The sequence below is a fragment of the Mesoplodon densirostris genome, chromosome 3 (assembly GCF_025265405.1).
Source record: "Mesoplodon densirostris isolate mMesDen1 chromosome 3, mMesDen1 primary haplotype, whole genome shotgun sequence".
NCBI classification, from domain to species: domain Eukaryota; kingdom Metazoa; phylum Chordata; class Mammalia; order Artiodactyla; family Ziphiidae; genus Mesoplodon; species Mesoplodon densirostris.
Window position 1 is genome coordinate 144,788,415 of NC_082663.1, and position 60,686 is coordinate 144,849,100.

At 41.1% G+C, this 60,686-nt stretch overlaps 2 protein-coding genes across 2 annotated transcripts in view; one reads left to right on the plus strand and one right to left on the minus strand.

Moving 5' to 3' along the window:
- CLEC17A (C-type lectin domain containing 17A) overlaps positions 1–4,464 on the plus strand; it is a 12,351-nt gene extending 7,887 nt beyond the window's left edge. Inside the window, exons 10-11 of the mRNA XM_060092251.1 lie at positions 1,495–1,604; positions 4,332–4,464. Coding sequence (XP_059948234.1) covers positions 1,495–1,604; positions 4,332–4,464 — 243 coding nt within the window. The remainder of the gene's footprint in view (positions 1–1,494; positions 1,605–4,331) is intronic.
- A 2,441-nt stretch (positions 4,465–6,905) lies between these two features.
- ADGRE3 (adhesion G protein-coupled receptor E3) lies at positions 6,906–46,145 on the minus strand. Its single transcript, XM_060094472.1, has 15 exons — positions 46,067–46,145; positions 44,686–44,808; positions 38,742–38,897; positions 35,569–35,606; positions 30,597–30,780; positions 27,518–27,634; positions 25,862–26,046; positions 23,787–23,954; positions 22,488–22,685; positions 21,967–22,202; positions 21,405–21,471; positions 21,096–21,187; positions 19,125–19,293; positions 15,008–15,103; positions 6,906–6,923 (listed from the first exon to the last, which is right to left on the minus strand). Exons 1-15 carry the CDS (start codon positions 46,143–46,145, stop codon positions 6,906–6,908), a joined length of 1,926 nt encoding a protein of 641 aa, XP_059950455.1.
- Positions 46,146–60,686: the final 14,541 nt, after the last annotated feature.

Consider the following 60,686-nt stretch of genomic DNA (forward strand, 5'->3'; position numbering starts at 1 on the left):
AATATAACTTTGTTTTCTTTAAGTAACTCATTTCCTGCCTCTTTTGAGCTCCCATTATACCAGGAGGGTGGAAATTTTATCTGTCAGTTGAGATCTTCTATTTTTCTTCTGAGTAGGAACAGCTTATATAGGGTCAAGGTGGAGTGTAGTACATGTCTGGTCCTCAAGGTCTTTACTCCAAGCTGGTATCCACTGGGACATCCACTGGATGAATGATCCTGGACAAATTACTTAACTTCTCTCTGCCTCAATTTTCCCATCTATAAAATGGGGTTAACAATCCTTGCTTCAGTAGGTCACAATGAAGATCAAATGAGATATCTGTGCAAAGTGTGTAGGTCACTTATTAACTTATTAATTCAACGAACAATTTTTGAGCACCTACTATGTGCTAGACACTATTCTAATTTGATGGGCCAAGCAGCTCTTTTCTCTTTCTGGTTTCCTGATACTTCTCTGGGGCTTTACCCAGGAAACAGGGTCGAGGTACACTCTACTTTTTAGAGTTTTCATACCCATCTGGGGCATGGTTTTGGCCATCACCTCAGACTCTACCAGGGAATGAAATGCAGAGCCCTCTTTCTGGCACCCACCATGTCTACATCTCCATAATTTCCTTCACATTGCAATCTTTCCTCTTTACCTTTTAGGGAATCTTGGTCTTGAATAAGGTTGAGTGAATGAGATATTATTTGCATACAGTAAAATGCACAGATCTTAAGTGTACATTCACTGAGTTTTGGCATATGTATATACCTGTGTAACTGTCAACCCAGTCAAGATTTACAATGTTTCTACCACCCAGGGAGGTCTTTCATGCTCCTTTCCCAGTCACCCCACCCCCACCCTAGGGAACTACTTATCTGGTTTCCCTTACCATAGATCAGTTTGCCTAGAGAGGAGTTGCTTTAAATCATAATATTTTCATTTTCTTCCTAATCTTTTGTCTTTTGCCCAAGTCCTTTCATTTCTCCCAAAGGCCTGGGCTTTGGAAACATAAAAGCCAGGAATCCCCATTCCTCTCCTTCCCCCGCCACCCAAGTTCTTCTGCCTGGATGCAGATGAGGACTGCAGGGTGGGGTGAAAGTACCAGGGAAATCAAGATATCACTTATTATTATTAAAATGTTCCTTAAATTATATAATGTTAAATGTTAAGATGTCATAGTACTTACTGCATGTCAGACACTGTTTCAAGCTCTTTATGCATACTAATTCATTCAATCCTCTCAACAACTCTATGAGGAGTTAGCTACTATTATCCCATTTTACAGAGGTGGAAACTGAGGCACAGAGTGGTTCATAGGTTTTGCAAGAAGGTGGCCTGACTATTACCACTGAACATGCTCAAGTGGGAAGAATGCCTTGATCTTGTTCTGCATGCCATGGGGACTGGGAAGGGTATTGGGGTGGCACTCACAAGCCCTAAATGTGTGTGGGACAGAGCAGAGGGTGTGTAGAAGAACTGGTGGCTGAATGAAGTTTGTACTTGCAGAACTTTGTGGCCAAGGCTCATGGCTCTCCTCGGGTATACTGGTTGGGGCTGAATGACAGAAACCGTGAAGGGGACTGGAGGTGGCTGGATGGGTCACCCATCACTTTGAGGCAAGTATCCAGGGCTCTTGGGATCTCTCTTCCTTGTAAGTCCTTGTGAAGTCCAAACCAGCAGATTCTTTAGAATTCCAGGCTGAGCTGGACTGGGAGGCACAAGGGTGCTTTTTTTTCTGATAGGGCTTCTGGTGCCTGTACTTTAATTTTTCCTGCATTGAAACATCTCAACCTTTAGCACAACTGCTCAAACATATCAAGTCCCCAGACCAATGATTGAGGGGGAGAAAAAGGAAAAGGAGGCATGGTTATAGGGCAAGAGGAAGAGAAAGATTTTGATTTGCCAAAAGGATGAACAGGATCTCATTTTTTGGGCACTCTTTATATTAACTCATTTATTTAATCTTCTTAATAATTCTGTAAGGTGAGTACCATTATTATCTCCATCTTGAAGGTATGGAAAATGAGGCACAGAGAGGTTAAGCAACCTTCCCAAGGTCAGACAGCTAGCAGGTGGCAGTGCCACCCAACCTGGCTTAAAACTATGCTCTTAGCCATTATGCTTTACTTTCTCAAGGAGTGTATGTATTTGTATTTTATTTTATTTTATTTTATTTTATTTTATTTATTTATTTTTTTTGCTTTACGCGGGCCTCTCACTGTTGTGGCCTCTCCCATTGCGGAGCACAGGCTCCGGACGCGCAGGCTCAGCAGCCATGGCTCACGGGCCCAGCCGCTCCGCGGTATGTGGGATCCTCCCGGACCAGGGCACGAACCCGTGTCCCCTGCATCGGCAGGCGGACTCCCAACCACTGCGCCACCAGGGAAGCCCTGTATTTGTATTTTAAATAAATGTTAACAAATTGTCCCCCATACTGTTTATACCAATTTATTCTGTCACCAGCTTGACTATAATTTTTTTTGCCCACACATTCATCAAACTTTTGGAATTTCGTTGGTTTAAAGGTAGGTGGAAAATGGAATCCCAGTGTAGTATTAATTTGCATTTCTCTTATCCCTGAGGTTGGGTGTATTTTCATATGTTTAATAGCCATACGTATTAACTTTTCTGTGAATTATCTATTCATATCTTTTGTGTATTTTTTATGTTGCGGTTTTGGTCTTTTTCTTACTGATTTCTAGGAGCTCTTTCTATATTAGAGATATTAGTGCTTTGTCTGGGGATTTTATTTTTTATTAAAAATTCCTGGAGGGAGGCAGAGCTCTGCAAATTGAGATGTCGTGGCTTGGTGTGGCACTGCAGGTGCTCAGCTCACATCCCTTCATGGGGCTGGTGAGGGCTCCCCCCAGCAGGGGGCACTGACTGCTAAAGGTTCACAGTTATGCTTTCTCCAGAGTTGGCTTCAGCTGAATGGAAGCCTGTTCAGCTAGGAGGTTACTCCACTCCCATTGGGGTCATGCCACAGACAGTGACCAGTTGAGAGAAGCCTGGACTCCTTGTTTCAAGTTGGAATAACTCTGTGGTGCTATTCAAATTTCAGAGTTTCCTGTGGGATCAGGTTGAGGCTAGATCAGGCTGAACCCACATCCTTGCTCAATTCTATCCCCTGCCCCATCCTGTTTCTCTCACTCCCTATCTCCTGAGAACAGCCCTTAATAAATCCTCTGCACCGGAATTGCCAAATATGGCTCTGCTTTAAGGGAACATGACCCAGGACATTACAATACCTGGAAGGTTGGGAGGAATGTGGTGTAACAGAAGTGTTCTTTGAAAGAGGAAGCAGAAACTGACCAGATGCAGGAAACTGATTCAGGAGCTGGGAGAATTTCTGGTGAACAGGAAGTGGGGCTGAGTTAGAACAGACAAGCTGCTGGGGTGAAGAGGATAATGCAGCATCTTTAGGTAATTCTGAAAGGCCGAGGAAAGATTCGGATGGAAGAAAGAGCCCCGAACCACGAAGGCATTTCTTTTTCTTTTTTTTCCGATAGCCTTTTAAAAAAAATTAATAAACTTCATTCTTTTTTCTGTTATTATTATTTTTAATTGAAGTATAGTTGATGTACAGTATTATATAAGTCACAGGTGTATAATATAGTGATTCACAATTTTTAAAGGTTATACTCCATTTATAGTTATTATAAAATATTGGCTATATTCCCTGTGTTGTAAAATATATCCTTGTAGCTTATTTATACCTAATAACTTGTACCTCTTTCTCTCCTACCCCTGTATTGCCCCTCCCCACTTTCCTCTCCTCACTTGTAACCACTAGCTCGTTCTCTATATCTGTGAGTCTGTTTCTCTGTTGTTGTATTCACTAGTTAGTTGTATTTATTAGATTCCACATATAAGTGATATCATATAGTATTTGTCTTTTCCTGTCTGACTTATTCACTCAGCACAATACCCTCCAAGTCCATCCATGTTGTTGCAAATGGCAAAATTTCATTCTTTTTTATGTCTGAGTAGGACTTTATTTTTTAGAGCAGTTTTAGATTTACAGAAAAATTGAGAAGATGGTACAGAGAAGTATTTCCCATATTCCTTCTCTCCCTCACACTTTTTTTCTATTATTAACACCTTGCATTAGTGTGGTGCATTTGTTACAATTGATGAACCAATATAGATACATTATTATGGACTAAAGTCCATAGTTTACATTAGGGTTTGCTCTTTGTGTTGTACATTCTATGGGTTTTGACAAATGCATGATGTCATGTATCTACCATCACAGTATCATATAGAATAGTTTCACTGCCCTGAAAAATCCCCTGTGCTCCGCCTATTCATCCCTCCCTATATGCACTTTTTCCTTTATCCAGCTTTTGGGACCCACAGGAACCCAACAACCTCCATGATGAGGACTGTGCCAGCATGAACAAAGGTGGCACCTGGAATGACCTCTCTTGCGACAAAACTACATATTGGATTTGTGAGCGGAAATGTTCCTGTTGAACCCAAGAGCTGAGGTTGGGTGGGGGTCCGTACCCGGTACCCCTTGGCTTTTGGATATGAGAACCTCCTGCCCTCTGAGAACTGATGTGGACGTGCCAAAGATGGAACCAGCAGCCTGGATGTAGCGAGTTCCCTGGGGTGCAAGTCAGATCTTTTCTAGGGTGAGGACTTGGGGGCTTGTTCAGTTGGATGGTGTTTTAGTCTGTTCAGCCTGCTGTAACAGAATACTGTAGAGTGGATGGCTTATAAATAACAGACATTTATTTCTCAAAGTTCTGGAAGCTGGTAAGCCCAGGATCAAGGCTCAGGGAGATTCAGTGTTTAGTGACGACCTGCTTCCTGGTTCATAGATGCCGTCTTCTCACCGTGTCCTCACTTCCTGGGAGGGGCGAGAGCTCTCTGGGGTCCCTTTTATAAAGACGCTAATCCCATTAATGAGGGCTCCACCGCCATGACCTAATCACTCCCAAAGTCCCTACCTCCTAATAATCACTCCCAAAGTCCCTACCTCCTAATAGCATCACATTGGGGTTTGGAATTTAACATATGAGTTTTTTTTGGGGGGGGACATAAAACTCAGTCCATAGCAGATAGTGAGCTGGAGAGACACCAGGTCTTGGTAATGGTCTCCCAGTTCCGGGGTCTGGAGGAAAGCCATCAAGTCCCTGGCTCTTAGGAAATGATACTGATTCTGGGAGCTCCAGGTCTGGCACTGATTGAACTGGAAGAGAAAATACCCTGGCTCCTCTGGACCATGATGTTCTGGGACTGGGATCCCTTACTGCCTACTTGATGTGGACCAGCTTCTGGGAAGCAAGTGAGGCAAAATTATTCCTGACATGAAGCTTTTTCGATGTCCTGGGTGAGGTCTGCCCAAGCTAAGTGGTGGAATCAGACCTCTGCCAAGACATGGAACTTCCAGAAAGACAGACCAGATGAATCATCCAGGGTGGCAGGCCACGTCTTGGTCAGATCCTCAGGACAATGGAGATATCTACCCACATGTGCCTTTAGGCTGTTTGTTGGTCTGAAAAGCTCTTTGATGAAGTAATTCACTTTACTTATGAGTGGATCTTCTTGGGCTATTAGCTCTTGCAATGTTAGAGCTTCTCAAAATGCCAGTTCATTGTGTGGTTCTTGCCCACTGTGTCAGTTTGCTGGGGCTGCTATAATAAAGTGCCATAAACTGGCTTAAACAACAGAAATGCATTGTCTCACAGTTCTGGAAGATGGAAGTCTGAGATCAAGGTGTTGGTGTGGTTGGTTTCTGGTGAGCTCTCTCTCCTTGGCTTGTAGATGGGCTGTCTTCTCTCTGTGTCTTCACATGGTTTTCCCTTTGTAAGTGTCTGTGTCATAATCTCATCTTTTTTTATTTTTATTTATTTATTTTTTTTGTGGTACGCGGGCCTCTCACCGCTGTGGCCTCTCCCGTTGCGGAGCACAGGCTCTGGACGCACAGGCTCAGCAGCCGTGGCTCACGGGCCCAGCTGCTCCGCAGCATGTGGGATCTTCCCAGACCGGGGCACGAACCCGTGTCCCCTGCATCGGCAGGCGGACTCTCAACCACTGCGCCACCAGGGAAGCCCCTCATCTTCTTTTTTTTAAAAAAATATTTATTTATTTTTGGCCGCATGGCACGGCTTGAGGGATCTTAGTTCCCCGACCAGGGATTGAACCTGGGCCCCTGCAGTGAAAGTGCAGAGTCCTAACCACTGGAACACCAGGGAATTCCCATTGTCTTCTTCTTTTAAGGACACCAGACATATTGGATTAGAGCCCACCCTGACGACTTGATTTAATTTAATTACCTCTTTGAACACTTTATCTCCAAAGTCTTCACATTCTGAGGTGCTGGGGGTTAAGACTTTAACATGTGAATTTTGGGAGGGGGGGCACAATTCAACCCACTAAATACCAGAGGTGTCCTTCCCAGTCATTGTGCTAATCAAAAACACTCCCTAGAGGGCTGGTACTACCCCCAGCTGGGCACAACTCAACACATCAATCTCTTTAGACAATCCCTGCATTTGTGTCCAGAGGTGGGTACAAGCCAATCAATTTATTGATCAACAAGTGCCCTTGACTAATAGCACAATAATTCCTGTTTTGACTGAGAGCAGGGGATTAAGGCAAGGAGGCTCTGAGCAGGGGAAGCAGTGGGAGCAGGGGATTGGCATTCACTTCACTTCCTGTTCCCTCTGTACTTGTCTCCTCCCACCTCCACACCTGCCCCCCAACTCATCAGTATCGAAACTAACCCTCCATATGGCCCCATAGACTGCAGAGTGGGTGGGCATCCTGTTCTAAGCCCTCTACCCAGGGGAACTTTGGCCCAAGCAACTGTTTTTCTGGGGTAAGGGGAAGTTTCCCCTTTTCAGAAGAGGAAACTTCAGTTTCCCCGAATATGTGTGTTGAGAAATGGGAAAGCAGGGGGGCTGTGGTCACACCTCTGAGTCATGCTGTGGGGGAATGGTCCACAGTGGAGCTGGTCTAAACCTATCTCCCTTCTGCATCTCTCATGATTGTCTAATTTCAGGTAGAGAGGAAAACATGAAGGAGGTCTTCTTTACCTCTTTTTTTTTTAAAAAAATTATTTAATTAATTAATTTATTTTTGGCTGTGTTGGGCCTTCGTTGCTGCCATTGGGCTTTCTCTAATTGCGGCGAGTGGGGGCTACTCTTTGTTGCGGTGCAGAGGCTTCTCATTGCGGTGTCTTCTTCTGTTGTGGATCATGGGTTCTAGGCACGCGGGCTTCAGTAGTTGTGGCGCACGGGCTTAGCTGCTCCGCAGCAAGTGGGATGTTCCCAGACCAGGACTTGAACCTGTGTCCCCTCTATTGGCAGGTGGATTCTTTTTTTTTTTTTTTTTTTTTTTTTTTTTTTTTGCTGTACGTGGGCCTCTCACTGTTGCGGCCTCTCCCGCTGCGGAGCACAGGCTCCGGACGCGCAGGCTCAGCGGCCATGGCTCACGGGCCCGGCCGCTCCGTGGCATGTGGGATTTTCCCGGACCGGGGCACGAACCCGTGTCCCCTGCATTGGCAGGCGGACTCCCAACCACTGCGCCACCAGGGAAGCCCGACAGGTGGATTCTTAACCACTGTGCCACCAGGGAAATCTCTCTTTACCTCTTTGGGTCTAGGTGACCAAAGGTTGGGCATTCTTGGTGGTTAAAAAAAAAAGCCATGATTAGTCAAGCATATATTGTGCACTAGATAGATGGAGTAGCTCTCATTTAATCTTCACGATGATTTTGTGAGGCTGGAATAATTACCAACCCCATTTTATAGCTGGGAAAACTGAGGCCCAGAGGGGTCTCATGGCTTGTCCGTTGTCATTTAGTGGATGAGTAGCAGAGCTGGTATTTGGACTCAGTCTGTGCCTCCAGGGGTTGATGTCTCTCTGTAGCACCCGCTGCCATTCAAGGGGCTGTCTGTAAACCTGAATTATCCCTGAAAACTCTAACCTTGTAGCTCTTGCCTTAGCCCACAGTTATAGGAAAGGAACAACATGATATGATAGAACAGACATCCTGGACTGAGATAAGAGAGCAGGAGTTGGGTTCTGGGTCTGTTGATAATCATCTCTGTGGCTCTCTTGGGGCTATTACAATAACGCAGGTGAGGGATGATGGGGACCAGGGAGCTAATTGTGAAGGCAGGAAGAATTCTAGATCTATTTTGAAGATACAGCTAGTGAGATTTGCTGATGAATTGGATGTTGGGTGTGAGAGAAAGAGAAGCCTAAAGAATGACTCCAGGTTTTCAGCTTAAGTAGTAGGAAAGAAGGAGTTATCGTTACTAGAGATGGGGAAGAAAAAATACTTATGCTAACAACACAGTTAAATTTAGGTGGTTCATGAACTCCTGCCGAGTTCTAAGAACTTCTCTTGGGTCAAGGATGGAATCTTGTATGTAGCAGATGTGGTCATGCCCTGCTTATATCCTTAGTCCTCACATTTTCAGTGACTTCTGTTGGCCAGCAGCTGCCACTGGAAACCACCTTATCCGGCAGATGGCAGGTGAGAAGAATCAGGGGGAAAATGCTTCCTGGAACAATCCTCAACCAAAACCTGAACTTGGTATACACACGCCCCAGCTCCCTCTTCCCTCAGGTGAGATGAGTCTGAGATGCAGGTCCCAAGTGATTGCCCAGAGGTCCCTGCTGGGATTAAGCTCCCATCTTGTATTGGCTTCCTTTCTTCCCCTGATTCACTTCTTTGCAACCCTGCTGGTGTTCACCGGGATCACCTCCAAAATAAACTACTTGCATTAGAATCCTTGTTTCAGAATTTGCTCCTGGGGGAGCCCAAACTAAGACACTATGGGACAGGAGAAGATGAGATTGCAGTATGATTCTGGTTTTCCTGGGATGGAGGGGTTTCTGAGATGCAGGACTTTTAGTGTCAAATCTGGGAAAGTCCAGGGCAAACTGGGATGAGTTGACCACACTTATAGGAGGATAGTGTGGTGTTAGAGAAGCCAGGAGAAGAGAATGCTTCAAGAAGGAAAGGGGATAATGCATACGTAGATAAAATCATCACGTTGTACACCTTAAATATATACAAATTTTGTTTGTTAATTATATCTCAATAAAGCTGGAAAAAATACCTAAAAATACTTGATTGTCAAAAAAGAGAAGAAAGGAGGACCAACAGAGCAAAATGTGACCCAAAGGTCAAGTTAGAAAAGACTGAGAAGCCATCAGTGAACTTAGCACTGAGGAAGCATTTGAGACATTGAGTCATTCTTGGGTGTGTTGGAAGCAGAAATCAGACTGCAGTGGGCTGAGCAGTGAAGGGTGGGAGGAAGTGGGGACAGCAGGCTGTAAACAACTTTTCTAGAATTTTGGCTATGAAGAGAAGTAGATAGAATGCTTATTGTAGCAGGGGGAACTTCTGGGGTGGAAGAGACCTGAACATACTTCCTCCCTACTCTTCCAACCTCTACCCTCAATTATTCCCATAGTAGATCTCCTGGGTCTCCAAGACTGATCGTTTTCCTTCATGATTTTCATCTTTTGGCTTTTTTTTTGCTCTGTTTTTTTTTTTTTTTTGAGATATTTCTTCCACATGGTCTTCTAACCCACTAATTTGGCTCTTAACAGTGATCATCCTCTTCTTTAATTCATCCAGTAAAATTCATCTTTTTATTTATTCCCTTTTTATTTGGTTCCATAGTTCCATAGAATGTTTTGGTGCTGTACTTGAACCTCCTTGCATTCTTCTTGTTTAAAGTTGTTGTCTGTCTACTCCAGCAGCTCGATTTTCCTGGGTGACAATTATGTTGGACCATCCTCTTTTTGGCTGTTGGGGGCCTCTCACGGGCTGTCATTTTTCTTTGGGGCTCATGTGGGGGCTGAGAACTCTAAGTGGTGACAGTTTCCTAAGTGATGAAATGAGATGGATTCTTCACTGCAGGGGGTCTATGTGTGCACTAGGCAGGTGTGCAGGGGTGCCTCCTTGCTGCTCAATCTCCTTGCTTTCCCCTAGATTCAGGAGCAGAGCTCCTTTTGGAGTCCTTGGGAGCCAGATGGATCAGACACACACACACAGGAGTGATGCTGACCTTATCCCAGGATGTCTGTGGACCCTGGTGGGTCAGACTCTTCATAGGATGAACTGTGCCTGATTTCCACCCAGAGCATTCTTCAGCTTACCTTGGAACTTTCCACCTGGTGCATAGGGGAGACATTTCAACCCCAGATTTCCCTTTGGGGATTCCCCCCAGAGATATCACTCTCATGCCCACCCAGCTGTCATGGGTCCCAGCAGACTTTTGGTTCAAAGAGGCAGATATATTAAGGTAGAGAGTGGAGGGGAACTGAGATGTGTGCAGATGGCCATTTCCCTAGAATCTGCCATCTCTCTTTCTTTATCATGGGGGCCAGCAAACTATAGCGTTATGTGTGTGGGTCTCAAATCCTTCCTGAAGCCTGTTTTTGTATGGCCAGTGAGTTAGAGAAGGTTTTTGTATTTCTAAAGTGATATACACACATATCCCTTTACACACATGTCACACAAATGTATTTATTTCTGTCTGTCTATCTATCACCTGTCTATCTATCTATCTACCTATCTATCTATCTATCTATCATCTATCTATCTATCACTATATCTAGCCTGAAAAGTCTAAGATATCTGGCCCTTTACAGAAGAAGTTTGCTCATCCATTTTTTAAGGTATTTATTTATTTATCTATCTATCTATCTATTTATTTATTTATTTGGCTGTGTTGGGTCTTAGTTGTGGCATGCAGGATCTTTCATTGTGGTGCATGGGCTCTTTGTTGCTGCACAGGCTCTTCTCTCTAGTTGTGGTGTTCAGGCTCTAGAGTGTGCAGTCTCAGTAGTTGTAGCGTGCAAGCTCTCTAGTTGTGGTACATGGGCTCCAGAGTACGCAGGCTCAGTAGCTGCACGCGTGGGCTTAGTTGCCCCGCGGCATGTGGGATCTCAGTTCCCCGACCAGGGATCGAACCTGTGTCCCCTGCATTGGAAGGTGGATTCTGAATCACTGGACCACCAGGGAAGTCCCGCTCATCCATCTTTAGCATATTTAAATGCCACTGAGGAATGTGAGGATGTGAGAGAGATGGAAGACTCAGGAGAGAGAGGAGATAATCACTGGAGAAAGGTCCCCAAAGAGGCAGGAGGAGACAAGATCCAAAGCACAGCGGTGGAGGTTAGTTTCAAACAAGAAGAGGGACCCTCTCTGCCATTGTGGAAGAATGGAGGAGATGATGAGAATCAGTGGGGGAAGGAATCAAGGATGAGTGTGGATGTATGTATAATTGTAAAGGATGTCAGAAAGTTTAGGGAGTTTTCATAAGCTGGTGTTTATTTTCTCTGTGAAGTAGGAGACAAAGTCTTCTAACTTATATAGAGAAAGGGGATGCAGATTGAGGAAAGAACTGAAAAACTAGAACTCCCCATGTGGGGAAGTTGATCAGGGATAGGAAGAGTGAGTTCCAGGTAGCCTGGAAGGTCTTGTTTAGACCAGAAAACACACATTTGTTTTGGCTCCTAGCTGAGTGATTCTGAGAGCTCACTGCCTTGATGGAGAGCAGAGAAGAGACATCGTTGGTTCATAAGGAAGGATGCTTTGGACTGCGAGTAACAGATAACCTGACCCAACTGGCTTAACAAAAGGAGTTTATTTGTCTTACATATGAAAAAGTTCAAGGGTTGGTTCAGCAACACAACAGTGTCATAAAAGCCCAGATTATTTCTGTCTTTTCACTCTTCCACCCTTAGTATTTCCATGATATCTTCTCTCCAAGCCTCATATTATTATATGATAGCAGCTAAAAATAGGAAGTAATCGGCAAGCTCTTCTTGAATTTGTATTTGTTTTTATCAAGGAGAGAATATATGTTCCAGTAGGTGTTTCTTATATCTCAGTGGCTAGAATTGATCCAAATGCCCATCCCAAACCATTTGCTAGCAAATAAGAATAAGATCACTATGGTTAGTTTATACCAGGGTTTCTCAACCTCAGCACTACTGATATTTAGGGATGGACAGTTCTTTGTTGTATATGTGGGGGCTGTCTTGTGTATTGTAGGATATTTAACAGCATCCCTGGCATCTGTCACTTAGGTGTCAGTAGCATTCCCCCTTGCCCCAGTCATGACAACCAAAAATGTCTCTAGACATTGCCAAATGTCCCTAATGGTGGGGATAAATCACCTCCAATTGAGAATCACTGGGCTGAGACCAATCTCAATTGACCTCTGGACCCAGGTACAGTGCTGTCCCAAATATGAAAACAATCAAGGTTCTGTCAATAAGGAACATGTAATGGTGGTGATGGCTGCTAAGTAGACAATCCACAGTGCCTGCCATGATTGGATCAGTCCTGGATTTGGGTTTTCCCAGCTAAGTATAGAATCAGAATGAGGAAGCAATGGTGTTGAAAGCATGGGAGAGAATCATTTGACATGGTTGATCACGAGATTTAGCCTGGATAAGAGAGGAGGTAAAGATGATGGTTTGGAAGAAGCTGATGGTTTGAGGGACTAAATGAGTTTAAACTCATTTAGTTTAAACTCATAGTTTAGGATGAGAGAGAGTAAGAACCTGAAAAAAGGCCTTGAAAAGGCCTTCCTCATTTACAAAAAGTCCAGGGAATATTTGCAATGGTCATGATTTGTGTATCCAGGAACAAGCATTGATTGAACACATCAGTGGAGAGAAATCCAATTGAATACACATTTATTGACAGCCCATTATGCAGAACAAACACTTCAGGAAGTAAAGGTTAAGCACTTTCTCTCCAGGAATGACATGTATAATGATTCTCCTTGTCCCCACCTTCATTCTTTATGATGCCAACCAGATCCACATGTATGACTTTCCATGAGGAGCTGAATGTTCTAGTTTTAGTATTTTCACTTGTCCTGGAAAACATGCCCCACCCCCGCAAAATGTTTAGATTAAAGGTAGATGTAAGGATAAAACAAACAAACAAACAAACGAATGACAACAAAATAGAAAGAAACAGCAGGAGTGGGTTAAAGCCAGAAAGCTTCATCCAGCAGGCAGTGATGGCATGATATCCTAGCATTTTGGAATCCTAGGAAAGGTGTGGCATTCTTTAGCTTACAGTGGGAGGACCTCTCAAAAATCCAGGTTGAAGAATTCTTTTTTTGAAAAAAAGTTTGGAAATAGTATCCTACTCTAGAATTTCAGCCCCCTGGATGTTGGCTTTTGTCCATAAAGAAAGGCTAGACTCTAAGCTCCTTGAAGGCAGGTACTGTGTTGGTCTTATTGTTTTTTGTATGTCCACTGCCTACCATAGTGTCTTACACATTGTAGAACTCAACAAATACTCTCTTTGCCCCCAACAAGCTCCAGCTTGGTTTAGATGCCTCAGGCCCCACAGAGGAACAAATATCTCGTACAGCAGCCCATGAGGATAGGAATTCCTGACTCAGTTATAAGAGTCACTGTATGCAGGAAGTCCAAATCTATGCCTTCCTTCCTGGTATTTATGGTTCATTCACAGAATTTCCCGCCCAGTCAAGCATATGACTTTTCCCATAAACAGTATTCCCTGGTTATACAGCTGACCTTCCAATGTTATCAAATGTCTGGGGAACAGAGCTAGAAAGTTAACCCAAGATCAAATTTGTCTGTAAAAGACAGAGTGTTTTGTTAGCTTTTTACTCATACTCTGTGCATAAAAAAATAAAAGCTTCAGAAATTCTTTTAATTAAAGCAAATGTATTTCTTAAATGCAGCTACATATAAAATATATTATAAATATATAATATATCATATATAAACATATGATATATAATTCCCTTTTAAAAGATATACTCATTCAATTTCCACAATGTTAAGCAATAATAATAATAATAATAAATAATAATAAAGCTTTATTATTCATTGTGGGAAACCAGTAGCTGGAGTGTTGGCAGCTTTATTATTTTGGATTATCTGGGAATCGTTTCGAAGGTAACAACCAATGGTTAGCACCTACCACAATTTTACTCTTATTGAGAATGATTAAGCTTAATATATATAAAAATTTTTTCCAATCAGCTGACATGACTGTCCTAAAACTTTTGTCCTAAAAATGGTTCCATTTTCCTCTTGGTTCTTTTGGAAAGATTTAGAATGAATTCCCTTTCCCTCCCTCCAATAAGGAATAGATGTTTCTTCAATGACCTCAATATTTCCATGGCTGAAGAAAATCCCATATTTTCTCAAGAAATGTAGAAGACAATGTATCAGAAATTTCTCAGTTTTGTTTAGCTTAAAAATAACATATTCTAAGGCTCTTTGGCTAGCAGATGTGGTAGGCATGTACATGGAAGGCATAAAACCAAATGAGATTGGGAGAATTTTTATGGATTTTGAGCTTTGGAGCCCATTTGGCTCATCTAGTGACATGGTTTCTTACAAGTATATTCTCTCGTTTTTCTAAAAGAGCAATTAGGGGACAACTGTGGAGAGAAGTCTCAGATAGTACTGGGAGCTTATTCCTTGGTGCATTGGTCCTGAGTTAGCTCAATGGAAAAACAGACGAAAACCAGCAACCAAGTTCCAGAGAGGTTCACTTTCTAACAGGACCATTTCCTCTCCCAGGAAGGTCCCATTATCCATGCACTCCTCCTCTATAGGTATGTGGAGCATCTGGGGTGGGGTTCCTCTCCTGGATCCTTTCTGTGGTATCCACTAACTCCATGGGGCTCAAGTCCACCTCCCTTTAGACAGTGAGATTTCAGGGGACGATGACCACTCTTCTATGTCTATGATTGTAAGTCTCCCGCTAAAGGATTCTACCTTAGATGGTAGTGGTGCTGGTGATGTTTTACCCATACTTTAAATGACAGGAATATATAGAACAGCCAGCCTAAGCCCTGTTAGTGGGCAAGGAAGAGTCACTGAGAAACAATACGATGGGAATAAGGAATGCAAACCAAGTCATCGGGAAAAGAACTCTTCTCCATACCCTGCAAGAAAGGGAGTTTGTACTAAGACATGGAGAGGAAGTTCAGGGTGTCAAGGGGTAAAACATTAGAATAAGTCACAAGTCTTCTTACCTCACTGGGTTTTGAGTCAGGACCAAGCCTGCTGGAAAGTGTATGAGTCTCAGGCTCAGATTTAGATTTGATGATCTCGCCAAACCACTTTCGGACCTGGAACATCAAAGGAAATGCTAGGATTGTTTTTGTGAACAATGGAGAAGAGAAAAGTCAGTGAGTTAGAAAGACGATAGAGACATTATGAAAAACTTTTCCTACAAAATGTGGTATATGCATACAATGGAATGTTATTTATTCCTTAAAAAGGGATAAAATTCTGACACATGCTATAACATGGGTGAACCTTGAAGACATTACACTGAGTGAAATATGTGAGCCAGACACAAAAGGACATATATTGTATGATTCCACATGAATGAGATCCTTATAATAGTCAAATTAATTGAGACAAAGTAGAATACTGGTTACCAGGGGCTTGGCAGGGGAGAATGGGGCATTATTGTTTAAGGGGTACAGTTTGGGATGATCAAGATGTTCTAGAATGGATGGTGGTGATCATTGCATGACAATGTGAATGTATTTAATGCCACTGATCTGTACACTTAAGCATGGTTAAAATGATAAATTTTGTTATATATACTTTATCACAATAATTTTTTCATTTGTTATAGAAACTCAACAAAATATGCATATACAGGGCTTCCCTGGTGGCGCAGTGGTTGAGAGTCCACCTGCCGATGCAGGGGACACGGGTTTGTGCCCCGGTCCAGGAAGATCCCACATGCCGCGGAGCGGCTGGGCCCGTGAGCCATGGCCGCTGAGCCTGCGCGTCCGGAGCCTGTGCTCCGCAACGGGAGAGGCCACAAGAGTGAGAGAGGCCCGCGTACCGCAAAAAAAAAAAAAAAAAAAAAAAAAAAAAAAGCATACACAAAGGAAGAAAATAGAAGTCACACATAGTTCCTCAATCTAGCGAAAAGTCACTGATCATGTTTTGGTGGTATCCTTCCATGTGTCTTGGTTTGGGGTCCCCCAGAGGCAGACCCTGAGACAAGGGTTCAAGTGCAAAGAGTTCATTTAAGGGGTGATCCCAGGAAACACCAGTAGATCAGTGGGGAAGTGAGATTGAGAAGGGAAGGCAGCTAGTAAAGGATGCATAATCCTTTCCACTGTGGACATCTGGGGTTCCGTGTCACTCGGGGGCTCTGGAGACAACAGAGGACACACCTCAGAGTCATCCCACCTCAGGGACAAGGGAGCTGGGGTATCTATTTACCACCTCCCATCAGTCATTGGTTGATGGCTGCTCTCAAGGGCCATTACTCTCTGGCACCACCAGCTTGCCCTGTGTGTAAAGCAGGCATGTCCTGTGGGCAGTAAGAAGCCCACAGGCACAGAGTCACAGGTGTTTACAATAAGCAACCCTGGGCATGTAGAATATAATGCCAAAGTGCTATGAGAGAGCCATCAACAACATTTGCTACACCAAGGTTTCCAACTTTGGCACTACTGACATTTTGAGTTGGATCATCCTTTGTAGTGGGGACTATCCTATGCACCGTAGGATGTTTAGCAATAACTCTGGCCTCTACCAACTAGTTGTCAGTAGTACCCTTTCCCCTAGTTGTGACAATCAAAAGTGTCCCCAGACATTGATAAATGTCTTCCCTGGGGGTGGCAAAATTGCTTGAGAATAAGTGGTGTTTTCCCATATACACCATTACCCACAAGTAAATAAATATATAACATAGCATAAGCAATGAATATTTATATATGTTATATAAACAAAATAGAACCCTTCTGGAGCAACGTTTTGAAACTTACTCTTTCACTAATATATAAAAAATTTTTTTTAATTATTTATTTTATTGATGTATATTTGATTTACAATGTTGTGTTAGTTTCTGGTGTATAGCAAAGTGATTCATTTATACATACATATGTATATATTCTTTTACATATTTTTTTCCATTATGGTTTATTACAAGATATTGAATATAGTTCCCTGTGCTATACAGTAGGTCCTCATTGTTTATCTATTTTATATATGATAGTTTGTGTCTGCTGATCCCAAACTCCTAACTTATCGCTCCCTCCCCCTCCTTTCCCTTTTGGTAAAAATGTTTTTTTTTTTTTTCTATGTCTGTGAGTCTGTTTCAGTTTTGTAAATAAGTTCGTTTGTATCATATTTTAGATTCCACATATATTCACTAATATATTTTGAATAACTTTCCAGTCATAAAATATTCTTGTGCCCAGACAAAAATTAACATTTGAATGGTCTATGCCTATGCTCATCCTTTGTTCTCTAGGGAGTGTTTGCTCTGTCAGCTCAGTTTCTTCCTCTCTCTTATCCTCAGAGGAGCTGTTCTTCCTTTCCTAGTTTGGTTCTTTGGGCGTGTAGATGCAGAGTGAGGAAAAGAGGGAGAGAGGAAGGAGCGCACGAGAGAGAGAGAAGAGGAAGAGGAGGAGAAGGAGTGAGGAGGAGGAAGAAGAGGAGGAAGGGGAAGAAGAGTATCAGGAAAGAAAGAGTATCAGTCAGGACATGTTTTGCTGCAGTAACACACGACCCCAAAATCTTAGTGGCCAAGCTCAACAAAGCTCAGTTGGACTATGTGTCTTCTTCACGGTATTTGAGAAGTACAAATAAAGAACTTGAGTGATTTTGTATTTCTTCTGGCTGCTGGAATATCTTTATTTGGCCATTGCACCTCCTGGCCTGGATCATGTGGATCCAAGTTTCACTGGGGTTTCAGTCTTTTACATTATATTTAATAGTTGCATAGTATCTTGTTCTATAGATGAGTATAACTTAACTAAATCTAAGTAGAAGTATGTCAACATGGTTCAGTAGTATACAGCACGGTAGCATCTTGCCTAGGGTTCAATTCTAGAGCCAGCATGCAGTTCACATTACCCCTGAGCACCCTTTAGTAAGGAACAATCTTAGAGATTTATCTCAACAAGCCCAAAGCAGCCAGTATTTCACAAGTGGCAGATGCACACTGTTTCTTTTGTTCAGCTGCAGACACATGAATTGGCTTGTGTTTAGTAGCCATATTGAATACAAAATATATATCTTGAAAAACTGGAGGCTCACACTGTGAGATGCCTCAAGCACTGAGATGAACTGGGGGAAGAGTACAAATAAATCTTTTGCATTGTGCTCACTCAAGTGCATACATCCACTGAGAAGAGTTGCTTACAGTTTTCTTTGGCTGTACATGTAGATGGATGGGTAGATGAATAGAAGGGTAGGTATATGGACAGATATGTGATTAAGCAAACATAGCACAACATTACTTACAGAATCTAGATGATTGGTATGTGCATGTTCACTACATAATTCTTTCAACTTTTTCGTATATTTGAAAATGTTCATGATCAAATGTTAGAAAAACTATATTATTATGTAATTTCATTATAGAACTACTAAAACATTAGTGGAAATGTGTTTAAGAATTCGTGTTAAGGGGTGTGGTAGATTGCTTTACTGATCTCAGTTATTCACTCCTCTGTATTAGTATTACACCCTGTCTTAGCTTCGTGGTGAATGGAGTGTTTTTCTCCCATTGACTTTGGGCTTGGACATGGGATCTTATTTGGCCAATGAAATATTGGTGGAGGTGATGCAAACAGAAGCACCTTGAAATGGCCTTGCTCAGTAGAGCTTGCCTTCTTGTGATTTTGCCATTGTTATAAGAAGAACTTATGTTAGGGAGATGCTCCCCTCTCTCCCAAGCCTCAGGGTCACAAAGAGCAGACCTGAACATGATCTTCATCCTGGAACCAGGTCAAGCTGAGCCCAGACAAGATCAGCTGAACCCCAGTCAACCTGCAGACTCCAGAATACGAAAAGTAAATATTTGTGTTTAAGCCACTGAGATTTTTGAGGTTGTTTGTTACACGGCAATAGATGACTATTACACATGGGAAAGTTGAAGAAAAACATGGTATTTCCTTGATGTAGCAATTATTTACTTTCTGAAAGCCATTAATAAATTGATGTTTCTTACAATCAATTGCATCTCACAGTAGAGAAAATATAGGGAGTGTTTACGCACTACTCACAAGTGCCTATGAAAATTTAGAGAACGTGGATTTGAATGTTTATTAAACTATGTATCTCCAAATTTTTCTTAACTTTAAAACAATAAAGAAAGACGTCACAGTTTACCTGCTGGCTGAGGAGGCAGTAGACCAAGAAAATGAAGAAACCCTGAAGGCTGTTCATGATGGTGAAGAGGTAGGCCATGACACGGGCAGCTGGGCCCATCTGCAAGAAGCCCAGACACCATGTGCATCCCAGGATGAAGACCTGAGCTGTTGCTTTGAGTGTCAGCATCCTGAGGGGAGTAGTAATCAATAATGTAAAAAAGTTAATGATGGACATGAATACTCCTACAACATTGTTGTTAATGGTGAAGACTCTGGAGCTAGAATGCCTGGGTTTAAATCCAAGGTAGCACTAACTAACTGTGTGACCTTGGGCAAGTTACTGTCTGGCGTGGTTTTTTTTCTTTTTTTCTTTTGATCACATGGCTTGGGAGATCTTATTTCCCTGACTAGGGATCGAACCTGGGCCATGGCAGTGAAAGCGCTGAGTCCTAACCACTGCATCACCAGGGAATCCCTACTTTTCTGTAACTCAGTTCCCTAATCTTTGTAATAGTCCTATTTCATAGGGTTGCTGCAAAGATTAAACGAGACCTTAACATATGTAAAGTATTTAGGACAGTATATAGAGCAAAATTAGTACCATACATACATAAAGCATTCTAAAACTGCAAAGATAAAGCTCTTTATCTCTCTCTATATATATCATTTATAGATGGAGGGGTCATATAATTTGTTATTCAAACAGGGAGGTTTTTGAGATCAAAATGGGGGCTATTCAGGGGAACTATATTCAATATCTTGTAATAACCTATAATGGAAAAGAATCTGAAAAAGAATATACATATATATGTGTGTAACTGAATCACTTTTTTGTACACCTGAAACTAACAGAGCATTGTAAATCAACTATGTTTCAATGAAAAAGGAGTGCTGTTAATAATTACAATGCATCAACGAACATAAACTGGAACCATCCCAGGCAAACCAAGATGTAAGGTCACCCTACTTTTGTATCTATATATTCCTAATTTAAAAATATCATATTACCTAAGTGAGAAAAGCTAGTTGAGGAACAATTTGTGTAGTGACACTATTGTATGTGAGCCTGTCTGTTCTACAGAAAATGCACAGAAAAAGGCCTGGGGAAATATCAGACATATCATATCATGCAGTTTGTTACCCCTGGATTCCCTGGGAGGTAAAAGTAGCAGGAAAAGAAGGAGTAAGCAACTTTCACTTTTAACTTTATATATCTTGAAAACTTCTGACAAATAATAAACAAATAACAAATGTGTTATTGTTGTGATTGCAATGAAAACCTCAACAAATTACATGTCAAATTAAGATGGATGCTGAAAAATAAAAGAAATACTCATAGTACCCAATTTTTTGAAATAGTATTATACAAAATATATTTTAACCTAAATCCTCCCTGAACCTATTGCCTCTTGTGCTGTGTGGCCAAAGCTGTATTCTTCCATTCTCCTCTTCTTCCGTTTAGTGTTAGATCTCTTCGCTTTTTGAGATTTATCAAGGACACATGGCTACCCTGTTAGAGACTACATTTCCCAGCCTCCCTTGCAGCTAGGTGTCACCATGTGACCAAGGTCTAGCCAATGGGATATGAGAAAATGTGGAACTTGCAACTTCCATGTCAACTCCTCCCTACATATGGGATACTGAAAGACAATATCCTAGGGGATGGTGGGGCAACACAATAGAAAGAACGTGAGTCCCTGGATCACTCTGTGGAGCAGAGCTTCCCATTAACCCTGGACTGTTTACCTCTGGTCTGTGGCGTGAGAATGAAATAAACTTCTATTTCACTCCCTTTTGTGGGTCACAGAAATTTAGCCTGTACTCTAGTGAATACAGCTTCTCATTAATTGTGATAGTGGAAGATGGTAGTGGTCTTGCTAGTCCTTAGAGCCTGGTTGTGGGGTGTATGTCTGTGTCGATATGTAGGAGGGACCAGTAGGAAGTGAGTAGAGGAAAAGGGGGTTAGAAAATACCACTTGCTTCATCTTACTTTATATTCTGGATGGTTGACACTTCACTGTTGAGGGAGGAAAGTTTTCTTTTCAAAATCCAAAGAACCAAGAGAAAAAATACAAAATTCACCTGCAGGAATGACACAGACCATGTAGAATACAAGTTAAGATGTACTATGTCCACTGTAAATTGTACACAGCTCCTACCTCCCTGCACATGGGTTTGAATTGATAACAGGTGGAAAAATCAAATCATACAACCGAGAAAATATATGTCCCTTGTGCTATCTTGCACCCATGTCTGATGCTTCTTAGGTCAGGAACATCAGAGCTACATATTCACTCACACAGATAATGGCACAGACGGGGCCGAGGAAAGCCCAGATGAATTTCTGGTCCAGGTGGAGCCAGCAGCTGGGAAAAATGGGAAAAGGGACACAAAGAAAGATCAGAGAAAGCACATGAAATGGATATGAAATGACACCTTTTCCTAACAGATAATTTTCCAGTGTCTCCTGAAAATGTCAGCTGACAATGAAGGTTTTAATTGTTCACTCCCATGTGTTACTGCTACATTAAACATTTTACAGGCACAGTCTTGTTGAATTTTCACACTAGTATTCTGAAGGTGGGACCATGGAGGTGACCATTATCCCCATTTCACTACTGAGGGGACTGAGAATTAAGGACTTGAGGTCACAAATTATGGGAGAGATAAAGCTGGGACCTAACTGCAAAATTCTCCCCTTCCAGAGCCTTATACATCATTTTCCCCTGCCTCACTGGGAAAGAGATTAGAGCCCTTATACTCAAGGGGAAAGTAGAGTGTATTTGATGTGATTATCCCAATCATCACTATTAACACTGCCCTCAAATATGTCCATGGCACAGGGTGAGAGTCAAGCTCACTGATCAGGTGTTCCATAAAGGTGAGGCCTGGATGCTGCAGAAATGGCCACAATCACAGCCGAGACTCCGTAGCCCACTGGGAACATGAGCCTCTTCATGAACCTGTTGACACTGGAGTGGTTGACCACTGTCAGGTTGCGTGCAGTGAGGAAGAGGTGCAGCCCCTCCAGCAGCATCCAGAGGAAGGAGGCCAGGTAGAGATAGTGTAAGGCACCTGCAATGATGGCACACAGCACCTGGGGAAGGAGGAAGGTGTCACCAGGAGGGATTGTCAGGGTGGAGCATGGCCCCAGAACCTCTCTTTTATACTGACATTGAGTTCAGAACACTTGGTATTAGACCAAGGTCATTGAAGGTAAAGTTGGTTGATAACGGCAGCACTACTCACCTTGGCACCTCTCCCCCAACCTCCCTCTGGGGCCCAAGGCTATTTTATTAAGGTGTCCAATGCAGCATGGCTCCATGAACTCATCAGCATACACTGCAGTCAGGGCAGGGGTATTTTGGGGCAGTATAAGTACCTTGATCTCAGTTCTATTGATGGCTGTTAGGAAGAGCAGGTGGGCCAGGAAGAGGCAGAGTGAGAGCTGCAGGTGGAGCGAGCTGCTGGTGTTCTGGATGGCTTTGCACAGCAGGAAGGTGAGGGCTGCCAGGAGGAGGCACAGCAGAGAGATGCTCAGCCCCACGTAGGTGATCACAGTCAGTGCGGGATCCTCCTCCTGGGACCGAGCAGAGAGGAGCTCACAGTCAGGCTTTCCTGTTCTGGGATTATACTCCCCCACCCCTTGGAATGTGGCATCCCAACATAGGCAGATCACCTTCATCTCTGCAAAGAGGGGAGGGATGCAGGACTTCCTGTGTGCTGTCACCCAGACTATGTCATCAGTACTCTGACCCCTCATCTAGGATATGTGTCCAGTCTGACCTTCTCCCACCACCTTTGTTGCTGCCACCCAAATCCTGACCACCATCGTCTCTCTACAAGTCAACTCCTGCTGCACCATCATCCATTCTTGACCCAGGAGCCAGAGATTTCTTCTAATAACATAAGTAGGCAGCATCCCTGATTCAAATTCTCTATTGCCTTTCCATTGTAATTTGAATGAAATCTAAACTCCTGACCATAGCATTTGAAGTCTGATGCATTTTCCCTGTGCCCTTTTCTCCAACCTGAACTTTTCCACTTCCCTCTCCTTCACTCTGCTCCAACCACATTTATTTCTGGAACACACCAAGTTTGTTCTCTCTCAGGACCTTTACACATACATGTATCTCTTTTTGGGATGCTCTTCCCTGAAACCTTTTTCATTGAGGTAAAATCCAAATAATATAAAACTAACCATTTTACACTGTACAGTTTAGTGACTTTTAGTACATTCACAGTGTTGTGCAACCACCTCCTCTCTCTAGATCCAAAACATTTTAATCACCCCAAAATAAAACCTCATGCCCATTAAGAAGTTACCCCCTACTCTCCCCTTCTCCCAGCCCCTAGAAACCACCAATTTGTTCTGTCTCTATGGATTTGCCTATTCTAGACATTTCATATAATTGGAATCCTACAATATGTGGTCCTTTGTGTCTAACCTCTTTCACACAGCATGATTTTTTGAGATTCATCCACATTGTAACCCCACTGACTTAAAATTCAGATTTCAGCTTGAATAGTTAATTCTCCTCTAACCATGTTATCTAACGTAGCACACTTCTGCAATCACTCCAGACACGCCCTCTTTAAAAATTTTCCTTATAGCATTTATGACCACCTAAGCAGGGCCTCAAAAAGGATTAGCTTGAGGAATTCAATGTTTACATCATACCTGTCTGTGGAAGGCCACGAGGACAGCGAAACTGGACAGGTGAGTGGAACTGCATATAGTGTGAGTCTTGTTTGCTTGTTTCAGGAAACAGCCCTCCGTGGACCAGTGGCCACCCTCCTTTGTACCTTTCCAGTAGACACAGAAGACCTTTTTGATACTGGGCTTTATCTGAAAAGAGAACAGGCTCATCATGTCCTTCCTTGGGAGGGACTGCTCTCAGAGTGTCAGTCTATGCTGGTGGGGTGCAAAGAAGTGACACCATGGGTTAGGAGAGATCAGGTGATTTCTATTTTAAGTGAAGAGGATGACCACCAGGAACCTGTCCACGTAGTCCCAACTCTATTGGGATTCCACATGACAGAAAATGAGCTCACGTCTCTCTGGGAGCCAGAATTTTACAAGATGTCATTCATTTCAGGACTTTATCTTCCAACGTGGGAGTCAAATAAAAATAGAGTATAAAGCTCACTTAAAATTTTCTCCCAAATACTCTCTAAGCCAAATTTCCCTGATCTCTTCACATCAATTCTGCCCTGACCGCTTACAACACAATAATTGCTCATACAATGACAGGGGTAGTGTAGGGAAGAAACATCACCAGGAGAGAATAAAGTTAGTTTTCAATCTCTTTTTTTTTTTTGTCCCAAGGATGTCCATAGCATCACTTCATTGGGCCAAGGAAGTGAGTTGGATGCTCTCCTATTTGGGGGCTGTATCTCCTTTGATAATCTGCTGGACCATCCCCCGATACCTTGCTCCACTTCCGTTGCTCCATGCCATACATCAAAAATTCCATTCCTAGATTTTATGCATCAGATGGAGAAAACCTACCTTTCCTCACCTTCCCCCACTTAATTCTTATTTTCTTAAAAATTAAAAAAAATTTTATTTATTTTTTCCAGCCTTATTGAGATTTAATTGACATATAACATTGTGTAAGTTTAAGGTATATGATGTAATGATTTGATATATGTATACATTGCAAAATGATTATTACAACAAGGTTAGTTAACACCCATCACTTCACATATTTACAGTTTTTATTTTGTGGTGAAAACTTTTAAAAGCTACTCTCTTAGCAACTTTCAAATATACCATACAGTATTGTTAACTAGAGTTAACTAGAGTTAACTAGAGTCACTATTCTCTCCATTACATCCCCAGAACTTATTCATCTTGTAACTGGCAGTTTGTAACATTTGATCACGATTACCTCTTTCCCCCACCTTCTGTTGCTGGCAACCACCAATCTGTCCTTTGTTTCTATGAGTTTGTTTTTTCATATTCCACATATATATGAGATCAGTCAGTATTTGTCTTTCTCTGTCTGACTTACTTCACTTGGCCATAATGTCTTCAAGGTTCATCCATGTTGTCAAAAAAACGGCAAGATTTCTTTCAACTCTTACTTTCTAAACAGTTGACTATGTCTGGCTATTAACCCTCCTGCCTTTAAGAGTTTGGGCAGAGAATGGGAAAAGGCAATGAATTATATAAAAGTTTTTCTTCTGATTGAATTATGTAGTCTTAATAATTAATTCCAGGCTTTTGTGCAATAATAAACACTATTTCTCCGTTTAAATTTCACAGATGTAGGAGATACCTGCAATTAAAAAAATTCCACGAACTAGAATCATGCTGCCCAAGAGAAATATCATATGAGTCACTTATGTAATTTGAAAATTTCTACTACCACACTAAAAAAGGAAAAGAAACAGGTCAAATTAATTTTAATAAAATATTTTATTTAAAGCACTATATTCAAAATAATATCTTTTAATATGTCAATATAAATCAATACATGTAACCAGTATAAAATTATTGAGATACTTAACACATTGTTTTTCTTACTAAGTCTTCAAAGTCTGGAAATACTGAATCTAAACCTGGAAATACTAAGTCTTCAAAATCTCAGTTCAGACTCACCCTATTTCAAATGCTCAATAACTGTAGTTGGCTCCTGGCTATGATATTGCACAGTGCAGGTCCAGAATCATTGACTTGGGAGTATTTAAAAATTGTTTGGTATAACATCCATGAAACCTAAGCAAGTACAAATTGCAGCTTTCACCCACCTTCACGTGCTGGAAACTTAGAATCACAGGCTGGGAGAGAGATGTGTTCCTTTTGGGTCCAATAGCAGCACTCACTATCTGGGAGCTCAGGTAAACGTGATCTTTCTCATTCACCTCTTCAAAAAAAGTTGCATTTATGATGTTTCCAAGAGAAGAGTATGAAACAAAGGCAGCTGCACTGGGACCTGAGGAAACAGAATAATGGAGTCTTAAAAAGTGCCACCTTCCTTCTGTTGCCCTTTCCCACTCCATACCTGCCAGACTCCCATGATCGCCACACCTGGGCTCAGTTGTGCCTAGGAAGTTTACTTTTCCTCTCCTGCTCTTCCTACCCAAATATTCACAACTCCTACTCAAAGACCCAGCTAACCCAGCCTTTGGCTCGGGAAGTCTTCCCTAGATCCTCAGGCAGCTTGATGTGTCTTTCTCCAAATTCGTATTTCAAGTGCAGTCCCTGCCGTGCCAAAGAGAAAACAACTGTCCATTAATTATTTCCTGTGGATTAATCCTATTTTTCCAACAGGCACTAAACTTACTGGGTAACTAATACCGGATACTTCATTTGGAAACCACAGGGCTCCTAGCACAGTGCCAAGCATGTGGTAAATGATGAGTTATTTTAAAACATCTTTATTTTCTAAAAAAGTTTAGCTTATATTTCAAACACTTAGAAAACTATAAAAAAGACATAACAGACATTTACACTCAGATTTAAAATATATTATAGTTTTGTCGTATTGGCTTCAGAATTAGGTATTTTTTAAGAAATAAAATGTTTTAGATATGGCTAAAGATCCCACTATTATTTAATTCTCTTTCTTCCTTCTCGAGAAATAACCACGGACTTGAAGTGGAAGTGTAGCCTTTCCATGAATACATTTGTAATTTTACTACATAAGCATGTTTCCATTATAATATACAGTATTGTTTTCTGTGTTTAAAAATTCACATAAATGGTATCCTACATTGGGTATTCTTTTTTTTTTTTTTTTTACTTAAAAAGATTATTTATTTTATTTTATTTTTGGCTGCACTGGGTCTTCATTGCTGCGCGCAGGCTTTCTCTAGTTTTGGTGAGCGGGGGCTACTCTTCGTTGCGGTGCGCGGGCTTCTCATTGCGGTGGCTTCTCTTGTTGCGGAGCAACTCAAGCTGCAACAACTCTTCCCTGGGTCTTCAGCCTGCTGGCTAGATTTTAGACTTGCTACCCTCCACAATCACAGGAGCTAATTCCTTAAAATCTCTGTCTTTGTCCCTGTCTCTCTCTCCACACACACACACACACACACACACACCCCACTGGTTCTGTTTCTCTGGAGAACCCTGACTGATACACCTACTGATGCTTCCTGGGATCATCTCCCAAATAAAATCATTACAATTGAACTCCTTATACTTGTCCATGGACTGCTTCTGAGCGAACCTAAACTGAGACCCAGGTAGAACAACCCCTCAACTGCAAAGAAGTCTCTTTCATGCTGAAGAATAGAAAGCCTCTACCTTAAAAATATTTTTTTTTTAAGGAAAAGACTCAAATGACACAGTTTTAGGGTAACAGACCCATTAGGGAGGAGCCTATTGTGGACCTTTCCTTACTACTCACACAGTGATATTGCTCTGCGTGTCTTAGGGATTCTGCATGCAGCCACCACATGTACCTTGTGTGTTTCCCTGGATGATGTCACTGCAATTTATATCCATGGAGTTCATTTGGGCGTTCAACTTGAAGGTGACTCCCTTGGAGCAATTGTCTGTAACAACTCGAGTTTCAACAGCTGGTAAGAAAACCAACGGGCAAGCTTACCATTATTATAAGTTTTAAAAATGTGCATAGCAACACAAAAAGTTCAAATCTACTGAATGTCTAGGATGTGCCAGGCACTGGACTAAGATCCTTATACATCATCATCTTATCACAGCATCATATAACGCCATGAGGAACCATTGTTCAGATGAGGAAACTGAAGTTCAGAATTTAAGTACGACTCTAACTCCTGAAACCAAGTTCTTAAATAATATTCCCTAGCATATTGTCTTTGAAGCAACAATTCTGTTTCTAGGAATTTATTCTAGGAAAACAATCATGGATAAGAGGGCAGAATTAGCTATAAGAAAGATGTAGCTAATTTCACAGCAGCAAAGATGATAATGGTGAAAAATGGGAAGTGACCTAAATGTTTAAGAAGGAACTGATTAAATAATTTATGGCTTATCTCTTTAATGGGGAACGATGCTTCCAATAAAAATGAAGTCACAGAAAAGCAGGAAATAAGGGAATTTCCTGGCGGTCCAGTGCTTAGGACTGCATGCTTCCACTGCAGGGGGCACGGGTTTGATCCCTGGTCGGGGGAACTAAGATCCCGCAAGTCACATGGCATGGCCAAAAGAAAAAAAAAAAAAGAGCAGGAAATAAGCTCATGAAAATATTTATCTTAAAAATCAGACAGTCTGAGACTGGTCATGAGTTGGAAATTATTCAATCTGGATGATGAGCGCAGTAGGCTTATTATGTCTCCTTTTGTATATGTTTAAAACAGTTAAAAAGAAGCAAGTAACAAAATAGCACTTAAAGAGTGATACTATTATAAAGTAGATAGGAATATAAAAAATGATACTATTTAAATAAAACTTTATAATACTAAAGAGTGGAAAGTAGAATAATCAAAATTATAGCAATTACCAGCCCTAGTTGTAAGTGTATTATATGCAGCATTATTATCTCATTTTATAGATGAGGAGACTAAAGACCCTGAGGTAAGGGTACTGGTCATCGATTAAACAGTTAGGAACTGGCCAAATCAGGAAAGATGAGAGTTACTTGTAATCTGGTTTAATTTTGAATGAAATTGTGCAGATTCTGGTTTCCCAGGAAGGTTAGACACTGAATTTTATTTTATTAAAACAATTTAAAAAATTATTATGTTTATAGACTATAAAGTACTTTATCATGCAAGTTGGTAAAACAAAATGGTTAGTTAGGCATACACAAATACACTGACATCTCTGAGCTGAATAAAAAGCACAGCAAACAGCATTTCTGGAGGCCAATAGAGTGATATGTATCGAAAGTCTATAAAATGTTTTTTTCCCTTTGACCTAACAATTCCTCTTCTATAAATTTATCCTAAGAAAACATCAAACAAACACACAGATAAATTTTCAATGGTCTTTGTCACGGGGTTGTTTGGTAACAACCTGCATTTACCAGAATAGGGAAATAAATAAATTATAGTATAAATAAATATATAGTATAAATAAATTATACATACAATGTAACTCTATAAGCCATTGAAGACAGTAACATAGGTAATGATGATGTATATGATTTACATGGAAAGATGTTAGTAATGTAGTGAGTGAGAAAGCAGGTTGTGCAACCGTATGTAAATTGTAACATACACAACAAACATGTGTCTCTTCATCAGACATGTGCCTACCTGGGTATCAGATTGGAGGATTGGGTTGTGGGCAGATTTGGGTGGTCTCAATTTAGTTTTGTGTACATGTTTTTTCCTAATTTTAAAAAAATGTAATACTTGACTTTTCTATGGTATTTTATTTATTTTTATTTTCAAAAACAAAAATTGTATATATTTATGGTGTACAGTATGAAGACCTGACACACACACATATACATAGTGAAACGATTACCAAGGTCAAGCTAATTGACATATCATCTCATCACATAGATATATAATGAATATGTGTGACTAGTATAATAAAAGTATTTTTTTTTTTGGCTGCACCGCATGGCTTGCAGGATCTTAGTTCCCCAAACTCGGGTCCCGGCAGTGAAAGTGCCGAGTCCTAACCACTGGAACACCAGGGAATTCCTTAATAAAAGTATTTTTATTTTAAAAATATATAGTAAGATGTTCCTTCTGGGATGGTTTAAGTAGCACCACTGTGACGTGTGTTGTTAAGTTATGTAAGCACTGGTTGAAAAAAAACCAAAAACCTAACTTCAAGCCAGAATCCCAGACTCAGGATTAGAAACCACTGACAATTTTTATTTATTTAAAAAAAATTTTTAATTAAAAAAATTATTTTTATTAAAAAAAATTTTTGGCCATGTCAGGCGGCTTGTGGGATATTAGTTCCCAGCTCCACTCAGGTCCTGGCAGTGAAAGCACCAAGTACTAACCACTGGACCACCAGGGAATTCCCCCACTGGCAATTTTAAAAAGCAGCTCTATGGAGGTGTAATTGACGTACAAAACATTGCATGTATTGGGATTCCCTGGTGGCGCAGTGGTTGGGAGTCGGCCTACCGATGCAGGGGACGCGGGTTCGTGCCCCGGTCCGGGAGGATCCCACATGCCGCGGAGCGGCTGGGCCCGTGAGCCATGGCCGCTGAGCCTGCGCGTCCAGAGCCTGTGCTCTGCAACGGGGGAGGCCACAGCAATGAGAGGCCCGCGTACCGGAAAAAAAAAAACCCCACATGTATTAAAGTGTACAACTGGAGGAGTTTCATTGAGTGTATACATCTGTAAAACCACCACCACAATCAAGGTAGAGAGCATTTCTATCACCCCCAACAATTTCTCCAAATTTTTCTCATGCCCTTTTTTCATCCCTTCACCTGCCCTCTCCTCCCTGTCACTATAGATTAGTTTGCATTTTCTAGAATTTTATATTAATGGACTCATGCAGTACTTATTTACTTTTCTAATTGCTCAATCCAGACCCCAGTTAGTAACCAAACCCTGTGTGTATCATGCCTTATTTTCTTCTTACCCACAGTACGGTTTTGGACTTTCTGGAGTTCTTGGTCTGGGGTTTTCAAGGCAGTTTCTAGAACAAGTGATTCCACTTTCTGGAGAATATATGTGAACGTGGCTCTGATGTTTCTCCTCTCTTCCATTCCCCATACAGTCTTATTGGTGAGAAGTGACTCGATAGCCTCAACAACCTGTTGCATCTTTGAAGAGATAAAGAATTTTAAAAAAATCCAATCTGATAGGTCCCACATCCAGAAGGTCAGAAGAAAACACAAGAAAGCAGGTGCTGGAGCCAGACAACTAGTTTAAATCCTGACCCCACAATTCACCTGCTGAGCAACCTTGGGAAAGTCACTCAGTCGCTCTGTGCCTCAGGTACCCTGTTTAGAATGAGGACAGAACTAAGACCCCATAGAGTTTTGGGGAAGATTAAATAAGTGAAGAGATGCTACGTTTTTAGAACAGTGTCTGTGCCTGGTAAACACCATATAAGTGTTAGTTATTATGAACATCTTTTACCATAAGGAAGTGGTAAGGTTTCTAGAAATAGACCAGTGGTTCTTAACTGGGGGCGATTTTGATCCCCAGGGGATCAAGTTAGTGACAATTGAGTACATTCATGATGTTGTGGAATCATCACCTCCATGTAGTTCTAAAATATTTCCATCATCCCCAGATAAAACCCATTAAAGAGTTACTCCCCATTCTCCCTTTCCCAAGCCTGTGGAAAGCACAAATCTGCCTTCTGTTTCCATGGATTTGCCTATTCTGGACATTTCATATGAATGGAATCATACACTATGTGATCTTTTGTGTCTGACTTCTGTCACTAAACATAATGTTTTTAAGGTCATCCATGTCGTAGTGGGAATCAGAACTTCATTTTTTATGGCTGAATAATATTCCACTGTATGGATATACCACATTTTATTCATCCATTCATCTGTTGGTGGACATTTGGGTCATTTCTGCCTTTTGGCTATTGTGAATAGTGCTGCTAAGAACATAGGTGTACAAGTATCTATTTGGGTCCCTGCTTTCTTCTTTTAAAAGTTTATTTTATTGAAGTATAGTTGATTTACAATGTGTTAATTTCTGCTGTACAGCAAAATGATTTAGTTTTATATACATTCTTTTTCATATTCTTTTCCATTATGGTTTATCACAGGATACTGAATATAGTTCCATGTTCTATAAAGTAGGACCTTGTTGTTTATCCATTTTACAATATATATAATAGTCTGCATCTGCTAACCCCAAACTCTCCTTCCATACCTCTCTTACTGCCCTCCCCCCTCCTTGGCAATCAAAAGTCTGTTCTCTATGTCTATGAGTCTGTTTCTGTTTTGTAAATAAGTTCATTTGTGTCATACTTTAGATTCTACATGCAAGTGATATCATATGGTATTTGTCTTTCTCTTTCTGACTGACTTCACTTAGTATGATAATCTCTAGGTCCATGCATGTTGCTGCAAATGGCATTATTTCATTCTTTTTATGACTGAGTAGTATTCCATTGTATATATATACCACATCTTCTTTATCCATTCATCTGTCAATGGACATTTAGGTTGTTTCCATGTCTTGGCTATTGTGAATAGTGCTGCTATGAAATAAGGGTATATGTATCTTTTTGAAGTATACTTTTGTCTGGGTATATGTTTGGGTCCCTGCTTTCAGTTCTCTTGGGTATATTCCTAGGAGTGGAATTGCCGTGTCACCTGGTAATTCTATGTTTAATTTTTTGAGGAACATGGAAATGACACTTTATAATGAAATGCTCCTGTTGATAACATGATTATTTGTTCATTACTTCAATGGACAGTTGCTGAGCTCCCAATGTGGACTTGGTCTGATTCCTGCCCTCAAGAAGCTCACTGTCTAGAGGGTGACAGCACAACATGTAACTATTATCAATCTGATGGAGATAACGATGGATAACATAGATGGAACATGTATTCTGGGTCAGGCACTGTGCTAAATACTACACATATATTACCTCATCTAACCTGCTCATCTATCCAAGGGTGCCATTACCACCCCCGTCTTACAGATGAGTAAATTGATCTTGAAGAGTGTGAAGGTTAATTTTATGTTTCAACTTAACTGGGTAATGAGTTACACATATATTGGTCAAGAATCATTCTGGGTGTGTCTGTGAGGGTGTTTCTGGATGAAATTAACATCTGAATGGATAGATGAAATAAAGCAGATTGTCCTTCCTGATGTGGCTGGGGATCATCCAGGCAGTTGGAGGCCTGACTAGAACAAGAACTCTGAGGAAGGGATTTTCCTCCTGCCTGACTGACAGTTCCAGCCTTGAGCTGGGACATTGTTTTCTTCCTTCAAACTCGAACAGAAACATCGGCTCTTCCTGGGTCTCAGACCTCTGGATTCAAACTGGAACTACACAATCAACTCTTCTTGGTCTTCAGCTTGTCAACTACAGATTTCGGGGCCTGTCAGCCAATTCCTTATAACAAATCTCTTTATATCTTTTCTCCTATTGGTTCTGTTTCTCTGGAGAACCCTAACACAGAGAGCTCATCATTTTGCCCATGTCACTTGCCATTGTGGTGCTGGGATTCAAACCTCTTTCTACACTTCTAAACCCCACATCCCCTACTGTGAGAACATAGTGGGGGGATATTAACTAAGATGGAGGAGTTTAGGGAGGCCATCCAGGAGGACACGACACCTGAATTGAGTCTTTTTAAAATTAATTAATTAATTAATTTTTGGCTGTGTTGGGTCTTCATTGCTGCGCGTGGGCTTTCCCTAGTTGTGGCGAGCGGGGGCTACTCTTTGTTGCAGTGCACGTGCTTCTCATTGTGGTGGCTCCTCTTGTTGCAGAGCATGGGCTCTAGGTGTGTGGGCTTCAGTAGTTGTGGCGTGCAGGCTCTAGAGCACAGGCTCAGGAGATGTGGTGCATGGGCTTAGTTGCCTCGAGGCGTGTGGGATCTTAGTTCCCAGACCAGGGAACTAAGCTCACAGGCTCATAGGCTCTAGAGTGCAGGCTCAGTAGTTGTGGTGCACGGGCTTAGTTGCTCTGCAGCATGTGGGATCTTCCCAGACCAGGGCTCGAACCCATGTCCCCTGCATTGGCAGGTGGATTCTTAACCACTGCACTACCAGGGAAGTCCCCTGAATTGAGTCTTGACTAAGGAAGAATGGGAGGAACCAGCCAGGTGAGGAACTGGAAAAAGGAGTTTCAGGTTGAGAGAACAGCATGTACTTGGAGGCCTGGAGCTTGGGAGGGCAAGGCATGAACAGTGTCTCTGGAGTAGAGCAGGGTGAGGGTGGGGAGTCGGGCAAATAAGGGACAAGTCCATTCTGCTAGACTATAGATTCTCAGAGACATGCATCATTCTTTTTGTAAAATTCAGAGTCAGTTTACAGACACTAAATGATTACTACCTATCAGGCATTTTTTTTTTTTTTTTTTTTTTTTTTTTTTTGCTGTATGCGGGCCTCTCACTGCTGTGGCCTCTCCCGTTGCGGAGCACAGGCTCCGGACACATAGGCCCCGCGGCCATGGCTCGCGGGCCCAGCCGCTCCGCGGCATGTGGGATCCTCCGGGATCGGGGCACGAACCCGTGTCCCCTGCACCGGCAGGCGGACTCCCAACCACTGCGCCACCAGGGAGGCCCCCTATCAGGCATTTTTTTGGTTTCTCTCTCTTAATTGTCCTACAGTATCCATTTCCCCCTCTTACTTTTAATAATTGAATGAATTCCTCATATTTTATCTGGGCCATGCTACCCAACCACAGACCATATTGTCCCAGCCTCCTTTGCAGCTAGGTTTGGCTCTGATATATGCGACTTCTGGGTTGTCACCTTAAGACATGTCTCTAGGGACTTCCCTTGTGGCTCAGTCATTAAGACTCCGCCTGCCAATGCAGGGGACATTGGTCCGAGCCCTGGTCCGGGAAGATCCCACATGCTGCGGAGCAACTAAGCCCATGCACCACAACTACTGAGCCTACACTCTAGAGCCTATGAGCCACAACTACTGAGCCCGTGTGCCTAGAGCCCATGCTCTGCAACAAGAGAAGCCACTGTAATAAGAAGGCTGTGCACCGCAACCAAGAGCAACCCCTGCTCGCTACAACTAGAGAAAGCCTGCGTGCAGCAATGAAGACCCAACACATCCAAAAAAAAAGAAAGAAAGAAAAAAAAAAGACATGTCTCCAAGGAAGTTATCCTGACATTATTAGCATATCAAATAGTGAGTAGATGAGGAGAGAGGCCCTCTCTCTACTCTCCCCTCTTCACCTTGTACTCCAGAGAACTTGCCCTTGGCACCCTCTTCCCTCTATCCACCAGTACGAATGCAGCATTGCAGCAACCCAGCTTTGGCTATGCAGTTGAGGACAAGATGCCAGGGGATGATGGAGCAACAGTATGGAAAGACCATGGGTACACTTATTGGACTCATGGAGCAGAATCCCTTCACCAGCCTGGATTCCTTGCCTCTGGACTGATAAGTCAGAAAATAATAAAGATCCATCTTTTTAAAGCCATTGGATATTTGGGCCTCTTTGTTAAAACAGCTCAGCATATTCTAATACAGTCTTGCTTAGTCTGTCTTTCTTGGTTTGGGATAGATCGTCTCTTTAGGGGGCAGACACACACATACCTATATACACATACACATACACCCTTATTTACATACACACTGTATCTATGTATCTCTATAGTGAGATATGTAGCAATAAACATACATACATATGATATATACATGTATATATCATAATTATATATAATACATATTAGATAACATTATAATAATATAATTAACACATATTATAATTAATATATATCAAATATGTTGTCATAATATATATTATATATTTTATATTATCATATATATGGTATATGACATATACAATACATATAATATATAGTATTCACCTCCATTTGCCAGCTTTGAGATTTGTAAATATTTGTTACCTGGCTAGGTTCCAGGATTCAGCTTCCACTCACCTCTTTCATGCTACTGGTTGTCTCTGAGGGGGTGGTTTCTGAAAAAGACAACAAAGGATATTACTGTCGGAATTGAAAGTAAAAGTGTGGAGAGGTTGGCAGGTAAGGTGGGTAACTTTGCATCTAGAAGGTCTGAACTCATACACTTTATGTTTCCTGACAAGGTCATTTGCTCTTTTGGGGGATCAGAGTCCAAATTCCCTGTCGTGGTATAGAGCAGTGTTTTTCAACTTAGAGTGATTTTGCCTCCAGGGGACACTGGCAATGGCTGGAGATATTTTTGGTGGTCACTCATGACTTGGGGTGGGGGATGTTACAGGTATCTAGTGCGTGGAGGCTTGGGATGCTGCTTAACACCCTACAATGCACAGAACGGCTTCTGACCACAAAGAATTATGGGACCCCAAAAGTCAATACTGCTGTGGTAGAGATACCTTGGCATAGAGGAAGTGGAAAATTGTAAGCTTCAAATTCTTTCATTCAGAACTGGCTGAACATTATAACTGAAATTGCTGAGGAAACAGAAAATTCGGTGCTTCAGGTTTTAAAATTCAGCCTGGCTGGGAATTATAACTGAGACTAGAATGTCAGCTGTTAATGGGACCTTTGTATATTGCTTCTTGTATTGTACGTTGTGAGGATAATCACCTCTATTTTAGAAAGACGAGAAAAGTCTAGCCAATGTTTACATATATGTTACCATCTTACTGAGGTTAAATCTATACTTATTCTGTGTCTTGGTTTTCAGCTGAGTCTATTTGCTAAAAAGAGCAAAGAGTTTTCCTGTACATTGAAGGTTTTGTCTTAAGAGTTCAAGAACTTTTACTTACAGCCTGAGTCTGAAAATGTTTGTTATTGGAAACCACATTCATTGTAGAAAAACATGCTTTTGGTTGAAAGCTCTATACTTTTTTTGTGAGGGCTTTCTTGGACGTACCAACCTTGGTGGTAACTAACCCTGGATGGACTCAATCCATATAAAAGAGCTCTTAAAATTAGAAAATGTCTTAAAATTAGGAAAATAGCTAAGGCATTTCTCTTTCTTGTAAGATAAGGTGAGTTTAACAGATTAACATCATAACCCAGGCAAAATCTCAGCCTGTTTATACGTTGTCAACAGAGGTGCCTGCTGCCTAGTAAAACACTAATTCACTTTGGGTTCAATCATATTCTTTCATTCATTTACTCATTAATTCATTTTAAATTTTTAATTAATTTTTATTTTTAATATTTAATTTTAATTTTTATTAATTTTTAATTCATTTATTCATTATTTAATTCATTAATTCATTTATTGATTGTCTGAGTTAGTGGTGGACTTATGGCACAGCAACCCCTTCCTACGCACCCCGTGCTCATTTCTGTCACCTTCCCCACCTGGACCTCATTTGGAGCACATGCAGCTCCAAGACCCTGGTGTGGGCTCCAGCTTGAGACTTGGGGAAATAGGGTAACCTGGGCCTGAATCTTGCAGGAGCACCTCCCATTGGTGGACAACATACTCTTGATATTAAAGAGCAACCTGAACTTTTCCAGACCTTTCTATCTGGAGCAGGGTTGTTAATGTAGTTTGGTTTTCCTGAGAATCAGATGAAAATCTAGCAATATTAGCAAATACTTATAGGTACTGCACTAAATGCTTTAAATGGTACTATCTCATTAATCCTTGCAATAGCCATCTGAGGGCTGTCTATCTTCCAAATTTCCAACTCTCATCAGATGGACCCAGCTTTTGGGACCTGGTAATACCACTTCCTCTTCTGTCCCCCTAGGTATAGGATGGCTACAGATTTCTGCTATTGCTAATCCCTGGGTTGCTTCACTGTCCTTTTGACTTCTCAGCTCTTTCTTCACCAGCACCAATTCTCTATATAAAATTACTTATGTTTAAAAGACCTAGTGTGTTTCTGTTTTCCAGGTTTTATCTTGACTGATAAAGAGGAATAACTGATTATTACTATTATTATTATTATTGCAACAAAAAATCATGCTTTGTCCCTTTTATGGCTTCCCTGAGACCCATGTTGCAGTGTAGCAAGTGGCTGAGTGTGGACTCTCAATATAGGCTGACGTAAGTTAAAAATCATCTTATTAGTTGGCAGACCTTGAACAAGTTACTTAACTTTTGGGTGCTTCAGTTTCTTTATCTGTAATAACAGTGCTTACCTCATGTAATAAATGAAATAATGAATGTAAAGCACTTAGTGTTGTACCTGGCACATAGTACAAATGAAATAAATATTATCTACCAGTATTATTGTTTCTCCACAAATCAGTTTCCTAGAATTTAGCTTTAAAGACCCTCTCTCTTATGATTTCAACTGTAGTCAATACCTCATGGATAGTCTGCCAAGTCCCATGTTTCTTATGTATAGATCTTCTCCATCTATATGATTTCTATGACAGTGATCATGCTTATCCAAGGTCACAGATCTGAGGGTGGGCATATGACTCAAATTGGGCCAATTTGTACATTTCCAAGTAATATGCAATTATGTCCAAGAGAGAATCAATTGATCCTTCTTTGGGTGGTTGGATCAATAAAAATGGTAAGATTTGGAGCTGTTGGTGGCCATATTTCCTGTCCTGTGGACAAGGAGTCAGAAAAGGCAGTTTGCAATGAAAGAGAAGAAAGGAGCAGACCCAGAGTATGAGAGACTGGGGGTGCTCTGACAGTGTTTGGTCCTCAGCTTCAGTTCATTCCAGAATCCCAGCTGTATTATTGCCCTTGAGTTCCAAGACGTTTCCACGCATCTTTATCATAAACTCATCTTTTCTGCGGAAGTTAGCCTGAGTGGGTTTCTTTACTTTGCAATTCAAAGAATCTTTTCTCAGCCACAACCCTGTCACCTCCATCTCCAACTTGCCTTCTTCTTCTTTTTTTTTGTTTTTGCCACACAGCACTGCTTGTGAGATTTAGTTCCCCACCAGGGATTGAACCCAGGGACATGGCAGTGAAAGGACCCAGTCCTAACCAGTGGACCGCCAGGGAACTCTCTCACTTGGCTTCTTAACCCCATTATTTCTATAAACTTCCTTCTTTCCTTTTCCCCTCCTCTTTCCATCACCCGTTTCCCTCCAGAAAATAGACATGGCCTGGCCCCACCACAAGTATACATTTTCTGGTGTTAGACTCAATTAAAAATTAGAAAAGGAGACAAGAATTTTCTTACTCTGACAAGTGTTCTCATTGGAATGATTGAATTGTGCTTTCCCAGAGAGGAGTTTATATCCAGCGTTACAGCGACAGTAGAAACTTCCTTCGATATTCTGACATTCAGCATTCACACCACAATATACACTAACGGGTGGTTTACATTCATTAATATCTGGAACACAAAGGAGAAATTTGGTCATTCATTTGACAAAGATTTATTGAACATCTAAATATGTGCCAGAAACTGTATCGTTTCCAGCAGGGTCTATCCTGGCTTTCCAAAACAACTCAGTTAAACTAATGGTTGTCTTTGTTCTTTCCTTTCTTCATTGATTTTGGTTGGGTTCTCCAAGAAGCAGACATTGAGACAAGGATTCAAGTTCAAGTACTTTATTTGGGAGATGGTCCCAGAAAACACTGGAATGGAAATGATGAAATGAAACAGGGAAGGGAAGGCAGAAAATAAAGGGGGTATTATCCAGGAAATTTCTACTGTGGGCGACTGAGGCTCAATTCCTCTGGGAACCTCTGAGAGGCAGTGTAGAGCACGCACTTCACATAAGCCTACCTAAGGAGTGAGGGAGCTGGGGTATTTATCCACAAAATCTTATCATTTATTGGTGAAGGAATGTTGCCAGGGAATGTAAACTCTCCAGTACTTCCATTTGTCCTGAGCGTGGACTGAGTGGTCTTCAGTAGCGAGAGAAAGCCTCAGACTTGGTGTACGAAGGAATGAAAAATGCCAAGGGCATATAGATGGGATACTGACCATGTTTGTATCTCTCCCCTACCCCCAGTTCATATGTTGAAGCCCTAACTCCTAGTGTGGCTGTTTTTGGAGATGGGGCCTCTTAGGAGGTAACTGATGTTAAATGAGATCATAAGAATGGGGCCCTGATCTGATAGTATTAGCATCCTTATAAGAAGAGACACAGGAGTGCTACTCCAAACCATTGCTTCTGCCATTATGCCCAGTGAGGAAAGACCATGTGAAGATATAGTGAGAAGGCAGGTCTCACTAGAAATAGAATCTGCCAGAACTTTGATCCTGGACTTCTTCCAGCCTCCAAAACTGTTATAAAGTAAATTTCTGTGATTTAAGCCACCAGCCTGTGGTATTTTGTTATAGAAACCTGAGCAGATGAATACATCTGCTAACCTAACTAATTGAGTTAGAATGTTTTTGTTAAATCATTATGTCTCCAGTCCTCAGTGTCACTGTAGCCCCTTTACAACGATGTCAAGTGGGAAGTAAAAATGTGTGATTTCCCCTGTCTGTTACAGGAAACAGGGAATTTTGGATTTTCAGAGTGTGACATAGTGTAGCTGATGCTGTTGCTTGCTCAATAGCTATTCCTTGTTTGGGAGGCCAAGCATGGCAATCTTGTTCCCATTTCTCAGGTGCTCTCTTTCTCAGCCTCCCTTTCAGATAGGGTTGTCCTGTGACATACCCTTAGCCAATGAAAGTAAGGATGGTCTCCTGAGAAAAACTTTACAAAATGTGAGATAGAAAGTAGTTACAATTCACTACAAAAGAATGAGACTCAATCTGGTATTGGAATTCCCAACTGCAAACCTGTAAACTTGAAGACAGTTTCTGTGATTACTGGGATATGTATCGATGGATTACTGGGGTAAGAAGATGGAGTTAAAAAATTCTCTACACAGGCAAGATAGAATCTACTTGTTAGAGTAAAAGAAAGGTGAGGTTATACAATAATTTAGAGAGATATTACCCATGTACCCAATTTGAAGAAAACATGCGAAGAAATGCTCCAAGCAAACAACAAGTTAACAAGTATTAAATTAGCAAGTACAGAAACCTCAACTTGGAGGAAGATGAAGGGAAGAGGAAGCAGGGTTTTGCAATGAACGTTGAAATAAAGTGAAAATTCATGGTGGGGGGGATTAGAGGGAAGAGGAGGAAAGGAGAGGAGTAAAATAGGAGTATTTTAAGGATGTCGTCTCTTTAATGGGGGAGGGGAAGTAAGGGTAAAATCAAGCATCTTGGTAGGGAAAACAATGCAACCTGGTGGGAAAAATAATTGATGAGCGTTTCAAATATTAGGAGAGAAATATGTGTTTGATTATGAAATTAAGAAGAGAGAAAGTAACCATTAATAGGATGAAAAAGTATAGTAGAAATTCTAAATAAATAAAGGGAAAAATGGAACTAGTAGCAACTTGATAAAACAAACACAAATAAGAAAAAGGCTAGTGGGAAGCAGCTGCACAGGGGGATCAGCTCGGTGCTTTGTGACCACCTAGAGGGGTGGGACAGGGAGGGTGGGAGGGAGGGAGATGCAAGAGGGAAGAGATATGGGGATGTATGTGTATGTGTAGCTGATTCACTTTGTTATAAAGCAGAAACTAACACAGCATTGTAAAGCAATTATACTCCAATAAAGATGTTAAAAAAAATCTTATGCAAAAAAAGAGAAAAAGGCAAATGAGGAAATCATAATAATATAAAATTAATAATAAATGTAAAGTAAGACCGTGGGAGTAACTGTGTCAATCATTACACTAAATATAAATGGACTAATATACACTAAATATAAATGGAAATCTTCTATTAAAATAGAGACTAGGAAAAAAAGAGAAAAAAATAGAGACTAGAATATTGAGTGTGGCAGTTTCAAAACGTGGCTTCCAAATTATTTGACACTCTTTCCATTGAGATGTGGGCACATTGTCTTATCCCTTTGTGTCCAAGTGTGCTCAGGACTGCTTTAGTCAACAGACTATTGCAGAAGTGTTACAATGGGACTTTGAGACAAAGTCATAAAAAACGTGCAATTCTGCGTGAGTCTCTTTGAAGCCTCACTCTCTGGAAACTCCATGCTGAGACATTACGTCTCAGAATTCAACCATTAACTGTGAGAAGCTGAAGCTACATGGAGGGATCTAGCATAGGGGCTCTAGTTGACAGTCCTAGATGATTCCAGTCTTTGAGTTATCCCATCCCAGGCACAGACATGTGAGGAGAGGTGCTTTCAGATAATTCTAACCCTCAACTGTTTGAGCACCAAGTCACCACCAGCCATTTGAGACTTTAATCTGAGGCCTAAGATATCATGGGGCAGAGAAGAGCCATCACTGTTTTGCTTGTCTGAATTCCTGACCCATATGAGCATAATAAAACAGTTGTTTTATGCCAATAAGTTTGGATTATATTATGCAGCAGTAGGTAAGTGGAACAATGGGTTAAAAAATGACACCCAACTATATACTGTTTTTGGGAGATTGATAATATTGGAAATAAAGAGGTGCACAAAGAGATACTAGGAGAATTCAAATAGAAATAAAACAATGTATAATATTAATATCAGACTCAGTGGAATTTAAGGTTCAAAGTTCTAAACAAGGTAAAGAGGGAAACTATGTATCGATACTTAACATATTTTATGAAGAAAATTATATTCCATTCACAAATATGTATGCACCAAACAACATAGATAAATACAGAAAGCACAAACAAGTAGAAATGTAAGAAGCAAGAACAAATCAAAATACAATTATACTGGGATAGTCAATTCACTTCTCTCGGAACTAGTAGATAAAAAATAAATAAAAGTAGAGAAGAACTAGATATCACAATCAATAAGCACATACAAACAGAGGAAAGATCTAGTGGATAAAAAGTAAAGATATGGGGAAATTAATGAGTAAATAAAATCAATAAATACACATATACAGAAAGTCAGAGAGACAAAGGCACTCGCGTGCGTGCACACACACACACACACACACACAGAAATAGAGACTGAAAGAGATAGAAGCCTATGTAGAGAGAAATAATTTTATATTCCTTGAAAATAAAATATATACTTTTTTTTCATAAAATCATTCATATGCTTCCACAAAGATATCTCTAATAAAAAGTTAGGAAGTAGAGATTTTCAGCCATTAGTTTAAAAATCCTAATAAAAATTTAAAAGTAGAAATGATTCTTTAATTATCTAATAAAATTAGGAATATATAATGCAAAAATGTACAAAAAATCTTAACTTTTGGAAATGAGGAAGCACCCTCCCTCATAATTCTTGGAGTAGAAAAACATCAAAAGGAAATTACAAACCATCCACAGGTCAATAAGAAGAATACTTCATCCTGTAGAATATATCTAAATCTATACTCAGAGGAAGATTTATTACCTTATATGTCTTTATTTTTAAGAAAGAAAGGTGAAAAAATAAAGCATCTAAGTATTCATTTTAAGAACCCAGAAAAAAGAAATTAAGAAGAGATTAAAGCTGAAATCAATAAAATAGAAAACAAAAAAACATAGTAGAAAGGATAAAAAATTCAAAAGACCATTAAGACAGATAAACCCACACAAGTTTGATGAAAAAAAACCTGACGGAAAATAGCAAGACGGGGAACATACCACAGTCTCAAGGAGGTGATTAAAATAACCATAAGCGAATGCTATATGCAACTTTATGGTCACAAATTTAAAAATTAGGGAAAATAAGTGATTTCTTATAAATAATAAAAATTATTCCAAGAAGAAATAGAAAATTAGAATAAGCCCATTGAATCAGTAGGAACTGGAAAGATGATTCATGATCTACCATTAGAAAAAGCACAAGGGGAGCATTTCAAGTGAGGAACAAGCCATGATGCAATATTTGCAAAGAAGGAGATGTCTGGGATCTGGTCATATGTTTTTATAGCCTTCATTCATATGAGGGTTTAAAAAGAGTTGGTAAGTAAGAGAGGAAGGACTTATTTGGAGAGAGCTGATGCTGTCCTGTGAGCCCCTCTACTTCCACCCAAGAGGAGAAGTGTGTGTGGATGCTTTTCTCTTCATCTTAATCCAAGAGAGGGATTTTAAGGAATTCATTCAGCTAATTACACTGTCTTTGCATTTTATGGGGACCCAGTTGATTGGTGCCTGTTTCCTCCTGAAAAATCTAAATAGTGAGCCACTTGGGCAGAAAAGAGAGATCTGCTGCACCTGCTCATCTCAAGTTTCTTGGGCAAAGGGTGAATGAATATCTCCCAAGACCTAGATGTGGGTCATGTGTGAGATGTTTTGGGTGTGGGGTTGCTTAGTTTATTTCAGAGAGGGCCACATGGAGTGGCAAACGGACTTTATCAGGGAGAAGCTGAAGAAGACACAGGATTCCTCCAGGATGAGTAAGGTGTAGGGAGGAATTTGCTGTTATCAGGGGAATTTCAGGGGAGTGATTGGGGAATTGTCCTCAAATAACCCACAAAATCTGTCACGATTGAAAGTGCTATATCTCAGGAAAATAGAGACTAAATAGCAACAATAGTATTGTCAAGGAAAAACTTCCCTGCTCCCCTTTCCTCATCTCCCTGCCAGGTTACAACTTTTGCAAGATTGGGTGAAGGAAAGTAGAATGTTGGGTGGGGAAAGAGGAGAGAAGCCAATTATACACCTTATTGCCAACTGTAGGCTTCCAACCAGGAGGGATGTTGAAAAATAGGAAAGGGGAAAAACCTAATATTTACTCAACTCTAGAGTGTTCATTCTTCCATAGGATTGGCCATTTAAATTATTGCGTTGAGGCAGCATTTTGCATCTTTTGTGACCACGGACTTTATACTAAAAAAAGTTTCTGCCCAAGCTTTTATTCTTTCTTTGCCACGACTTCAGTACATAATCTCTCTCCTTAAAAAAATTGTACAAAAAATTGCACAATGCTTTATGATTCATGAAGTATGGTTACATTTATTATTATCTTATTCAAACCCCTTACTGCTATCACGAGGTCAGCATTATTATCCCTACATTATGGAGGAGAAAATTGAGACCTAACTAGGTTCTGGAAGAGCCCACTTTTCTGACTTCATGGAAGAATTTCTTTCTTGGTGAAGGTTGAGTTGGCAGAGGTTTCAGTATTGCATATTATTGTTACCTCTTCAAAGCCCTTATCCTGCCTTCTTTCCACATCTACCTCTAGGTGATTTGAAAATTACCCCTTTACCTTCACATTTCTCCAAGGGGTATGTGAAGTATATCATCCTGGATTCAGAAACGTATCCATGGTTGCAGGTACAGTGAGTGGCATTGACACAGGAAGCATTACGGGGACACTGATGACAGGCCCCTGCAAGGAGAAGAGAGGCAGGTCAGATGTCACCAGAGTCAAAAATCTCTCCTGTTATCATTTGGTTTTGCCTCTGAGCAAAGGCCTCTCAAGGCTGAAGAAGCTGCACCTTTTTCCTTTTGTGAGACGTCAGTATATTAAAAAGTTAAACATACCAAACCCAAGCTACAGAAAAAAGTGTGATTCTTATGCATGATAAAGGACTGAGGTTGGTATTAAACAAGTTAATTTTAACACAAATATTTCAATGCAATATAACTGTGCTATTCTCAAGATCATTGCAGAATATATAAAAGGGGAAGGACTTGGTTAAGACCTGGGACACTGCGTTTGATTCTGGCTCCACCACTTACTACCCGTGTGGCTTTGCACAAGTGTCCTAGCCTCTCTGTGCCTCAACTTCCTCATCTGTAAAATGGGTTAATGTGAGGAGTAAGTGAATTAATACATATAAAGTTCTTCAGGCAGTGCCTGGAACATATTAAATGTCAGCTATGATTCCAAAAATTTGAATTTGTAGAGTACCACAGAAGGTATATGGTGATAAGGGTAAATGTTATCTTTGTAACACTATGTATAACTTCATTTAGATGGAGATCACCAAGGATCTTAATTTGAGGTCCCTTGAAAATTAATGGAAATAACGGGGGCTGAGGAAATATCTCAAGCTTAAGTCTAGTGGAGAAATCTGGGAGCTGTCCAGGGTTCACACAGAGTGGAGGCAGGGAACATGATGGGGGGAAAATGTGCAGAGCCTGGCAACTCAGAATGCATCCCTAACTTTTAGCTAGAAATGTAGAATCTCAGGCTCCACCCTAGGCTTGCTGATTCAGAATCTAATGAGATCGTCAAGGGATTAAAGTTAACCTGGAATGGACTTGCTCATTTTCTGTTGACTTGTTTGTGACTGGAATGAAATGATTTTCATCATGCTGTCTCTCCTCACCAGAATGTTTACTTCATGAGACTTGGTGTGTTTTATTCACTGTTCTACCTCTACCTCTGTCATGCTGTGGTTACTAAAAACAAATAAATAGACAAATAACAGTAAAATTTAAAAAAGATAACTTAAAATATACCCAAATTTGATGAAATGATGACTTAAAAAGAATTACGGGAGTAAACCTGCCCCATTTATGTTCCCAGAAGTAGCCCCCTTCCTCTGTATTGTTGGAGGATGTGAGTGGTCCTAGGTGCATTATTGGTCTACACCCTCTCTGATCTCTGGCTATGGAAAAGTCAGGCTTTAAGCACTTACCTTTGGTTTTGTGAGCCACGGCTCCTGACAAGCTTAGCAGAAAGCACAGTCCTGGAAGAGGGAGGCAGAAGGGAGACATGAAATGATTGAGGCAAGATTCTAGGATATTCTCCAAGGGCTGGGTATCAGTTATCTATTGCTGAATAACAACTATCACAAAATGCAGACATTCATTTTATTATCTCATGGTTTCTATGATTTGGGAATCTGCGAAAGGCTCAGCTGAATAGTTCTGGCTTGGAGCTTCTTATACAGTTGCTGTTAGACAGTGATGGGGTTGGAGCATCTGGGAACTGGCTGGACATGGCTTCATGTAGTCTTAGGACCTAGGGTAGTTTGGGCTTCCTCCCATCATGTCAGCCTTGGTCAGGCAGCTTCCATGGCACTTCAGAGCTCTAAGCATGAGTGTTCTGGCCAACCAGGCTACATCTCCTCTCAAGATCCAGTCCAGGAAGTCATGCAGCTCCATTCCACCATATTCTCTTGGTTACAAGCAAGTCACATGTCCACCCAGATTCAAGTGGACCAGAACCAGGCAAAATTCCAGAAACATGTCTTGGAAGGGAAGTATTGTTTCTGCCTTTTTGAAAAATGAAGGCTGCCTCTATATGAAGGCTACTTCTACTGTGGCTGCTAAAGTGCTATTTTTTTCTTCCACAAACCTTCCCAACATCTGGTGGTATCATCAGCCATGTTCCTGCTTCTGCAAAGACCCGAAGGTGCTGGATAGATGGGTGGCTTTTCTCTTCCTTTCTTAATAAATCTTACACCGCTCTGATTCTTAGTTCTCTCCTTACCTTCTTTTCATTCTAACATATAATGTCTAGAATAATTTGCCACTTGCAAGTACAATATACAAAATATTTAACAACTGGTATGTTTCAGGAACGAGCCAATCAGAATGGATATTGGAGACCCTCTCTGAGGCAGCAGGTGTTAATCTTTCAGCCGCTGAATTGTGAGGCAGTCGATGGGGTCCCAGGGAAGGGTCTGGCCTGGCAGGAGTGTCCTGGGAGTTGATTCTGGGAAACAATTATTTACACATGGTATGGAAACATTTCAATATGAACAACCAATGTGGCTCTTCCAGTGTGCACAGGTCCAATGACTAGTAACCTTATTTGCAACATTGGTTACCTCCTAAGAAAGTGGGTCCTGCAGATGAATGGATAAAAAATGTGGTATATATATATACACAATGGAATGTTATTCGACCTTAAAAAATAAGGCAGTCTTGCCATTTACAGCAACATAGATGAATCTAGAGGACATTATGCTAAGTGAAATTAAACCAGACACAGAAGGACAAATACTGTATGATTTCTCTTATATGAAAAGTAGTCAAACTCACAGAAGAAGAGAATAGAATGGTGGTTACCAGGGCATTCTTTTTCAATGGGTATACAGTTTTTGCTATATAAGATGAATACGTTCTAGAGATCTGCTGTAAAACATAGCAAATACGTTTAACAACTTGGTGTTGTATACTTCAAAATATGTTAAAAGGATAGATCTCATGTTAATCATTTTACAAAAAAGAAAGAAGAAAAAGAAAAACATTTCCACAAATAATGAACATTTGGGAAGTGATAGATATGCTTAATATATTGATTGTGGGGATGATATCATGGGTGTATGGTGTATGCTTATGTCCAAACTCATCAAGATGTATGCATTAAACGTGTGCAATTTTTTTGTATATCAATTACACCTCAATAAAGCCAAAATAAAAAAAGAAAGTGAGTCCTGGTCATGGAAGGTGTCTGTTTACCAAGTTGGATGACAGGTTGGGTGAGGGTGGACTAGTTTGGTGGAGCTGGTAAACTTTGATTCCTGTCGGTAAAGGACTGGGATTGAGGGCTCGAGGCTGAGAGTCCGGTGAAGTGGGTGGGGGGGATGTCTTGGCTTCCTTGGGGAGGTTCAGAAGATGTGGTGGCTGGTGTCTGTGAAGCAAAACTTGGAGGAGATGGGAATTTTTGGATTAAAATGCGGCATACCTTGTGATGAAAACACCCCTCCATCCTGCCTATGAACACACCAGTGAAATTTCTCTTGAAGAGAGAGACTCATGTCTTGGGGAGAGGATTTCCTGGGTGGGGGAAATTGGGCAAAGTTCTAAGGGCAGCCTCCACAATATCCAAGAGGAATTGAGCTCTTACCACATGCCAGGCATTGTTCTAAACATTTTAGGTACATGAACATACTTCAGCTTTCTAACGACTTTAGAAGGTGAATACTAGAAAAATTAATTTTTAGCAAATATCTACTGGCAGATTTTGGTTTTTGGAAGTAATTTTGAGAGCATGCAGTTGCTAAGGAGTTAGGAGACTTCGTTGGCATGCACCATTTTAAACAATGCTTTGCAAAATATTCTGGAATAAAAAATAGTATATTGAAAAATTATACTCATGATAGTAATTAAATTACTGTCCCCTGAACTAATGTTTAATAATAAACATATGAACATTCAAAATCCTTATGAAATAATTATGAACTGGAGGGACAATTTGGGAAGACAAACTCTAGGGAACAGCATTAAATATTTCATCTTTCCTGCTCTTCAGGTTATATTTCTGACTTTTCCTTATAATTGCAATTTTTAAAAACAGAGAATTGCAAAATATAGAAATGACCCAGTTTAGAGACATATACAAATGTTTTCTTCTCTCAACCAAGAATTTAGACATAAGGAATAATAGCTGGTTTATAAAGAATAAAAATACTTTCCAGGCTTCCCTGGTGGCGCAGTGGTTGAGAGTCCGCCTGCCGATGCAGGGGACACGGGTTCGTGCACTGGTTCGGGAAGATCCCACATGCCGTGGAACAGCTAAGCCCGTGAGCCATGGCCACTGGGCCTGTGAGTCCAGAGCCTGTGCTCCACAACGGGAGGGGCCACAACAGTGAGAGGCCCGTGTACCACAAAAAAACAAAAACAAAAACAACAACAAAAAAACTTTCCAATATAACTAAAATTGTATCACTGAGACTCTTTTAAAAGCTTAAAAGTCATTCAGCCATCATCCTATAATATTCTTTGTACTGTCTCTAGTGTTATTTTTAGCAGGGAAAAGTTTATGTTTGGCATTTATTAACTTCAACTTCAAAATTATTTTTTTCTGAGCCACCAAATTATGGCTTCTGTTTGTTTTAATGATATTTTAGTTGAATTTATATTATAAGCTAGGAGAGTTTGGGGGAGAATGGATACATGTTTATGAATGGCTGAGTTGCTTTGCTGTGCACCTGAAACTATCACAACATTGTTAATAGGCTATACTCCAATATAAGATAAAAAGTTTAAATGGTAAACAAAACAAAGAAAAACAAAACCAGAAAGCTGACTATGACTGCTATTTCCATAGTAAATCTATAGTTGGAAATATTGAAATTACACAATGATTTACACATTCTAATCTAAATTATTTTATATTATACACTAGAAAAATCTGATATATAGCTTTTTAAAAAAATGAGTGATCTTAGTGTCAAGGGGTTACTAAATCAGATCATTAAAATATTCATGAGAAAGAGAACTCAAATGACATAAATTCTTAAGTTTTTAATTCCCATAAAATATCTCAAATATATAGAAAGAGTGACTGCTGTGAGCCAAACACTGCCTTGGGCAGAAATGTGAGAACTTTTGAAAATGAATCACATTCAATCAAACAATAAAAGCAATAGTATCTGCAGAAAAATATCTGTAAAACAATATGATGTATTTTCTGTCCTTTATTTTAAAATAAAAACATGTGGAATAAAAAAAAAGAAGGTCCTCTAATTTAATTCTTTTACATGTAGCTGTCCAGTTTTCCAAGCACCACTTATTGAAGAGGCTGTCTTTTCTCCATTGTATATTCTTGCCTTCTTTATCAAAGATAAGACGACCATATGTGCGTGGGTTTATCTCTGGGTTTTCTCTCCTGTTCCATTGATCTATATTTATGTTTTTGTGCCAGTGCTATACTGTCTTGATTACTGTGGCTTTGTAGTATAGTGTGAAGTCAGGGAGCCTGATTCCTCCAGCTCCGTTTTCCTTTCTCAAGATTGCTTTGGCTATTCGGGGTCTTTTGTGTTTCCATACAAATTGTGAAATTTTTTGTTCTAGTTCTGTGAAAAATTCCAGTGGTAGTTTGATAGGAATTGCATTGAGTCTGTAGATTGCTTTGGGTAATATAGTCATTTTCACAATGTTGATTCTTCCAATCCAAGAACATGGTATATCTCTCCATCTATTTGTACCATCTTTAATTTCTTTCATCAGTGTCTTATAATTTTCTGCATACAGGTCTTTTGTCTCCTTCAGAAGGTTTACTCCTAGGTATTTTATTCTTTTTGTTACAATGGTAAATGGGAGTGTTTTCTTAATCTCATTTTCAGTTTTTTCATCATTACTCCCTAACACCATACACAAAAATAAACTCAAATTGGATTAAAGACATAAATGTAAGGCCAGACACTATCAAACTCTTAGTTGAAAACATAGGCAGAACACTCTATGACATAAATCACAGTAAGGTCCTTATTGACCCACCTCCTAGAGAAATGGAAATAAAAACAAAAATAAACAAATGGACCTAATGAAATTTAAAAGCTTTTGCACAGCAAAGGGAACCATAAACAAGGCGAAAAGACAACCCTCAGAATGGGAGAAAATATTTGCAAATGAAGCAACTGACAAAGGATTAATCTCCAAAATTTACAAGCCACTCATGCAGCTCAATACCAAAAAAACAAACAACCCCATCCAAAAATGGGCAGAAGACCTAAATAGACATTTCTCCAAAGAAGATATACAGATTGCCAACAAACACATGAAAGAATGCTCAACATCATTAATCATTAGAGAAATGCAAATCAAAACTACAATGTGATATCACCTCACACCGGTCAGAATGGCCATCATCAAAAAATCTACAAACAATAAATGTTGGAGAGGGTGTGGAGAAAAGGGAACCCTCTTGCAGTGTTGGTGGGAATGTAAATTGATACAGCCACTGTGGAGAACAGTATGGAGGTTCCTTAAAAAACTAAAAATAGAAATACCATATGACCCAGCAATCCCACTACTGGCCATATACCCTGAGAAAACCATAATTCAAAAAGAGTCATGTACCACAATGTTCATTGCAGCTCTATTTACAATAGCCAGGACATGGAAACAACCTAAGTGTCCATCGACAGATGGGTGGATAAAGAAGATGTGGCACATATATACAATGGAATATTTCTCAGCCATAAAAAGAAACGAAATTGAGTTATTTGTAGTGAGGTGGATGGACCTAGAGTCTGTCATACAGAGTGAAGTAAGTCATAAAGAGAAAAACAAATACCGTATGCTAACACATATATATGGAATCTAAAAAAAAAGACGCAGTACTACTAGAGAATGGACTTGAGGACACAGGGAGGGGGAAGGATAAGCTGAGACAAAGTGAGAGAGTGGCATGGACATATATACACTACCAAATGTAAAATAGATAGCTAGTGGGAAGCAGCCGCATAGCACAGGGAGATCAGCTCTGTGCTTTGTGACCACCTAGAGAGGTGGGATAGGGAGGGTGGGAGGGAGGGAGACAAAAGAGGGAAGAGATATGGGGATATATATGTATGTATAACTTACTCACTTTGTTATGAAGCAGAAACTAACACACTATTGTAAAGCAATTATACTCCATTAAAGATGTTAAAAAAAGATGAATACTATTAGCTTTAACCTCATTGTGCTGATTGAGAAACAGAGGCACAGAGAGGTTGAGTAACTTGCTACATTTCCCAGAGCTAGTCCAGTGGCAGAGCTGAGATTAAACCGGGCTCTAGGTTCCTGCTGCTAACCTACCACCCTACATGATCTCCCTTTCAGAAATCCCACACAGTGTTGCATGCAAAGAGGAGATGTTCAGATTGTACACCCTAAGTTGGCAGTTTATTGTGACAGTGACTTTAGGAAGGGGTGCCCTTTCTCCAGAAGATGCTGCTCCCTAGATTTGATTAGGGTCTCAAAGTTCAGTAGAGGGTGTGATATGCTAACTTGGTCATTTGGGGCAATCCAGACCAATTGCAGGATTTGGGAGAAAATCCTATGGGCTAGCAGTGACCCTTTAAGAGTGGAAGGGAGGGCAGTACTAACACTTACTGGGTCTCCCTGTATGAGTTTTGGATTTTGCTGCTGTAAAAAATTAACTGAGGGCTTCCCTGGTGGCACAGTAGTTGAGAGTCCGCCTGCCGATGCAGGGGACACGGGTTCGTGCCCTGATCCGGGAGGATTCCACATGCCGTGGAGCGGCTGGGCCCGTGAGCCATGGCCACTGAGCCTGCGCGTCCGGAGCCTGTGCTCCGCAACGGGAGAGGCCACAGCAGTGAGAGGCCCGCGTACCGAAAAAAAAAAAAAAAAAAAAATTAACTGAATTTAGTGGCTTAAAATAACAGAAATATATTCCCTTACAATTCCGTAGAAAATTCAATTCTGTCAAAAATCACTCTCATTGGGCTAAAATCAAGGCGTTAGTAGGGCTGATTTGGAAGCTCTAGGGGAGAATCCATCTCCTTGCGTTTTGCAGCTTTTAGAGGCTGCCCACCTTCCTTGGCTCACGGCCCCTTGGTCCATCTTCAAAGTCAGTGGCATAGCATCGTCTCTCCTTTCTGGTCTCTTGCCTCCCTCTGATGAGGACCCTTGTGATTATATTAGACCCACCAGTATAATCCAGGATAATCTGCTCATCTCAAGATCTTTAGCACATCTGCAAAGTCCCTTTGACCATGTGATGGGGTTCAGGACATGCCCCCCAAAAACATTCCACTTTAGCATATTCATTATTTTGAGCTGGAGGCAATTGAGAGACTGAAGATGCAGGAAGAGCTTTATGACCTACGTTTTTCTACCTAAAAACTGGCCATAATTTCCCACAAGAAAGATGCCCTCCCTGTACCAGGATGAGAAGAGCATCTTTACTCCCAGAGACTGTGAATGGACCTTGAAACAGATCTGTACAAACAAACTTACTAAAATAACCCTATCTTCCAAAACTTTCCCCTCCTCTGTATCTCCTAGTCACTTCCTCACAATTTATTGCATCTAGCCCTAATCCCTTTGTCTGTCTTGTTTCCTCACACATTTATCATTTCTTTGTCTAAAAGGTACAAAACTTTGTGCTCTGGTCACTTCTTTGGGTCTTCATTTTCTTGTGAAGGCTCCCATGTACACGTTAAAATTTAATTAAATGTGTATGCTTCTCTCCTATTAATCTGTCTTAATGTCAAGTTAATTCTTATTCCCAGCTAGAGACCGTAAGAGGGTAGAGGAGAATTTTTACCTCCCCTGTATATGTGAGGTAACATATCCACACGTTTCAGGGGATGTTGACATCTTTGGTGGGGGGCTGTTACTCCTCCTCCCAGGCTCTTATTCTTCTCCAAAGAAGTTGCCAGGTCTGTCCTGTGATCAATTACTTATGCAACTGCTTTCATGGAGAATCTTGAATATTTTTGGTGGTCCAATGAATATATTATCAGCTGGGATGTGAACCGCTTAATGGCAGAATCCTGGAATATTTCTTAATACATTTAAATTTCCCTTTTTCCTACTTTTGTATAATGATTAATTTGCAGCAGCTACACTAATATTACAGCTGCCCCAATGATGACTATAGCTTGCAGAGGCAGCTAGTAAAACATATGGCTGAAAAGTACTTCCTGGTTCCTAAAACTCAGGCATTCTGGGTACCATCACATTTCCTCAAGGCTAGTCTTCAAGGTGTCCTTCCAGCCCAGTCAGCAATCCTGTGCTCAATAATACGGTCATGAGTCTTAAGTGAGAGTTCTCGAAGCGTCATTGGCATGCCAGAATCCCAGAGTTCTAAGAGGCTTTAGAAATCATCAGCTGACTCTTTTTGTTAATGAGAAAAGAGGTCCCCAGGGGTCAAGTACCTCAGACACCAGTTGTGCAAATTTGAGCAGGTTGCTTAACTACTCTAAGTTTCCATATACAAAACAGGGTGACAGCATTGCCTGCCTCCTGGGGTTGGAGTGATGACATAAATGAGGGAATTGTGTAAAACACAATGTCTGGCTGAAATCACTCCATAAATGCTAGCTGCCTCTATTATCATTTTATTTGCACTAGAATTCTATTTTTAAATTCTTCACCTGATACCTGTTCTACTACACTGTCTGTTCCATCTAGTGATGTGGTCAGAGAGGTCATGGATAACCAAAATTCACAAATAATCCATCTCAGAAGTTTCCAGGACTCTGCCTGCAGTTGCCCCAAAGCAGGAAACATCGTTTTTGAGCTTCTCTCATTAAAAGAATTTTTTAGCTTTACTGAGGCATAATTGATATATAAAAAATTACACGCTCTCTCACTTAAATTTGACTCCACAGATATATACTGGATACATCTTATATGTAAGCTGTTGCAGAAGGGGCTGCAAAAGTGAGGGGACTTTTGCCTTCAAGTAGCTTATATTATTTTGATAGACTTTATGATCTATTACCTGCCTCTGCAACTAAATAACTGTGAGGTTTTGAGCACCATTTCTGTGATGCCATTTTACACCTGTAATGTGGAGGTACTGTGCGATAATGAATATAGAACATCTTAGCCTGATACCAGGTGCTCAACATATGTTAGCTTTGGTTGATATTGTGGCTATTGATATTGTTATTTGATCTGGAGCCAGAGAATGGAAGGGATTTCAGAGTTGGAGAGCCACCTTCACAGAGGTGGCTGTTGAAGCCATGGGATCTTAAGATTCCTCTAGGGAGAGAGAGTAGAGAAAGAGAAGGAAAAAACCCAAAGGCATATTAACAAAGATCTGAAGCCAGGAGGCTTGGATTCAAATCCTGGTTCTGCCATTTACAATCTGTGTGACCTTGGACGAGTAGCATAACCTCTCTGTGCTCCAGTTTTCTCATCTGTAAGATGGAAATAATATTAGTACCCACCTTATGAGTCCATTATGAGGATTAAATGGATTAATATGCAAGGTGCATAGTGAGTGCTTGAAAATTTTGGTTATTATTAATATTCAGGAAGAGGCAAAAGGAGGAGAAAGAAAGGATAGCAAGAGAGGCAGAGGAAAATCAGGGCAGTGCTAGGTCACAGAAGTTATCAAGGAGGAGAGAATATCAGAAAACAAGACCTGTGAAGAAGGAGATGAACAACTCATTGGATTTGATGGTAAGGACAATTTTAGGGATATTTGAGAGCGTAGTTTGAATAGGGTGGTGAGGAAGGAAACCATAACCCAAGGGCGAAAGGAGAGTGTTCAAAGCAGAACAGAAGAAAGAGGCGAAGGAAAAGACAGCTAACTGTTGAAACAAGTAGCCCCTGATATGGGGTAGGTTAAGGTTACACATACCTGGAAGAAGCGATGACCCTTGCATTCTTGTGTGCAGGTAACCCTTGCCAGTCAGCTCTCCAAGCTCCCTACTGTGCTCCCTCTCGACCACTTTTCCTATCTCTAGGAAATCTCATGAGACTTGACATGTATCTTAGGTCAGCTGACATAGGAAACCACTAACAGAAAAGTGAACTTCTTCCATCTTTCACCATCAGACCCATGGTTCTGCTTTTCATTAGTTTATTCTCTTTACCTTTTCTTCACTGGTTTTCAGATGTTCCCTTGGTAGTAGGTTTTCCTAGCTATTGTTGATTGCCTTTGGGATTACAGAATCAATTGACCCTAGGAAAGCAATGCCCTTTAATTACAGAACGTTGTCTGAGGAGCAGGAAGTGACTGTAGGGTCAAAATAAACTTTAAATAACCCTGTGGTTTGGAGGTGGGTAAGCCAGAATTTATGGTATCTCTACCTTATCTAAAGTTTCTGAAAGTGTCATTTTTTACAAATCTGTGATCCCCCTTCCCCCTCAAAATATGGCACTCACCAGATCTGACTGGAGTCTCAAAGTCTGGTAGAAGGTGATGTATTATTTGGTCATTTGGAGCTATCGAGAACAATTGCAGGATTTGGGAGTCACTGCCTCTCTCAACAAATATTTATTAAGACAAATCTTATTGAGTGACAAGATCTGTGCTACTTTCTAGGGATATAGCAGTGAACAAAATTAACACAATCTTTTCTATATAGAACTACAGAGAAAGGGAACATTGGAGGAAAAGCAGGTTTTGGGGGAGAGATAAAATTAAGTTTTGGGTAAGTTGATTTTGAGGTATTGTTATTTCAATATACATTGTATATGTAATCTAGATCACAAAAGAAGAGGTTTTTCCCTCCCACCCCCAGCCAGTAGATGGTAGTTATAGCCATGATAATGGATTAAATCATTTAGAGAGGGATTATAGAGTGAGAATAGAGTTCTGAGTAAGTAATTTAAAATCAGGGAGTGGAGGGACTTCCCTGGAGGCACAGTGGTTAAGAATCCACCTGCCAATGCAGGGGACATGGGTTCGAGTCCTGGTCCGGGAAGATCCCACATGCTGTGGAGCAACTAAGCTCATGCACCACAACGACTGAGCCCGCACACCAGAACTACTGAAGCCCACGCACTTAGGGCCCATGCTCCACAACAAGAGAAGCCACTGCAATGAGAAGCCCGCTCACCGCAAATAGAGAAATCCCACGTGCAGCAATGAAGACCCAACCCAGCCATAAATAAGTAAATAAATTTATATAAAAAATAAATAAAATCAGGGAGTGGAGGAGCAGCTAATAGACGAGAGAGGGCAAGAGTGGTCAGACAGATGTGGGGAGATGAGTAGAGTATGGTGTCATGGAAGACCAAGGAAAGAGACCAAAATGAATTCAGACTGAAAAATATTCACAGAACAGAGCAGCAAGGAGGTTGTTCTATTCTAAGAGTAGTTCCAGTGGTAAGGATGATGGTGGTAATGAAGGTGGTGGAGGTGGTGGTGATGGTGATGGTGCTGGTGAAGCTAGCAGAGGTGGTGGTGGAGGTGATGGTGGCAGTGGGGACAATTGTACTTGTGGTGCTGGTGGTGATAAAGGTGGTGGTTATGGTGATGCTGATGGTGGTGAAAACAGTGGAGGTGGTGGCAGAGATCATGGGAGTGGAGGTGATGATGGTGGTGATAATAGTGGTGAAAGTGGTGATGGTGATGGTGATGATGATGGAAGCCAGAATGAAGTGGATCGAGGATAAAATGGGAGGTGAAGAAGTGGAGGCACCAAGTATAGTCAACTCCAGAGAGAGATGGAGAGTAGTGTGTGAATGAGAGAAGATGAACAAGGACCTCCTTGGGTGGTTGGAGCATGGTGGAATTAGCCAGTTATTGGGGTGGACATGGTCATGAGTCCTACATAGTAAGACTGTTGGGCTCTCAACATCCCACTGGCCCAGCAGCCATGTACTGGGCCTTCCTGTTGTTTCTCCCTAGTGGTCCTCTGGGGAGGGGGAAGTGGGGAGGGGGTGAGAGTTGGAGGCAAGAGTTGATCAAGAAAGACAGGCAGTGCCACCTAATGGTCAGGCCAATGCTATTGCAGACTCCTGGCTCTAGAGCCAGACTGCCTAGTTTCAAATCTTGGCTTGGGCACTAATTAGCTGTGTGACTTTGGGAAAATTATTCAAATTTTCTGTCCCTAAGGCATCTCTGATATGGGATAACTTCAACAGCCTCCTACATGGTTGTCTTTACATCCCATGCTCTACCTCACATCCAGGAAAACGTTCTGAAACAAGAATCTGAGCCCAGCACACACCTGCCTCACAGCCCCCCAGATACTTTGCAGGCTAAATGTGCTTCATAGGCACATAAATCATACTCACTCTGGCCCCAGTCCACCTCTCCAGCCTCATCTCCCACCCCTCTCCCTCAGGCTGCTCAACTGCCCTGAGTACTTGCCCAGGCATGGTCCAGCCTCCGTGTGGTCCCCTCCACCAGGAATTTCCCTTTTTCCTCCACTGCTCTGCCCCTGGCCAAGTCCTCCATGTGTGCATTCTTTTGTATGTCCTTCCTTGACCCCTAAGGTAGATCCCCCAGAGCCCTACTCTGCCCCTTTCCCTACCCCAAGGTAGAGTTAACATCTTCCCTCTCTATGCATTCCGTATGTAACCAAAACCTAAGGCATCATTAATTTTAAGGTACGCCCGTATTTTATGTACCACCAAACCTAACAAACTATGACACAATGCCTTCTTATGCTTTAGAATTTTTGTTATCCTTATTGAACAAGCTGTTGTAGATTTATTTGGAAAAAACTTATTACAACATATCACTCTTTCTTATATATGAAAAGGAAAACAGAAGTGGAAAATAAGTTAGTTAAGATATTTTGGAAACTTCTTTACATTCAGAATGTTCAAAATTACTTTCAACACAGAGCTATCAAAGTCTATGTTTCAATGTCCATGTTTCTCTACATCACTAGTTCTCAAGGTATGGTCTCTGGACCAGCAACATCAGCATCATCTGGGAACTTAGAAATTCAGATTCTCAGGCTCTGCCCCAGATCTGATGAACCAGAAGGTCTGGGGTGGGGCCCAGCAAGTTGTGTTTAACAGGTTCTCCAGGTGATTCTGATGCATGCTCAAGTCTGAGAACCCAGATCTGCACGGTATTGTTCTCTGGTCTACCAACAGTATGATGATGAAGTATTTATTAAAAGAACCCAAAAGAGAACCAGAAGCCATTGCTGGCTCTCTACCACCCTTACACTCCTCAGTAGAGCACACAAGGATAAACCAAATATCCCTAGCTTTTTACCTGTGATGAGATGAGATTATAATAACATTTTTTTAAATTAATTTATTTTTGGCTGCATTGGGTCTTCGTTGCCACACGTGGGCTTTCTGTAGTTGAGATGAGCGGAGGCTACTCTTCGTTGTGGTGCCCGGCTTCCTAATGTGGTGGCTTCTCTTGTTGTGGAGCATGGGCTCTAGATGCATGGGCTTCAGTAGTTGTGGCTCGCGGGCTCTAGAGTGCAGGCTCAGTAGTTGTGGCACACGGGCTTAGTTGCTCCATGGCATGTGGGATCTTCCTGGACCAGGGCTCGAACCCATGTCCCCTGCATTGGAAGGCGGATTCTTAACCACTGCGCCACCAGGGAAGCCCCTATAATAGCTTTTTATAACCAAGTTATTACAGCATAAAACTCCAGGGACTTCCTTGCTGGAAACCAGACCCTCTAAAAGTGTCTCAGTGTTTTTTTCAGAGTTTCCTGCAGGTCCACCTTACAGATGCCCTTTCTATCCATCCATCCATCCATTCATCCATCCATCCATCCACCCACCCACCTACCCACCTACCTTTCCATCCATCCACTCACCCACCTATCTTTCTGTCCATCTCCAATCCATCCATCCATCCATACATGCCAGACCTTTCACCTTACTGCTAGGTAGCTGTCTTTGCTACTTTTGACCTCCATGAGGTCACTGTCTTGTGCTGCTTCCTAGCCCTGATATTCATGCCCTAGACTCAGAAACTCTTTCTGCTTCCTCCTGGCTCATCTCAGCCAGGTTGTGATGTTTAACAAGGCTTTACTGAGGTCAGAGGTAATGTCATCCTGTTAAATCCATGTCGGATCCTGATCCTCCTCTGCTGAGAACCCTTGTGACTCCCACCTCACTCAGAGTAAAAGCCAAATTCCTCACTGTGGCCTGTAGGGCCCTGCATGATCTGCCCCTGTGACATCCTTGCCCTCATCTCCTCCCAGACTCCCTCTCACTTTTTCTGCTTTGACCACACTGGCTCTTTGTCTTTCCTTGAAGATGCCAGGCACTCTCCTGCCTCTGGGCCTTTGCCTTTGCTGTTCCCTGTATCTAAATGCTTTTCCTCAGATACCTTAAGGTAGTCATATGGCTCACTTCCTCATTTCAAGTTACTGGTTAAGTGTTTCCTTGTCAGTGAGGCCTTCCCTGACTGCCCTGTCTAAAATCAAACACACACACACACATGCCCCATCCCCATTGCCCAATTATTTCTATTCATTGTACCCACCACCTTCTAATATACAAAACAGTTTGCTTATTTACCTTATTTATTTTGTTTATTGCCTTTCTCCACTACTGGAATGCCAGGTCCATAGGGCAATGATTTTTGTTTATTCATTGTTGTAAACCTTAGAGTAGTTATCAGCTGCTTCAAGTCACTGACTAGCTCCTGAAAGATCTCCTAGTGGTGGGGGCCAGCAGCTCTCAGCAATGGGAATCTTTGGGTATCTACATACCTGAGTCCAGGCTCAATTTCCAGCCTCACCCCAGAGGGCACTGCTCCATTCTTGGTCCAAGAGATAAAATAGTGAACAGACAAAAATCCCCATTCTCATGGAGTCTTGTTTTTGCACACACTGTTCCCTCTACCTGAAATTTCCTTTCTCTCTCTAACTCTAGCTCCCCTTCCAACTCCCAGACCCAGAAGAGATATTTTCTCCCAGGAAACCTTCACAATAGCTCCAAAAGTAACTTCTACTAATTGATAGAATTTCCTTTATGATGTGGTTATCTTAGGCCAGTCTCCTTTTAGAAGATCTTGAGGTAGGAATTAAGATGCACATGTTTTGTTGGGGAATGCACATGCTTTTGTAAGGGTTTGGATGTACTTGATGTGTCTGAGAGGCAGGGTTGTGATCACATGATTTGTTGGGTTAGTAAGGGTTGGGATGACATAATTTGTTGGAGGAGTAAGTGTTGGCGTGC

What these genes read in the sequence shown, in the direction of transcription:
- ADGRE3 (XM_060094472.1), bottom strand. Translation starts at nt 46,145, where the DNA reads ATGTCTCCCTTCTGCCTCCCTCTTCCAGGACTGTGCTTTCTGCTAAGC. An exon ending in CGTGGCTCACAAAACCAAAG is followed by an intron (nt 44,809 to 46,066) that starts GTAAGTGCTTAA and finishes TTCTCCTTGCAG; the next exon opens with GGGCCTGTCATCAGTGTCCC. An exon ending in CAATGAGAACACTTGTCAGA is followed by an intron (nt 35,607 to 38,741) that starts GTAAGAAAATTC and finishes TGTCTTTTTCAG; the next exon opens with AAACCACCCCCTCAGAGACA.